The 72,089-nt window shown below is 41.2% G+C and overlaps 11 long non-coding RNA genes across 15 annotated transcripts; all 11 read right to left on the reverse strand.

The window, feature by feature from the left end:
• Nucleotides 1–9,326: 9,326 nt before the first annotated feature.
• Nucleotides 9,327–13,720, reverse strand: LOC140578116 (uncharacterized). 2 transcript variants are annotated; one of them, XR_011982131.1, is made up of 8 exons: nt 13,420–13,720; nt 13,069–13,149; nt 12,730–12,815; nt 11,676–11,739; nt 10,228–10,294; nt 9,858–10,012; nt 9,635–9,745; nt 9,327–9,453 (listed from the first exon to the last, which is right to left on the reverse strand). It is a non-coding gene; the product is annotated as an uncharacterized lncRNA (long non-coding RNA). The 2 variants fall into 2 exon arrangements; XR_011982130.1 differs by having other exon boundaries at nt 9,854–10,012.
• A 103-nt stretch (nt 13,721–13,823) lies between these two features.
• LOC140578125 (uncharacterized) lies at nt 13,824–15,117 on the reverse strand. Its single transcript, XR_011982143.1, has 4 exons — nt 14,916–15,117; nt 14,397–14,809; nt 14,166–14,307; nt 13,824–14,067 (listed from the first exon to the last, which is right to left on the reverse strand). It is a non-coding gene; the product is annotated as an uncharacterized lncRNA (long non-coding RNA).
• A 509-nt stretch (nt 15,118–15,626) lies between these two features.
• On the reverse strand, nt 15,627–18,296 carry LOC140578130 (uncharacterized). The gene is made up of 3 exons (XR_011982148.1): nt 17,694–18,296; nt 17,212–17,362; nt 15,627–16,233 (listed from the first exon to the last, which is right to left on the reverse strand). It is a non-coding gene; the product is annotated as an uncharacterized lncRNA (long non-coding RNA).
• A 3,461-nt stretch (nt 18,297–21,757) lies between these two features.
• Nucleotides 21,758–26,130, reverse strand: LOC140578119 (uncharacterized). Of its 2 annotated transcripts, none has more exons than XR_011982137.1 (8): nt 25,830–26,130; nt 25,479–25,559; nt 25,140–25,225; nt 24,086–24,149; nt 22,659–22,725; nt 22,289–22,443; nt 22,066–22,176; nt 21,758–21,884 (listed from the first exon to the last, which is right to left on the reverse strand). It is a non-coding gene; the product is annotated as an uncharacterized lncRNA (long non-coding RNA). The 2 variants fall into 2 exon arrangements; XR_011982136.1 differs by having other exon boundaries at nt 22,285–22,443.
• A 103-nt stretch (nt 26,131–26,233) lies between these two features.
• Nucleotides 26,234–27,527, reverse strand: LOC140578123 (uncharacterized). The gene is made up of 4 exons (XR_011982141.1): nt 27,326–27,527; nt 26,807–27,219; nt 26,576–26,717; nt 26,234–26,477 (listed from the first exon to the last, which is right to left on the reverse strand). It is a non-coding gene; the product is annotated as an uncharacterized lncRNA (long non-coding RNA).
• A 509-nt stretch (nt 27,528–28,036) lies between these two features.
• LOC140578131 (uncharacterized) lies at nt 28,037–30,706 on the reverse strand. The gene is made up of 3 exons (XR_011982149.1): nt 30,104–30,706; nt 29,622–29,772; nt 28,037–28,643 (listed from the first exon to the last, which is right to left on the reverse strand). It is a non-coding gene; the product is annotated as an uncharacterized lncRNA (long non-coding RNA).
• A 4,511-nt stretch (nt 30,707–35,217) lies between these two features.
• LOC140578118 (uncharacterized) lies at nt 35,218–39,608 on the reverse strand. Of its 2 annotated transcripts, none has more exons than XR_011982135.1 (8): nt 39,308–39,608; nt 38,957–39,037; nt 38,618–38,703; nt 37,548–37,611; nt 36,119–36,185; nt 35,749–35,903; nt 35,526–35,636; nt 35,218–35,344 (listed from the first exon to the last, which is right to left on the reverse strand). It is a non-coding gene; the product is annotated as an uncharacterized lncRNA (long non-coding RNA). The 2 variants fall into 2 exon arrangements; XR_011982134.1 differs by having other exon boundaries at nt 35,745–35,903.
• A 103-nt stretch (nt 39,609–39,711) lies between these two features.
• On the reverse strand, nt 39,712–41,005 carry LOC140578124 (uncharacterized). The gene is made up of 4 exons (XR_011982142.1): nt 40,804–41,005; nt 40,285–40,697; nt 40,054–40,195; nt 39,712–39,955 (listed from the first exon to the last, which is right to left on the reverse strand). It is a non-coding gene; the product is annotated as an uncharacterized lncRNA (long non-coding RNA).
• A 3,562-nt stretch (nt 41,006–44,567) lies between these two features.
• On the reverse strand, nt 44,568–45,861 carry LOC140578126 (uncharacterized). Its single transcript, XR_011982144.1, has 4 exons — nt 45,660–45,861; nt 45,141–45,553; nt 44,910–45,051; nt 44,568–44,811 (listed from the first exon to the last, which is right to left on the reverse strand). It is a non-coding gene; the product is annotated as an uncharacterized lncRNA (long non-coding RNA).
• A 3,562-nt stretch (nt 45,862–49,423) lies between these two features.
• On the reverse strand, nt 49,424–50,170 carry LOC140578128 (uncharacterized). Its single transcript, XR_011982146.1, has 3 exons — nt 49,997–50,170; nt 49,766–49,907; nt 49,424–49,667 (listed from the first exon to the last, which is right to left on the reverse strand). It is a non-coding gene; the product is annotated as an uncharacterized lncRNA (long non-coding RNA).
• A 15,445-nt stretch (nt 50,171–65,615) lies between these two features.
• Nucleotides 65,616–71,421, reverse strand: LOC140578112 (uncharacterized). 2 transcript variants are annotated; one of them, XR_011982123.1, is made up of 11 exons: nt 71,220–71,421; nt 70,701–71,113; nt 70,470–70,611; nt 69,724–69,809; nt 69,373–69,453; nt 69,034–69,119; nt 67,964–68,027; nt 66,517–66,583; nt 66,147–66,301; nt 65,924–66,034; nt 65,616–65,742 (listed from the first exon to the last, which is right to left on the reverse strand). It is a non-coding gene; the product is annotated as an uncharacterized lncRNA (long non-coding RNA). The 2 variants fall into 2 exon arrangements; XR_011982122.1 differs by having other exon boundaries at nt 66,143–66,301.
• Between the last annotated feature and the right edge of the window lie 668 nt (nt 71,422–72,089).

Genomic DNA, 72,089 nt, shown 5'->3' on the forward strand with positions numbered 1-72,089 from the left:
TCAGTAAGCATACAAGTGTGAATTGCTGGGAAGGAGGCTAAGCTGCTGATAGTGGAAGTCATGGCTACACTGACATTTACAGTACATGTAGTGAGTAATGAAATGTTAAAATATCGATAATAAATATTTAAATAAAGAGAGAACATACCTTCTATGACATCAGTGATTGTTAGGATTTTAGCCTTAGATGTAATCAGCACAGGTTCGCTTAGAGGAGTGGGCTCTAAACATTCTGAGCAAAAGGTTTCTGATGGTATGAAGTGCACAGGGAAATGAATGGTCTTGACCACGTCTGAGGGGAAAATCGCAGGCAGTTTCTTCTTATGAAAAATGTATTGAACCATCCGCGACAGATTTTTGCCTTCAGGTGAGTATGGAGCTCCTTCTTCTAGGTCAAAACTTTCCATGTCAATTGGAAAATGTTCTGTGATGTTCTCCTCCACACTTCTGGTTTTTCTGAAGAGTGCCTGGTCTGTTTCAAATAAATGCCACTTGGCAACATATTTAGGTATGCATGACTGCCTTGGGTTCGCGCAAGGACAATGCCATGAAATGATTTTAGAATTGTACCTTACCACCACTCTGCCAAGCCGGCTGTAATAGGAGATAGTTGACTCGTATACAGAAATGTGCTTTTTGTAGGGGGGTCCACACACAGTCACCAGACAGGACAACGGGACTCCTGCATCATTTGCTTCTCTCTGACGTACCAAACACCTTTCCTTTTTGTCTTCCCCAAACCACTTGTCATGTACCATCACCTGCAAAACATCCTCTGTAAGTGATGGAGTGTCCATTCTGGCTGGAGGGCAGTACACGAGGGACTGAATGTGGTGGCACTCAAATGGACGAAGGTTTGACCTCTCTGCAAACTCTGCATTAATTCTGCAGATATCCAGCTCACACATTGTTTTTTGTTCAGGACCCCATGTCCTTTTAATGACACGTACTGGTGTGCTGGGTGCTATAAAAGACTTTGCTACTGCAAACACTCCATTTGTGTAATCAACACACTGAGCACTGAGGTGGTTCTGTGCCGTAATGTCCATTTTGATGGGAGTGTGACGTCTTCGAAGATGTATCCGTAGGTTCCGTCTATTAAGGATTAGGCCACAGCTAGTACACTTCACTGTTTTCTGCTTTCTTTGGGTGAGAGGGTGGTAGTGCTGGTGCTGCTGAGGAGCCAGGATCAGAGGAACATGAAGAAAGTGAGGGGTGGAGGATGGGGACTGGGGGAGGGGGACATGCAGCTTCAGAAGCAGTAAAGGAGGGAGCAGGAGAGGCGGGAGGTGACTGATGCGCTTCCGTTGTGGTTGGCTTGGTTTCACTGATGCATTGGGATACATGATGTTTAAACTGGTCTTTGCGTATTATTGTTTGGCTGCAATAAAGACAATGAAAGTGTCCTGTGGGTCTGCAATAATTGTTGCATTTGCTGATGAAGAAACCTGCAAGACGGCAACATGAAGACCAAAGCTATCAACAGAAAAGAAAGGTATACACAGAACGGGACTGGGGGAGTGAGGTCAGGAGTAGCTGATCAGAAAGTTACAGTGTCAAACAAAACACAAACATAGGTAAATTAGCTTACCAATATTCACATGACTTCAGGGACTCCCACTAAGGAACTCCACATCATTTTGTCTATCTTGATTGTAAGAAGTGCATTCTACATTTAAGCATGTGTATGTTTTAAAACCACCAAAATCAATAGACCAATAAACATCATTAGGAATTACCTCTATGCTGTACTGCATGTCTCACGTGGCTCTGAATGTGTGTTGTAAATTTGAATTGTTGGTCAGTTGCATAAGTGCAGCATGGGCATCTGAACACACCGTCTAGGCAAAACCATGTTGCATCAGGACTGGCCTGTAAATGCGTTGGATGCTTTAAAACATAAACAATAAAACATTGTGTAAACTTACTGTTACTCTGAGGTGCACGCTCATTCTAACAACATAACATGCATGCAGAAGTAATGCAGCTTGTAAGGTTATCAGGCTGTGATATCGATAAAATATCTTATAGAGCATTCATATCATCAGCATTAACTTGAGTATCCTGAGCATCATAATATAGCCTAAACATCTGCATAATTAACAATCATAATATACTATTTTTACATAAATACCATTGAGGTTGTTGGTGTAATTTAATAATATATCGGTCACATACTCCATAACTCTTAATAAAACAATTCGGTCATCATAATCAGAAAAACTCAAAAGCACCTGTCGTAGTCTGTTTTCTACATATGCATTTGTGATAAATATTTTGCAATATTGTCATATAATTTTTAGGACATAAGGCCCAGACCTGCGGTCCCTGAAACAAAAGAGAAACAACCTAGCAGCAAAACGTACCGTCTGCGTTTTCTAGTGTTACGCCCTAAAACAAAACATATATACATGATTTATTTATTCAAATTTCATTTTAGTCTATTCAATGTGTTACCCTTCTCATGTTCTGAATCTAAGGGCATTTCAAGTCCGGAAATTTTAACTAGAGACACAATATTTAAGTAGAGGCATACCCAAGCGAAACAAGAGAAAGTGTGAAACAAGCACAACTACTTTAGCCCAAGTTTTTAAAAATGAGAAAAAGCCGTAATCAGTTTAACAGTTTTATTTCAATGTCAAAGAGAAAAAAAAACACTTCACCAAAGGCGAAGATCCATCCATAGCGGCTCTGGGTCCCGTCAGTGTAGCACAAAGCTAGCGTGATCTAGGCTGCCATTATCCAAGGAGCAGGGCCAGGCGCGTGCCACCCGTTTGAACAATGCGGGCGAAATAACTGCCTTATGGGATGCGAAGCTTGCGCATGCGCAGTGACGCAGACGCGCCTTTCAAAATGGCGGCGGCAGCAACACACGCGAAAGATCGATCTCCTGTATTTTCTTAGTTTTATTCTAAACAAGATGCCCCGATTTCATTTAAATACATTTAATAGCTGTAGGAACTAGTGAGCGGTATCTAGCAACATGCTATGTTAGAATAATGCCATCAAACGTGTCTGTTAAGCATATCACAGCGGACATACACGGAGGAAACATGGGGTAGAATCAAACAGGCCACAGGCTTTGAGATAGGCTGGCTCCCCAAGCTATTGCCCCCATTTAGCCCGAATGTCATAGACCTCCCCCCCCCCCCACATCCTGACAAAGATGTATTTAGTTGTATTTTGTTATCAGGGTGATCGTCCGTTCGCAGGCCACTTTGGCCATGTGGTGTAGTCATAAACCGTCGCGGATGTTTACCCGAAACCGGGGCATCAAACAAAGAATAAGGATTCCTTAGACAACCCATTTCAAAATATGGCAGCAACAAACGGAGTGCCCAGTTATTTCAAATAAACCATGACCTTTTTTTTAAAGTATTGAAGCACTTTTCTACCAATGTGAATAATAAACATTTTAGACAAAAAAAATCAACGAATAACGCTGGTAATTCGTTGTCAAAATGAGCGTACGGCATTAGCCCAGAAGAGGGGTGGCAATTTGCATATGTGAAAGCCTATGTGAATGTGACACAGGTCCAAAACTTTTAACTAGAGACACAATATTTAAGTAGAGGCATACCCAAGCGAAACAAGAGAAAGTGTGAAACAAGCACAACTACTTTAGCCCAAGTTTTTAAAAATGAGAAAAAGCCGTAATCAGTTTAACAGTTTTATTTCAATGTCAAAGAGAAAAAAAAACACTTCACCAAAGGCGAAGATCCATCCATAGCGGCTCTGGGTCCCGTCAGTGTAGCACAAAGCTAGCGTGATCTAGGCTGCCATTATCCAAGGAGCAGGGCCAGGCGCGTGCCACCCGTTTGAACAATGCGGGCGAAATAACTGCCTTATGGGATGCGAAGCTTGCGCATGCGCAGTGACGCAGACGCGCCTTTCAAAATGGCGGCGGCAGCAACACACGCGAAAGATCGATCTCCTGTATTTTCTTAGTTTTATTCTAAACAAGATGCCCCGATTTCATTTAAATACATTTAATAGCTGTAGGAACTAGTGAGCGGTATTTAGCAACATGCTATGTTAGAATAATGCCATCAAACGTGTCTGTTAAGCATATCACAGCGGACATACACGGAGGAAACATGGGGTAGAATCAAACAGGCCACAGGCTTTGAGATAGGCTGGCTCCCCAAGCTATTGCCCCCATTTAGCCCGAATGTCATAGACCTCCCCCCCCCCCACATCCTGACAAAGATGTATTTAGTTGTATTTTGTTATCAGGGTGATCGTCCGTTCGCAGGCCACTTTGGCCATGTGGTGTAGTCATAAACCGTCGCGGATGTTTACCCGAAACCGGGGCATCAAACAAAGAATAAGGATTCCTTAGACAACCCATTTCAAAATATGGCAGCAACAAACGGAGTGCCCAGTTATTTCAAATAAACCATGACCTTTTTTTTAAAGTATTGAAGCACTTTTCTACCAATGTGAATAATAAACATTTTAGACAAAAAAAATCAACGAATAACGCTGGTAATTCGTTGTCAAAATGAGCGTACGGCATTAGCCCAGAAGAGGGGTGGCAATTTGCATATGTGAAAGCCTATGTGAATGAGACACAGGTCCAAAACTTTTAACTAGAGACACAATATTTAAGTAGAGGCATACCCAAGCGAAACAAGAGAAAGTGTGAAACAAGCACAACTACTTTAGCCCAAGTTTTTAAAAATGAGAAAAAGCCGTAATCAGTTTAACAGTTTTATTTCAATGTCAAAGAGAAAAAAAAACTTCACCAAAGGCGAAGATCCATCCATAGCGGCTCTGGGTCCCGTCAGCGTAGCACAAAGCTAGCGTGATCTAGGCTGCCATTATCCAAGGAGCAGGGCCAGGCGCGTGCCACCCGTTTGAACAATGCGGGCGAAATAACTGCCTTATGGGATGCGAAGCTTGCGCATGCGCAGTGACGCAGACGCGCCTTTCAAAATGGCGGCGGCAGCAACACACGCGAAAGATCGATCTCCTGTATTTTCTTAGTTTTATTCTAAACAAGATGCCCCGATTTCATTTAAATACATTTAATAGCTGTAGGAACTAGTGAGCGGTATTTAGCAACATGCTATGTTAGAATAATGCCATCAAACGTGTCTGTTAAGCATATCACAGCGGACATACACGGAGGAAACATGGGGTAGAATCAAACAGGCCACAGGCTTTGAGATAGGCTGGCTCCCCAAGCTATTGCCCCCATTTAGCCCGAATGTCATAGACCTCCCCCCCCCACACATCCTGACAAAGATGTATTTAGTTGTATTTTGTTATCAGGGTGATCGTCCGTTCGCAGGCCACTTTGGCCATGTGGTGTAGTCATAAACCGTCGCGGATGTTTACCCGAAACCGGGGCATCAAACAAAGAATAAGGATTCCTTAGACAACCCATTTCAAAATATGGCAGCAACAAACGGAGTGCCCAGTTATTTCAAATAAACCATGACCTTTTTTTTAAAGTATTGAAGCACTTTTCTACCAATGTGAATAATAAACATTTTAGACAAAAAAAATCAACGAATAACGCTGGTAATTCGTTGTCAAAATGAGCGTACGGCATTAGCCCAGAAGAGGGGTGGCAATTTGCATATGTGAAAGCCTATGTGAATGAGACACAGGTCCAAAACTTTTAACTAGAGACACAATATTTAAGTAGAGGCATACCCAAGCGAAACAAGAGAAAGTGTGAAACAAGCACAACTACTTTAGCCCAAGTTTTTAAAAATGAGAAAAAGCCGTAATCAGTTTAACAGTTTTATTTCAATGTCAAAGAGAAAAAAAAACACTTCACCAAAGGCGAAGATCCATCCATAGCGGCTCTGGGTCCCGTCAGCGTAGCACAAAGCTAGCGTGATCTAGGCTGCCATTATCCAAGGAGCAGGGCCAGGCGCGTGCCACCCGTTTGAACAATGCGGGCGAAATAACTGCCTTATGGGATGCGAAGCTTGCGCATGCGCAGTGACGCAGACGCGCCTTTCAAAATGGCGGCGGCAGCAACACACGCGAAAGATCGATCTCCTGTATTTTCTTAGTTTTATTCTAAACAAGATGCCCCGATTTCATTTAAATACATTTAATAGCTGTAGGAACTAGTGAGCGGTATTTAGCAACATGCTATGTTAGAATAATGCCATCAAACGTGTCTGTTAAGCATATCACAGCGGACATACACGGAGGAAACATGGGGTAGAATCAAACAGGCCACAGGCTTTGAGATAGGCTGGCTCCCCAAGCTATTGCCCCCATTTAGCCCGAATGTCATAGACCTGCCCCGCCCCACATCCTGACAAAGATGTATTTAGTTGTATTTTGTTATCAGGGTGATCGTCCGTTCGCAGGCCACTTTGGCCATGTGGTGTAGTCATAAACCGTCGCGGATGTTTACCCGAAACCGGGGCATCAAACAAAGAATAAGGATTCCTTAGACAACCCATTTCAAAATATGGCAGCAACAAACGGAGTGCCCAGTTATTTCAAATAAACCATGACCTTTTTTTAAAGTATTGAAGCACTTTTCTACCAATGTGAATAATAAACATTTTAGACAAAAAAAATCAACGAATAACGCTGGCAATTCGTTGTCAAAATGAGCGTACGGCATTAGCCCAGAAGAGGGGTGGCAATTTGCATATGTGAAAGCCTATGTGAATGAGACACAGGTCCCAAACTTTTAACTAGAGACACAATATTTAAGTAGAGGCATACCCAAGCGAAACAAGAGAAAGTGTGAAACAAGCACAACTATTTTAGCGGTGAGGGTAAAATGCGGACCGTTTACAAACAGCGGATTCCGTGTTTAATAGTGTTGAGGCAATGTTTTCTAGCCATTTAAGAAAGGCAGCAAAGGTTTTTTTTTTATACCTTTAAACATTAACAAAAACCGCTAATGTCTTTTCTTTAAAATTTTCAAGTCTATTTCTGTCTGGTTTTTCGCGATAAGTTGCGTGAACGCCTGAGTTAGTGTGTTTTTGGGGCTTGGATACACATCGAGGTCCTGACAGAAATAATTATGTCTGCTTTCACAAACCTAAAGTTAAACTTTAAAGCCCATCGGCGTGTGTGTGTGTGTGTGTGTGTGTGCTTGTGCACATGAGCACAAGCACATGGTTCAATGTAACTGTAGCAGCTTATTCCATTCATTCATTGTGCACATACACACATACACTCACCTAAAGGATTATTAGGAACACCATACTAATATGGTGTTTGACCCCCTTTCGCCTTCAGAACTGCCTTAATTCTACGTGGCATTGATTCAACAAGGTGCTGAAAGCATTCTTTAGAAATGTTGGCCCATATTGATAGGATAGCATCTTGCAGTTGATGGAGATTTGTGGGATGCACATCCAGGGCACGAAGCTCCCGTTCCAACACATCCCGAAGATGCTCTATTGGGTTGAGATCTGGTGACTGTTGGGGCCATTGTAGTACAGTGAACTCACTGTCATGTTCAAGAAATCAATTTGAAATGATTCGAGCTTTGTGACATGGTGCATTATCCTGCTGGAAGTAGCCATCAGAGGATGGGTACATGGTGGTCATAAAGGGATGGACATGGTCAGAAACAATGCTCAGGTAGGCCGTGGCATTTAAACGATGCCCAATTGGCACTAAGGGGCCTAAAGTGTGCCAAGAAAACATCCCCCACACCATTACACCACCACCAGCAGCCTGCACAGTGGTAACAAGGCATGATGGATCCATGTTCTCATTCTGTTTACGCCAAATTCTGACTCTACCATTTGAATGTCTCAACAGAAATCGAGACTCATCAGACCAGGCAACATTTTTCCAGTCTTCAACTGTCCAATTTTGGTGAGCTCGTGCAAATTGTAGCCTCTTTTTCCTATTTGTAGTGGAGATGAGTGGTACCCGGTGGGGTCTTCTGCTGTTGTAGCCCATCCGCCTCAAGGTTGTGCGTGTTGTGGCTTCACAAATGCTTTGCTGCATACCTCGGTTGTAACGAGTGGTTATTTCAGCCAAAGTTGCTCTTCTATCAGCTTGAATCAGTCGGACCATTCTCCTCTGACCTCTAGCATCAACAAGGCATTTTCGCCCAACGGGACTGCCGCATACTGGATGTTTTTCCCTTTGCACACCATTCTTTGTAAACCCTAGAAATGGTTGTGCGTGAAAATCCCAGTAACTGAGCAGATTGTGAAATACTCAGACCGGCCCGTCTGGCACCAACAACTATGCCACGCTCAAAATTGCTTAAATCACCTTTCTTTCCCATTCTGACATTCAGTTTGGAGTTCAGGAGATTGTCTTGACCAGGACCACACCCCTAAATGCATTGAAGCAACTGCCATGTGATTGGTTGATTAGATAATTGCATTAATGAGAAATTGAACAGGTGTTCCTAATAATCCTTTAGGTGAGCATATATGCTATGTCTAGATCTCCTGGGGAAATCAAGAGTGTTGCCCACAAACATTGTTCAGCTTTTGGCCTAACATGGTCCTTGCGTGTTTTAAAGTTGCGTGAAGTGGAGTGAGGAGCATTCTGAACATCAAACTATTTTAAGATAAATTGTCTGTAACAGGAAATTTAGTTTCTCAATTTATTTCTTATATATTATTTTGTTAATTATTGAGTTCAAAGTTTTGTAGTAAATGGTGATATTGTCATCAATTTGGTGATAATGCGAGCCAAACATTTCTCGAAAATGACATTTGCATACAGTAAGTAAAACATTCTGAAATCATATTTCTATTTTATTCTGCTGCTGCTTACATGTTTACATCTCTGTCTCTCTCGCTCTCTCTCTCCAGGACAGTGAAAGTAGGACTATTTACCCTTGTTTATGTAGCTGTAGGATGGCCATAATATAGTTTCAATCCGATATCGATGTAATGCTTGTCTGTGATGATTGGTTAACATATTGATTGGTGTATTAATATAGCCGGAAAGTAATAAAACCCATTGCAATCAAGTATACAGTGCCTTATAAAAGTATTCAGTTATCATAATTTTACTCAATTACAAAGGATAGTTAAACGTTTTCCAAATGAGCATTTTATTGCATTTCCAAAGGCACTGTAACTTATTTCTGTGCCAACATTAAAATTAAATAAACTTATGATTTAATGTCGATATGAGATGACAAATTATTCACAAATGATACAGAGGTGCCACTCATTTCCACATACAGTAACTCATCACAATTGGGTGCCACTGTGCTTTTTAATGAAAAGCTGATAAAACTTAAAATGTGGTTCGGTCATGTGTGTAGTCTGTGTGTAGACAAGGAAACAGAGGCATAGTAGCTGTTATTTTTTTATTCCAAAGTCATCCAATTTGCTATTTTCCTTACATACCCACCCATTCACTCACTCACTCACTGACCCACCCACCCATTCACACACCCAAGTCTTCCGTAAGGTGTTTGCAGAACTCGCTGCAGAACCCAGGCTGTGTGAAGTTCCCCTCGTCTTCCACGCCCAATGTAGCCTATGGGACAATAAATAATAAGCAAGCATACTTAGTATCAAAACAGAGCAACAATGTTTTTCATTGCATACTTTCAAGAAAATATTCAGGACCTGACACACAATAAATTGTTCTGGTGACTTTCTTTTTGCAACCACTGACTTCAGCAACAATTGTCAACATTCTTACACAGTATGCATACCTGGTAAGCTGTTCTTATAAGTCTCTAGACAGTGCTGGCAGCATTCCAGGCGATACAATCGTCGGAATTGTGCTTGATAGGCCGCACTGTACAGTTTCCATGGGACTACACCTGTAGGTTTCAAATTTAAGAATGATTCATTAGAGTAAAATCCCTTGTTAATGGGAATACAAACATCCTAACTCAAAGGGTATTCAAATATCATAATATGTTTTATACCTACTGTCAAGCCACTGAAAATGCGCTCGGGCACGGAATGTTTCCCTTCCGACTAAGTCCCAAAAAAAGGTGACAAACAAGTGACAGCTTTAAAAAAGCTTTGTCACCCTCGAACAGGACTACTTCTAAAAGGATATCCTCCAGGACGTCGAGGGGGATCTGTGAAAGAAATCATACAAGCATGCAAATATTATTTTACAATAGTTCTGTAATATAACAAAAACAGACAAAAATAGCATGACTTCTACATTCCAACTCCAACTGCTTAAAATGAAGCTCATTGTTTTCACATTTTTGTAGGGTACAGCACAGTAAGCACAGAGAAAAAAAGAGAAAAACAGCAGGTTCAGCTGTAAGATCAGCTACATAAATACCTGTTCAATGGAGATGGAACCCATTCCTCCTCCTCTACCATCTGTGCTTTCAACACATTGAATTTTCCTAAAAGAAATTATATTGTCACAACTATTGTAAAACTATGACATATTGTAATGGTATCACATAGAGTTGACTCCACCTGAGGGCACAGGTGTAAAACAATTTGATCACGTTGGGCACCAGACCTGGAAAAAGGCAGTCATGATACTACCAGCTTGTCAGACTGAAAGGCTTATATGCATATGGGTCAGAACAATGCATCAGAGTGATAAATATTACAGCATCAACTTTGTAAGGTGTATCAATCCCCACTAGGGTTGTAACGGTATACCGGTATGGCGGTTTATTGTGATATTGACATGTACGATTATCATATCATGCACATTTGCCTATCCGCGGTTTGGAAAAAAAAAAAAGAAACCAAATCTCACCTGCGCTGCTGTGTATATGCAACTTCTTTCCGCTTTACTGCTTAGACTCCACCCATAAATGCACAGCGGCGAAAATGTCCGATAGTGGCTGCAAATTCTAATCTCTATTTCCCGCCGAAAAAAAAATTAAAATCTGCAGTATGGGAATATTTTGGGTATCCGAAAAATGATCGTGGGGTGGATATCCAGTTTGCAAGAAATGTGGACGAACAGTGGCCGCAAAAGGAGGAAATACGTCGAACATGTTCTCCCATATTCGCGAACACCATCCCTCCGTGAAGATAAAGGTAAGTTCCATTTATAACTTAAAGCCGTATTATTTCTGTGATGCAGAGGGAATCCCGGAATCCAGTCATGTAATTGGAGTCAATTACAGTATAATTCAGATGCCACGTAAAATGTCAGATTTGATAGATAGATGGATGAATAAATCAAAATATAGCTGTGCAGCAAATTAAATCGCGATGTGCGTCTGTGAATATACAGCGCAAAAAGGCTGCCGCTTGCTCATTAACCAACTACCCCCCCCCCCCCCCCCACACACACACACACACACACACACACACACACACACACACACACACACACAGCGGCACAGATGATTATTTTGTCCTCCAGGTTCGTGTGCCGCCCCCCATAGAATCCCTCCCGGCGCCCTCCCAACTTCATCCCTTATCGTCTCCGCTCGCCCATCCTCTAGAAAAACGCTTTATTTAGATTATTTTTGTTTTCCTCCAAGTTCGTGTGCCGCCCCCCACGTGACATGAAAAAGTGCCGCCCCGGGCGGCTGCCCCGTTCGCCCATGCCTAAAACCGCCACTGCATGATGGTCATGGTTTTTAAAGCGTCTGCTGTCTCATTCACTATGTGAAGACGTGAACACATGAACATATCCAGAGCTACTCTCAAGAGAACACTTAATGATCATTTTATAATTTTATTTAAAAGAATAATCATCAAATACACTAACTGAAAACTCATAGGTGTTTAGTACAAGTGGACACATTCTCTCACCTCAGCGGTCAAGATTGAGCCCTGAAAATCTCAACATGCTTACATTTCTTCATCATAATCTGACCTGAAAAAAAGCAAAGAAATGCATGCTGCTATGATAATCTCAGGAAAATATTAACAAACATGACCCTGCACATATTGCTCTCCCATATATGCTGTTAAAGAGGAAGGACAGTTTGATTTATTCTTGTCTAATATAAAGAGAAATAACTTATTCCTTATTTTGTTCAAATGGGAGATGCGCAGCTTTATTTTATTTATTTTTCCCCCAAAAGTTAGACTCATACTTCCATAAGTTTTTTTTATTTTCATTAAAAAAAAGTTTGTTACAATAAACCATGTTCATCCAAAAACCATATCTCTTTTTATTCATTTAAGGGTCATTGTAGCTGATGATTATACTAATAATAATGATAGTTTAATACCGTATACCACGAAACCGTGATATTTTCTGAGACGATTATCATACCGTGAAAATCTCATACCGTTACAACCCTAATCCCCACCTTCAGATCAGATCACTAAGACCAATTAATCTGACTCCATTAAATTATGCTGCTGTTTGTAATAGGGTCAGTGGTGGCCTAATGGATAGGGAAGTGCACTTGTAATCGAAAGGTGCCACTGAAGTACCCTGAGCAAGGTACCACCCCCAAGCACTGCTCTCCTCTGCAATGTCATGGTGTCATATAGGTTAAATGCAGAGTACACATTTTGTTGTTGTGCACTGTGTGCTGTGGTGTGTCAATGACAACTAATCACTTCACTTATATGCCATGCACTACGAGGCATCACAGAAAATATTTAAAAAGTATGACACAAAAGGAATTGTATTACTGATTAATGAATAGTTTGTTTCCAAGTTATAAATAATATAATAACCGATACATTAGATGTTAAAAGTTATAACACCCATAAACAATGAAATGGTTGCCAATTGTTAAATGGTTTCCAAATTTGCGACTAAGAGAGCCCATGCGGCAATCAATCAAATGAGTCAATCAATATATAAACAAACAAACAAATACGGAGGAACAAAACATAAAACATGCACCTCTGAGTCTCTGATTTCCGATCGGGCACTTGTGTGCTCCAGATGTGGTAGTCCCCAGCAGTCATCACTGCACACTGGTAGATCTCCTGTCATACATATCAGACCATGCATGAAAATATTAACCAAATAAGTGTTTCACCACATTTCTGTGATACTGAGCCATCTTATGAAGCATATAACACTTTCTTAGGGTGGCTGAAGGTTGGTATACATTTAGCTGCAGATCAAGTACCCACTGCAAACATACATAAGTATACATATTCTAAAAAACATGGATGTGTTAAGGTTTTTATTAAGTTGTACAACCAGGCCCTCAAAAAATATATATTGTCTTCATACCAGGGGATGCTGCAGTTGTCATACCATGAGCTGGTGCTGCTGTTGTTGTTTGTGCTTGTTCGGCTGGTGCTTCAGCTGGTGCTGCAAAAAAGCACATTTTAAACCAAATGATTTAGAATGAGTTAAATCGGTTGTACTGCATGCATTTCTCATCAACGCTATGCTGTCTAGCATTTCTGACAGATTTGTAAGTTATAGCTTTATGATCTTTCAAATTGCAAAATAAACATGAGGAATCACCTACAATTAAAAGACAAATATAACTTCACGGCACCGGACAGCAAAATTACATAAACATGACATAAACATGACATTACCACTAATAATTTAGAATGAGGGTGGAATACATACCCAAAACTGTCTGACCATTGGAATTTAACTGTATGTCCACTCCTTTGCCCAATCTCTTCTTCATGCTTTCTATGGTTCTTGAATTTCTAGCATTGTTGTAGTGACACAAAATATTTCGCATCAAAAAGACATGCGATGAGGGAGTCATCATGTTGAGAAAATGATTGTTTTTCCTCATTCCAGCAAAGAGCTGTTCAGCACACGGGCTGTTGATCCAACCACGTAACTCTGGGACCAGTTCCACCTTTCGCAAGACATCCCTGGCATCTTTTGAGTTTGCCTCATGAAATCTATCATAAAGAGCATAATGCTCAGACGATCCAGTTATAGGGTGGCCATTTTCATCAGGAACTGGCTTCTTGGTGACTAGCCATGGCAAGCTCACTTTTATCTGTCCAGTAGTGGCACATCTGATGTTATCTTCAGTAGGCTCAAGTAACCTACCCCCATGAGGTTTGAAGGGTAATGATTCTGGATCTCTTAGGTTGGTATGTGTTGCCAACCCTCTCGCAAAATCATATAATACAATGTTTGGAAAATGTTTCATCGACAATAAAAGGTCAGCAAAGTCCCGGGGGCTCTCAGCCCTTATGTTGAACTTAACACCATACACCACAGCACAAGGACAGGTGACCACAGCCCATCCACCTGTTTAAGGAAACTGTAAATCAGAGTGCAACCATTCCAAGTAATGAAACTAAGAACTGTCTGTAAAAACGGTCTCTCAGTAATAGAACACAACTTACCAGAAGCTCCCCAGATCTGTGAAAACACCTTATCATAACTCGCTCTGTTCTTCATTTCTTGTTGAAGTCTCGTTACCAGGTCCATCCGTGAGCCTTTGGGGTCTATGCCACACTGTCGGCACAGAGCACGCACAGCTTCCATCTATAATGAACATTAGTATAGTTGGTCTGGCGTGGTTCAAAAACACACATCTTTGACAAAACTGACAAAAATTGACTTAAGTTCAGTACCTTGAGCTTAAGAAGTTCATCAGTCAGTCGGTCCTCTGTGAGGTTAAACTCAGATTCCTCCTTTGCACTACAAGCAGAATACACTTCTTTGTATTCAGTGTTGAGTACAACATCCCTATCTCTTGTGTGAGGACCAATCCACGGAGCCCAACTATGGTAACTGGGATGGACGACAAATGGGTTTGACTTGTTGCCTTTAAATGATGTTAGAAAATATTATTAACATAACAGTACATTATTCCACGATAAACAAAGTAAATGCTAGAATACTGTCATCCCACCTAGAACATTGTGCGGACTGTACTTACTTGGGACCAACCCACGGCTGATCATTTCAAGGGAAACCATCTCCCAGAAATTTTCAACACTTACCTTTCCATCAAAAGTCTGAGATGGTTCCTCAATGCTGCTCACTAAGGAAAGCAAGACTTAAGTAAGCATGTTCCAAACAGTCATAGCTGGATATGTGGTGCTTGAAACAATGTAAGACTAAGAAAATGAATAAATGTGTTCACTTACCAGGCATGCTAAAAACGCCCTTCTCATGAAGGTCCATCACAACAGATACTGGATGATAACCACACGATACACAAGCATATGTGTAACCGAGGTCTGACAGTGCTTCAAAGCTTAAATAAGCCTGCAGGACCCTTTCCCTGGATGGATAGGTTTTACCAGAGGTCTTCTCCAACACATCCATGGCACTCCCTACTGCCTGATGAGTCTGTGAAATTGATGTATGACATTTAAAGGCTTTACAATATATTATTTTGATAAAGTATTCGTAATTGTTTTAAATGATTAAAACAACAGAACATGGTTCCTACCTGAAGTGTATTGCGTAGAAAATGGCACATGTATATGGACAGAAGTGTGTGGTCATCGAAATTGTGGACACCATCAGTCCACTCCTGGTATCGATATGCCATACCACACCTGTAGCACCATTTTCTGTACACTGAAATTCCTAATGGACACAAGCACCAGTAAATGTTACACATTTATCTTTCACCATTTTACACTGTGACATGTCTCTATACTTTGCACAGTACTAAAAGCCAGTGTATGAAATTATCTCAGTAAGCATACAAGTGTGAATTGCTGGGAAGGAGGCTAAGCTGCTGATAGTGGAAGTCATGGCTACACTGACATTTACAGTACATGTAGTGAGTAATGAAATGTTAAAATATCGATAATAAATATTTAAATAAAGAGAGAACATACCTTCTATGACATCAGTGATTGTTAGGATTTTAGCCTTAGATGTAATCAGCACAGGTTCGCTTAGAGGAGTGGGCTCTAAACATTCTGAGCAAAAGGTTTCTGATGGTATGAAGTGCACAGGGAAATGAATGGTCTTGACCACGTCTGAGGGGAAAATCGCAGGCAGTTTCTTCTTATGAAAAATGTATTGAACCATCCGCGACAGATTTTTGCCTTCAGGTGAGTATGGAGCTCCTTCTTCTAGGTCAAAACTTTCCATGTCAATTGGAAAATGTTCTGTGATGTTCTCCTCCACACTTCTGGTTTTTCTGAAGAGTGCCTGGTCTGTTTCAAATAAATGCCACTTGGCAACATATTTAGGTATGCATGACTGCCTTGGGTTCGCGCAAGGACAATGCCATGAAATGATTTTAGAATTGTACCTTACCACCACTCTGCCAAGCCGGCTGTAATAGGAGATAGTTGACTCGTATACAGAAATGTGCTTTTTGTAGGGGGGTCCACACACAGTCACCAGACAGGACAACGGGACTCCTGCATCATTTGCTTCTCTCTGACGTACCAAACACCTTTCCTTTTTGTCTTCCCCAAACCACTTGTCATGTACCATCACCTGCAAAACATCCTCTGTAAGTGATGGAGTGTCCATTCTGGCTGGAGGGCAGTACACGAGGGACTGAATGTGGTGGCACTCAAATGGACGAAGGTTTGACCTCTCTGCAAACTCTGCATTAATTCTGCAGATATCCAGCTCACACATTGTTTTTTGTTCAGGACCCCATGTCCTTTTAATGACACGTACTGGTGTGCTGGGTGCTATAAAAGACTTTGCTACTGCAAACACTCCATTTGTGTAATCAACACACTGAGCACTGAGGTGGTTCTGTGCCGTAATGTCCATTTTGATGGGAGTGTGACGTCTTCGAAGATGTATCCGTAGGTTCCGTCTATTAAGGATTAGGCCACAGCTAGTACACTTCACTGTTTTCTGCTTTCTTTGGGTGAGAGGGTGGTAGTGCTGGTGCTGCTGAGGAGCCAGGATCAGAGGAACATGAAGAAAGTGAGGGGTGGAGGATGGGGACTGGGGGAGGGGGACATGCAGCTTCAGAAGCAGTAAAGGAGGGAGCAGGAGAGGCGGGAGGTGACTGATGCGCTTCCGTTGTGGTTGGCTTGGTTTCACTGATGCATTGGGATACATGATGTTTAAACTGGTCTTTGCGTATTATTGTTTGGCTGCAATAAAGACAATGAAAGTGTCCTGTGGGTCTGCAATAATTGTTGCATTTGCTGATGAAGAAACCTGCAAGACGGCAACATGAAGACCAAAGCTATCAACAGAAAAGAAAGGTATACACAGAACGGGACTGGGGGAGTGAGGTCAGGAGTAGCTGATCAGAAAGTTACAGTGTCAAACAAAACACAAACATAGGTAAATTAGCTTACCAATATTCACATGACTTCAGGGACTCCCACTAAGGAACTCCACATCATTTTGTCTATCTTGATTGTAAGAAGTGCATTCTACATTTAAGCATGTGTATGTTTTAAAACCACCAAAATCAATAGACCAATAAACATCATTAGGAATTACCTCTATGCTGTACTGCATGTCTCACGTGGCTCTGAATGTGTGTTGTAAATTTGAATTGTTGGTCAGTTGCATAAGTGCAGCATGGGCATCTGAACACACCGTCTAGGCAAAACCTTGTTGCATCAGGACTGGCCTGTAAATGCGTTGGATGCTTTAAAACATAAACAATAAAACATTGTGTAAACTTACTGTTACTCTGAGGTGCACGCTCATTCTAACAACATAACATGCATGCAGAAGTAATGCAGCTTGTAAGGTTATCAGGCTGTGATATCGATAAAATATCTTATAGAGCATTCATATCATCAGCATTAACTTGAGTATCCTGAGCATCATAATATAGCCTAAACATCTGCATAATATACTATTTTTACATAAATACCATTGAGGTTGTTGGTGTAATTTAATAATATATCGGTCACATACTCCATAACTCTTAATAAAACAATTCGGTCATCATAATCAGAAAAACTCAAAAGCACCTGTCGTAGTCTGTTTTCTACATATGCATTTGTGATAAATATTTTGCAATATTGTCATATAATTTTTAGGACATAAGGCCCAGACCTGCGGTCCCTGAAACAAAAGAGAAACAACCTAGCAGCAAAACGTACCGTCTGCGTTTTCTAGTGTTACGCCCTAAAACAAAACATATATACATGATTTATTTATTCAAATTTCATTTTAGTCTATTCAATGTGTTACCCTTCTCATGTTCTGAATCTAAGGGCATTTCAAGTCCGGAAATTTTAACTAGAGACACAATATTTAAGTAGAGGCATACCCAATTTCATTTTAGTCTATTCAATGTGTTACCCTTCTCATGTTCTGAATCTAAGGGCATTTCAAGTCCGGAAATTTTAACTAGAGACACAATATTTAAGTAGAGGCATACCCAAGCGAAACAAGAGAAAGTGTGAAACAAGCACAACTACTTTAGCCCAAGTTTTTAAAAATGAGAAAAAGCCGTAATCAGTTTAACAGTTTTATTTCAATGTCAAAGAGAAAAAAAAACACTTCACCAAAGGCGAAGATCCATCCATAGCGGCTCTGGGTCCCGTCAGTGTAGCACAAAGCTAGCGTGATCTAGGCTGCCATTATCCAAGGAGCAGGGCCAGGCGCGTGCCACCCGTTTGAACAATGCGGGCGAAATAACTGCCTTATGGGATGCGAAGCTTGCGCATGCGCAGTGACGCAGACGCGCCTTTCAAAATGGCGGCGGCAGCAACACACGCGAAAGATCGATCTCCTGTATTTTCTTAGTTTTATTCTAAACAAGATGCCCCGATTTCATTTAAATACATTTAATAGCTGTAGGAACTAGTGAGCGGTATTTAGCAACATGCTATGTTAGAATAATGCCATCAAACGTGTCTGTTAAGCATATCACAGCGGACATACACGGAGGAAACATGGGGTAGAATCAAACAGGCCACAGGCTTTGAGATAGGCTGGCTCCCCAAGCTATTGCCCCCATTTAGCCCGAATGTCATAGACCTGCCCCGCCCCACATCCTGACAAAGATGTATTTAGTTGTATTTTGTTATCAGGGTGATCGTCCGTTCGCAGGCCACTTTGGCCATGTGGTGTAGTCATAAACCGTCGCGGATGTTTACCCGAAACCGGGGCATCAAACAAAGAATAAGGATTCCTTAGACAACCCATTTCAAAATATGGCAGCAACAAACGGAGTGCCCAGTTATTTCAAATAAACCATGACCTTTTTTTAAAGTATTGAAGCACTTTTCTACCAATGTGAATAATAAACATTTTAGACAAAAAAAATCAACGAATAACGCTGGCAATTCGTTGTCAAAATGAGCGTACGGCATTAGCCCAGAAGAGGGGTGGCAATTTGCATATGTGAAAGCCTATGTGAATGAGACACAGGTCCCAAACTTTTAACTAGAGACACAATATTTAAGTAGAGGCATACCCAAGCGAAACAAGAGAAAGTGTGAAACAAGCACAACTATTTTAGCGGTGAGGGTAAAATGCGGACCGTTTACAAACAGCGGATTCCGTGTTTAATAGTGTTGAGGCAATGTTTTCTAGCCATTTAAGAAAGGCAGCAAAGGTTTTTTTTTTATACCTTTAAACATTAACAAAAACCGCTAATGTCTTTTCTTTAAAATTTTCAAGTCTATTTCTGTCTGGTTTTTCGCGATAAGTTGCGTGAACGCCTGAGTTAGTGTGTTTTTGGGGCTTGGATACACATCGAGGTCCTGACAGAAATAATTATGTCTGCTTTCACAAACCTAAAGTTAAACTTTAAAGCCCATCGGCGTGTGTGTGTGTGTGTGTGTGTGTGCTTGTGCACATGAGCACAAGCACATGGTTCAATGTAACTGTAGCAGCTTATTCCATTCATTCATTGTGCACATACACACATACACTCACCTAAAGGATTATTAGGAACACCATACTAATATGGTGTTTGACCCCCTTTCGCCTTCAGAACTGCCTTAATTCTACGTGGCATTGATTCAACAAGGTGCTGAAAGCATTCTTTAGAAATGTTGGCCCATATTGATAGGATAGCATCTTGCAGTTGATGGAGATTTGTGGGATGCACATCCAGGGCACGAAGCTCCCGTTCCAACACATCCCGAAGATGCTCTATTGGGTTGAGATCTGGTGACTGTTGGGGCCATTGTAGTACAGTGAACTCACTGTCATGTTCAAGAAATCAATTTGAAATGATTCGAGCTTTGTGACATGGTGCATTATCCTGCTGGAAGTAGCCATCAGAGGATGGGTACATGGTGGTCATAAAGGGATGGACATGGTCAGAAACAATGCTCAGGTAGGCCGTGGCAACCAATTGGCACTAAGGGGCCTAAAGTGTGCCAAGAAAACATCCCCCACACCATTACACCACCACCAGCAGCCTGCACAGTGGTAACAAGGCATGATGGATCCATGTTCTCATTCTGTTTACGCCAAATTCTGACTCTACCATTTGAATGTCTCAACAGAAATCGAGACTCATCAGACCAGGCAACATTTTTCCAGTCTTCAACTGTCCAATTTTGGTGAGCTCGTGCAAATTGTAGCCTCTTTTTCCTATTTGTAGTGGAGATGAGTGGTACCCGGTGGGGTCTTCTGCTGTTGTAGCCCATCCGCCTCAAGGTTGTGCGTGTTGTGGCTTCACAAATGCTTTGCTGCATACCTCGGTTGTAACGAGTGGTTATTTCAGCCAAAGTTGCTCTTCTATCAGCTTGAATCAGTCGGACCATTCTCCTCTGACCTCTAGCATCAACAAGGCATTTTCGCCCAACGGGACTGCCGCATACTGGATGTTTTTCCCTTTGCACACCATTCTTTGTAAACCCTAGAAATGGTTGTGCGTGAAAATCCCAGTAACTGAGCAGATTGTGAAATACTCAGACCGGCCCGTCTGGCACCAACAACTATGCCACGCTCAAAATTGCTTAAATCACCTTTCTTTCCCATTCTGACATTCAGTTTGGAGTTCAGGAGATTGTCTTGACCAGGACCACACCCCTAAATGCATTGAAGCAACTGCCATGTGATTGGTTGATTAGATAATTGCATTAATGAGAAATTGAACAGGTGTTCCTAATAATCCTTTAGGTGAGCATATATGCTATGTCTAGATCTCCTGGGGAAATCAAGAGTGTTGCCCACAAACATTGTTCAGCTTTTGGCCTAACATGGTCCTTGCGTGTTTTAAAGTTGCGTGAAGTGGAGTGAGGAGCATTCTGAACATCAAACTATTTTAAGATAAATTGTCTGTAACAGGAAATTTAGTTTCTCAATTTATTTCTTATATATTATTTTGTTAATTATTGAGTTCAAAGTTTTGTAGTAAATGGTGATATTGTCATCAATTTGGTGATAATGCGAGCCAAACATTTCTCGAAAATGACATTTGCATACAGTAAGTAAAACATTCTGAAATCATATTTCTATTTTATTCTGCTGCTGCTTACATGTTTACATCTCTGTCTCTCTCGCTCTCTCTCTCCAGGACAGTGAAAGTAGGACTATTTACCCTTGTTTATGTAGCTGTAGGATGGCCATAATATAGTTTCAATCCGATATCGATGTAATGCTTGTCTGTGATGATTGGTTAACATATTGATTGGTGTATTAATATAGCCGGAAAGTAATAAAACCCATTGCAATCAAGTATACAGTGCCTTATAAAAGTATTCAGTTATCATAATTTTACTCAATTACAAAGGATAGTTAAACGTTTTCCAAATGAGCATTTTATTGCATTTCCAAAGGCACTGTAACTTATTTCTGTGCCAACATTAAAATTAAATAAACTTATGATTTAATGTCGATATGAGATGACAAATTATTCACAAATGATACAGAGGTGCCACTCATTTCCACATACAGTAACTCATCACAATTGGGTGCCACTGTGCTTTTTAATGAAAAGCTGATAAAACTTAAAATGTGGTTCGGTCATGTGTGTAGTCTGTGTGTAGACAAGGAAACAGAGGCATAGTAGCTGTTATTTTTTTATTCCAAAGTCATCCAATTTGCTATTTTCCTTACATACCCACCCATTCACTCACTCACTCACTGACCCACCCACCCATTCACACACCCAAGTCTTCCGTAAGGTGTTTGCAGAACTCGCTGCAGAACCCAGGCTGTGTGAAGTTCCCCTCGTCTTCCACGCCCAATGTAGCCTATGGGACAATAAATAATAAGCAAGCATACTTAGTATCAAAACAGAGCAACAATGTTTTTCATTGCATACTTTCAAGAAAATATTCAGGACCTGACACACAATAAATTGTTCTGGTGACTTTCTTTTTGCAACCACTGACTTCAGCAACAATTGTCAACATTCTTACACAGTATGCATACCTGGTAAGCTGTTCTTATAAGTCTCTAGACAGTGCTGGCAGCATTCCAGGCGATACAATCGTCGGAATTGTGCTTGATAGGCCGCACTGTACAGTTTCCATGGGACTACACCTGTAGGTTTCAAATTTAAGAATGATTCATTAGAGTAAAATCCCTTGTTAATGGGAATACAAACATCCTAACTCAAAGGGTATTCAAATATCATAATATGTTTTATACCTACTGTCAAGCCACTGAAAATGCGCTCGGGCACGGAATGTTTCCCTTCCGACTAAGTCCCAAAAAAAGGTGACAAACAAGTGACAGCTTTAAAAAAGCTTTGTCACCCTCGAACAGGACTACTTCTAAAAGGATATCCTCCAGGACGTCGAGGGGGATCTGTGAAAGAAATCATACAAGCACGCAAATATTATTTTACAATAGTTCTGTAATATAACAAAAACAGACAAAAATAGCATGACTTCTACATTCCAACTCCAACTGCTTAAAATGAAGCTCATTGTTTTCACATTTTTGTAGGGTACAGCACAGTAAGCACAGAGAAAAAAAGAGAAAAACAGCAGGTTCAGCTGTAAGATCAGCTACATAAATACCTGTTCAATGGAGATGGAACCCATTCCTCCTCCTCTACCATCTGTGCTTTCAACACATTGAATTTTCCTAAAAGAAATGATATTGTCACAACTATTGTAAAACTATGACATATTGTAATGGTATCACATAGAGTTGACTCCACCTGAGGGCACAGGTGTAAAACAATTTGATCACGTTGGGCACCAGACCTGGAAAAAGGCAGTCATGATACTACCAGCTTGTCAGACTGAAAGGCTTATATGCATATGGGTCAGAACAATGCATCAGAGTGATAAATATTACAGCATCAACTTTGTAAGGTGTATCAATCCCCACTAGGGTTGTAACGGTATACCGGTATGGCGGTTTATTGTGATATTGACATGTACGATTATCATATCATGCACATTTGCCTATCCGCGGTTTGGAAAAAAAAAAAAGAAACCAGATCTCACCTGCGCTGCTGTGTATATGGAACTTCTTTCCGCTTTACTGCTTAGACTCCACCCATAAATGCACAGCGGCGAAAATGTCCGATAGTGGCTGCAAATTCTAATCTCTATTTCCTGCCGAAAAAAAAATTAAAATCTGCAGTATGGGAATATTTTGGGTATCCGAAAAATGATCGTGGGGTGGATATCCAGTTTGCAAGAAATGTGGACGAACAGTGGCCGCAAAAGGAGGAAATACGTCGAACATGTTCTCCCATATTCGCGAACACCATCCCTCCGTGAAGATAAAGGTAAGTTCCATTTATAACTTAAAGCCGTATTATTTCTGTGATGCAGAGGGAATCCCGGAATCCAGTCATGTAATTGGAGTCAATTACAGTATAATTCAGATGCCACGTAAAATGTCCGATTTGATAGATAGATGGATGAATAAATCAAAATATAGCTGTGCAGCAAATTAAATCGCGATGTGCGTCTGTGAATATACAGCGCAAAAAGGCTGCCGCTTGCTCATTAACCAACTACCCCCCCCCCCCCCCCCACACCACACACACACACACACACACACACAGCGGCACAGATGATTATTTTGTCCTCCAGGTTCGTGTGCCGCCCCCCATAGAATCCCTCCCGGCGCCCTCCCAACTTCATCCCTTATCGTCTCCGCTCGCCCATCCTCTAGAAAAACGCTTTATTTAGATTATTTTTGTTTTCCTCCAAGTTCGTGTGCCGCCCCCCACGTGACATGAAAAAGTGCCGCCCCGGGCGGCTGCCCCGTTCGCCCATGCCTAAAACCGCCACTGCATGATGGTCATGGTTTTTAAAGCGTCTGCTGTCTCATTCACTATGTGAAGACGTGAACACATGAACATATCCAGAGCTACTCTCAAGAGAACACTTAATGATCACTTTATAATTTTATTTAAAAGAATAATCATCAAATACACTAACTGAAAACTCATAGGTGTTTAGTACAAGTGGACACATTCTCTCACCTCAGCGGTCAAGATTGAGCCCTGAAAATCTCAACATGCTTACATTTCTTCATCATAATCTGACCTGAAAAAAAGCAAAGAAATGCATGCTGCTATGATAATCTCAGGAAAATATTAACAAACATGACCCTGCACATATTGCTCTCCCATATATGCTGTTAAAGAGGAAGGACAGTTTGATTTATTCTTGTCTAATATAAAGAGAAATAACTTATTCCTTATTTTGTTCAAATGGGAGATGCGCAGCTTTATTTTATTTATTTTTCCCCCAAAAGTTAGACTCATACTTCCATAAGTTTTTTTTATTTTCATTAAAAAAAAGTTTGTTACAATAAACCATGTTCATCCAAAAACCATATCTCTTTTTATTCATTTAAGGGTCATTGTAGCTGATGATTATACTAATAATAATGATAGTTTAATACCGTATACCACGAAACCGTGATATTTTCTGAGACGATTATCATACCGTGAAAATCTCATACCGTTACAACCCTAATCCCCACCTTCAGATCAGATCACTAAGACCAATTAATCTGACTCCATTAAATTATGCTGCTGTTTGTAATAGGGTCAGTGGTGGCCTAATGGATAGGGAAGTGCACTTGTAATCGAAAGGTGCCACTGAAGTACCCTGAGCAAGGTACCACCCCCAAGCACTGCTCTCCTCTGCAATGTCATGGTGTCATATAGGTTAAATGCAGAGTACACATTTTGTTGTTGTGCACTGTGTGCTGTGGTGTGTCAATGACAACTAATCACTTCACTTATATGCCATGCACTACGAGGCATCACAGAAAATATTTAAAAAGTATGACACAAAAGGAATTGTATTACTGATTAATGAATAGTTTGTTTCCAAGTTATAAATAATATAATAACCGATACATTAGATGTTAAAAGTTATAACACCCATAAACAATGAAATGGTTGCCAATTGTTAAATGGTTTCCAAATTTGCGACTAAGAGAGCCCATGCGGCAATCAATCAAATGAGTCAATCAATATATAAACAAACAAACAAATACGGAGGAACAAAACATAAAACATGCACCTCTGAGTCTCTGATTTCCGATCGGGCACTTGTGTGCTCCAGATGTGGTAGTCCCCAGCAGTCATCACTGCACACTGGTAGATCTCCTGTCATACATATCAGACCATGCATGAAAATATTAACCAAATAAGTGTTTCACCACATTTCTGTGATACTGAGCCATCTTATGAAGCATATAACACTTTCTTAGGGTGGCTGAAGGTTGGTATACATTTAGCTGCAGATCAAGTACCCACTGCAAACATACATAAGTATACATATTCTAAAAAACATGGATGTGTTAAGGTTTTTATTAAGTTGTACAACCAGGCCCTCAAAAAATATATATTGTCTTCATACCAGGGGATGCTGCAGTTGTCATACCATGAGCTGGTGCTGCTGTTGTTGTTTGTGCTTGTTCGGCTGGTGCTTCAGCTGGTGCTGCAAAAAAGCACATTTTAAACCAAATGATTTAGAATGAGTTAAATCGGTTGTACTGCATGCATTTCTCATCAACGCTATGCTGTCTAGCATTTCTGACAGATTTGTAAGTTATAGCTTTATGATCTTTCAAATTGCAAAATAAACATGAGGAATCACCTACAATTAAAAGACAAATATAACTTCACGGCACCGGACAGCAAAATTACATAAACATGACATAAACATGACATTACCACTAATAATTTAGAATGAGGGTGGAATACATACCCAAAACTGTCTGACCATTGGAATTTAACTGTATGTCCACTCCTTTGCCCAATCTCTTCTTCATGCTTTCTATGGTTCTTGAATTTCTAGCATTGTTGTAGTGACACAAAATATTTCGCATCAAAAAGACATGCGATGAGGGAGTCATCATGTTGAGAAAATGATTGTTTTTCCTCATTCCAGCAAAGAGCTGTTCAGCACACGGGCTGTTGATCCAACCACGTAACTCTGGGACCAGTTCCACCTTTCGCAAGACATCCCTGGCATCTTTTGAGTTTGCCTCATGAAATCTATCATAAAGAGCATAATGCTCAGACGATCCAGTTATAGGGTGGCCATTTTCATCAGGAACTGGCTTCTTGGTGACTAGCCATGGCAAGCTCACTTTTATCTGTCCAGTAGTGGCACATCTGATGTTATCTTCAGTAGGCTCAAGTAACCTACCCCCATGAGGTTTGAAGGGTAATGATTCTGGATCTCTTAGGTTGGTATGTGTTGCCAACCCTCTCGCAAAATCATATAATACAATGTTTGGAAAATGTTTCATCGACAATAAAAGGTCAGCAAAGTCCCGGGGGCTCTCAGCCCTTATGTTGAACTTAACACCATACACCACAGCACAAGGACAGGTGACCACAGCCCATCCACCTGTTTAAGGAAACTGTAAATCAGAGTGCAACCATTCCAAGTAATGAAACTAAGAACTGTCTGTAAAAACGGTCTCTCAGTAATAGAACACAACTTACCAGAAGCTCCCCAGATCTGTGAAAACACCTTATCATAACTCGCTCTGTTCTTCATTTCTTGTTGAAGTCTCGTTACCAGGTCCATCCGTGAGCCTTTGGGGTCTATGCCACACTGTCGGCACAGAGCACGCACAGCTTCCATCTATAATGAACATTAGTATAGTTGGTCTGGCGTGGTTCAAAAACACACATCTTTGACAAAACTGACAAAAATTGACTTAAGTTCAGTACCTTGAGCTTAAGAAGTTCATCAGTCAGTCGGTCCTCTGTGAGGTTAAACTCAGATTCCTCCTTTGCACTACAAGCAGAATACACTTCTTTGTATTCAGTGTTGAGTACAACATCCCTATCTCTTGTGTGAGGACCAATCCACGGAGCCCAACTATGGTAACTGGGATGGACGACAAATGGGTTTGACTTGTTGCCTTTAAATGATGTTAGAAAATATTATTAACATAACAGTACATTATTCCACGATAAACAAAGTAAATGCTAGAATACTGTCATCCCACCTAGAACATTGTGCGGACTGTACTTACTTGGGACCAACCCACGGCTGATCATTTCAAGGGAAACCATCTCCCAGAAATTTTCAACACTTACCTTTCCATCAAAAGTCTGAGATGGTTCCTCAATGCTGCTCACTAAGGAAAGCAAGACTTAAGTAAGCATGTTCCAAACAGTCATAGCTGGATATGTGGTGCTTGAAACAATGTAAGACTAAGAAAATGAATAAATGTGTTCACTTACCAGGCATGCTAAAAACGCCCTTCTCATGAAGGTCCATCACAACAGATACTGGATGATAACCACACGATACACAAGCATATGTGTAACCGAGGTCTGACAGTGCTTCAAAGCTTAAATAAGCCTGCAGGACCCTTTCCCTGGATGGATAGGTTTTACCAGAGGTCTTCTCCAACACATCCATGGCACTCCCTACTGCCTGATGAGTCTGTGAAATTGATGTATGACATTTAAAGGCTTTACAATATATTATTTTGATAAAGTATTCGTAATTGTTTTAAATGATTAAAACAACAGAACATGGTTCCTACCTGAAGTGTATTGCGTAGAAAATGGCACATGTATATGGACAGAAGTGTGTGGTCATCGAAATTGTGGACACCATCAGTCCACTCCTGGTATCGATATGCCATACCACACCTGTAGCACCATTTTCTGTACACTGAAATTCCTAATGGACACAAGCACCAGTAAATGTTACACATTTATCTTTCACCATTTTACACTGTGACATGTCTCTATACTTTGCACAGTACTAAAAGCCAGTGTATGAAATTATCTCAGTAAGCATACAAGTGTGAATTGCTGGGAAGGAGGCTAAGCTGCTGATAGTGGAAGTCATGGCTACACTGACATTTACAGTACATGTAGTGAGTAATGAAATGTTAAAATATCGATAATAAATATTTAAATAAAGAGAGAACATACCTTCTATGACATCAGTGATTGTTAGGATTTTAGCCTTAGATGTAATCAGCACAGGTTCGCTTAGAGGAGTGGGCTCTAAACATTCTGAGCAAAAGGTTTCTGATGGTATGAAGTGCACAGGGAAATGAATGGTCTTGACCACGTCTGAGGGGAAAATCGCAGGCAGTTTCTTCTTATGAAAAATGTATTGAACCATCCGCGACAGATTTTTGCCTTCAGGTGAGTATGGAGCTCCTTCTTCTAGGTCAAAACTTTCCATGTCAATTGGAAAATGTTCTGTGATGTTCTCCTCCACACTTCTGGTTTTTCTGAAGAGTGCCTGGTCTGTTTCAAATAAATGCCACTTGGCAACATATTTAGGTATGCATGACTGCCTTGGGTTCGCGCAAGGACAATGCCATGAAATGATTTTAGAATTGTACCTTACCACCACTCTGCCAAGCCGGCTGTAATAGGAGATAGTTGACTCGTATACAGAAATGTGCTTTTTGTAGGGGGGTCCACACACAGTCACCAGACAGGACAACGGGACTCCTGCATCATTTGCTTCTCTCTGACGTACCAAACACCTTTCCTTTTTGTCTTCCCCAAACCACTTGTCATGTACCATCACCTGCAAAACATCCTCTGTAAGTGATGGAGTGTCCATTCTGGCTGGAGGGCAGTACACGAGGGACTGAATGTGGTGGCACTCAAATGGACGAAGGTTTGACCTCTCTGCAAACTCTGCATTAATTCTGCAGATATCCAGCTCACACATTGTTTTTTGTTCAGGACCCCATGTCCTTTTAATGACACGTACTGGTGTGCTGGGTGCTATAAAAGACTTTGCTACTGCAAACACTCCATTTGTGTAATCAACACACTGAGCACTGAGGTGGTTCTGTGCCGTAATGTCCATTTTGATGGGAGTGTGACGTCTTCGAAGATGTATCCGTAGGTTCCGTCTATTAAGGATTAGGCCACAGCTAGTACACTTCACTGTTTTCTGCTTTCTTTGGGTGAGAGGGTGGTAGTGCTGGTGCTGCTGAGGAGCCAGGATCAGAGGAACATGAAGAAAGTGAGGGGTGGAGGATGGGGACTGGGGGAGGGGGACATGCAGCTTCAGAAGCAGTAAAGGAGGGAGCAGGAGAGGCGGGAGGTGACTGATGCGCTTCCGTTGTGGTTGGCTTGGTTTCACTGATGCATTGGGATACATGATGTTTAAACTGGTCTTTGCGTATTATTGTTTGGCTGCAATAAAGACAATGAAAGTGTCCTGTGGGTCTGCAATAATTGTTGCATTTGCTGATGAAGAAACCTGCAAGACGGCAACATGAAGACCAAAGCTATCAACAGAAAAGAAAGGTATACACAGAACGGGACTGGGGGAGTGAGGTCAGGAGTAGCTGATCAGAAAGTTACAGTGTCAAACAAAACACAAACATAGGTAAATTAGCTTACCAATATTCACATGACTTCAGGGACTCCCACTAAGGAACTCCACATCATTTTGTCTATCTTGATTGTAAGAAGTGCATTCTACATTTAAGCATGTGTATGTTTTAAAACCACCAAAATCAATAGACCAATAAACATCATTAGGAATTACCTCTATGCTGTACTGCATGTCTCACGTGGCTCTGAATGTGTGTTGTAAATTTGAATTGTTGGTCAGTTGCATAAGTGCAGCATGGGCATCTGAACACACCGTCTAGGCAAAACCTTGTTGCATCAGGACTGGCCTGTAAATGCGTTGGATGCTTTAAAACATAAACAATAAAACATTGTGTAAACTTACTGTTACTCTGAGGTGCACGCTCATTCTAACAACATAACATGCATGCAGAAGTAATGCAGCTTGTAAGGTTATCAGGCTGTGATATCGATAAAATATCTTATAGAGCATTCATATCATCAGCATTAACTTGAGTATCCTGAGCATCATAATATAGCCTAAACATCTGCATAATATACTATTTTTACATAAATACCATTGAGGTTGTTGGTGTAATTTAATAATATATCGGTCACATACTCCATAACTCTTAATAAAACAATTCGGTCATCATAATCAGAAAAACTCAAAAGCACCTGTCGTAGTCTGTTTTCTACATATGCATTTGTGATAAATATTTTGCAATATTGTCATATAATTTTTAGGACATAAGGCCCAGACCTGCGGTCCCTGAAACAAAAGAGAAACAACCTAGCAGCAAAACGTACCGTCTGCGTTTTCTAGTGTTACGCCCTAAAACAAAACATATATACATGATTTATTTATTCAAATTTCATTTTAGTCTATTCAATGTGTTACCCTTCTCATGTTCTGAATCTAAGGGCATTTCAAGTCCGGAAATTTTAACTAGAGACACAATATTTAAGTAGAGGCATACCCAATTTCATTTTAGTCTATTCAATGTGTTACCCTTCTCATGTTCTGAATCTAAGGGCATTTCAAGTCCGGAAATTTTAACTAGAGACACAATATTTAAGTAGAGGCATACCCAAGCGAAACAAGAGAAAGTGTGAAACAAGCACAACTACTTTAGCCCAAGTTTTTAAAAATGAGAAAAAGCCGTAATCAGTTTAACAGTTTTATTTCAATGTCAAAGAGAAAAAAAAACACTTCACCAAAGGCGAAGATCCATCCATAGCGGCTCTGGGTCCCGTCAGTGTAGCACAAAGCTAGCGTGATCTAGGCTGCCATTATCCAAGGAGCAGGGCCAGGCGCGTGCCACCCGTTTGAACAATGCGGGCGAAATAACTGCCTTATGGGATGCGAAGCTTGCGCATGCGCAGTGACGCAGACGCGCCTTTCAAAATGGCGGCGGCAGCAACACACGCGAAAGATCGATCTCCTGTATTTTCTTAGTTTTATTCTAAACAAGATGCCCCGATTTCATTTAAATACATTTAATAGCTGTAGGAACTAGTGAGCGGTATTTAGCAACATGCTATGTTAGAATAATGCCATCAAACGTGTCTGTTAAGCATATCACAGCGGACATACACGGAGGAAACATGGGGTAGAATCAAACAGGCCACAGGCTTTGAGATAGGCTGGCTCCCCAAGCTATTGCCCCCATTTAGCCCGAATGTCATAGACCTCCCCCCCCCCCCCCATCCTGACAAAGATGTATTTAGTTGTATTTTGTTATCAGGGTGATCGTCCGTTCGCAGGCCACTTTGGCCATGTGGTGTAGTCATAAACCGTCGCGGATGTTTACCCGAAACCGGGGCATCAAACAAAGAATAAGGATTCCTTAGACAACCCATTTCAAAATATGGCAGCAACAAACGGAGTGCCCAGTTATTTCAAATAAACCATGACCTTTTTTTAAAGTATTGAAGCACTTTTCTACCAATGTGAATAATAAACATTTTAGACAAAAAAAATCAACGAATAACGCTGGTAATTCGTTGTCAAAATGAGCGTACGGCATTAGCCCAGAAGAGGGGTGGCAATTTGCATATGTGAAAGCCTATGTGAATGAGACACAGGTCCAAAACTTTTAACTAGAGACACAATATTTAAGTAGAGGCATACCCAAGCGAAACAAGAGAAAGTGTGAAACAAGCACAACTACTTTAGCCCAAGTTTTTAAAAATGAGAAAAAGCCGTAATCAGTTTAACAGTTTTATTTCAATGTCAAAGAGAAAAAAAAACACTTCACCAAAGGCGAAGATCCATCCATAGCGGCTCTGGGTCCCGTCAGTGTAGCACAAAGCTAGCGTGATCTAGGCTGCCATTATCCAAGGAGCAGGGCCAGGCGCGTGCCACCCGTTTGAACAATGCGGGCGAAATAACTGCCTTATGGGATGCGAAGCTTGCGCATGCGCAGTGACGCAGACGCGCCTTTCAAAATGGCGGCGGCAGCAACACACGCGAAAGATCGATCTCCTGTATTTTCTTAGTTTTATTCTAAACAAGATGCCCCGATTTCATTTAAATACATTTAATAGCTGTAGGAACTAGTGAGCGGTATTTAGCAACATGCTATGTTAGAATAATGCCATCAAACGTGTCTGTTAAGCATATCACAGCGGACATACACGGAGGAAACATGGGGTAGAATCAAACAGGCCACAGGCTTTGAGATAGGCTGGCTCCCCAAGCTATTGCCCCCATTTAGCCCGAATGTCATAGACCTGCCCCGCCCCACATCCTGACAAAGATGTATTTAGTTGTATTTTGTTATCAGGGTGATCGTCCGTTCGCAGGCCACTTTGGCCATGTGGTGTAGTCATAAACCGTCGCGGATGTTTACCCGAAACCGGGGCATCAAACAAAGAATAAGGATTCCTTAGACAACCCATTTCAAAATATGGCAGCAACAAACGGAGTGCCCAGTTATTTCAAATAAACCATGACCTTTTTTTAAAGTATTGAAGCACTTTTCTACCAATGTGAATAATAAACATTTTAGACAAAAAAAATCAACGAATAACGCTGGCAATTCGTTGTCAAAATGAGCGTACGGCATTAGCCCAGAAGAGGGGTGGCAATTTGCATATGTGAAAGCCTATGTGAATGAGACACAGGTCCCAAACTTTTAACTAGAGACACAATATTTAAGTAGAGGCATACCCAAGCGAAACAAGAGAAAGTGTGAAACAAGCACAACTATTTTAGCGGTGAGGGTAAAATGCGGACCGTTTACAAACAGCGGATTCCGTGTTTAATAGTGTTGAGGCAATGTTTTCTAGCCATTTAAGAAAGGCAGCAAAGGTTTTTTTTTTATACCTTTAAACATTAACAAAAACCGCTAATGTCTTTTCTTTAAAATTTTCAAGTCTATTTCTGTCTGGTTTTTCGCGATAAGTTGCGTGAACGCCTGAGTTAGTGTGTTTTTGGGGCTTGGATACACATCGAGGTCCTGACAGAAATAATTATGTCTGCTTTCACAAACCTAAAGTTAAACTTTAAAGCCCATCGGCGTGTGTGTGTGTGTGTGTGTGTGTGCTTGTGCACATGAGCACAAGCACATGGTTCAATGTAACTGTAGCAGCTTATTCCATTCATTCATTGTGCACATACACACATACACTCACCTAAAGGATTATTAGGAACACCATACTAATATGGTGTTTGACCCCCTTTCGCCTTCAGAACTGCCTTAATTCTACGTGGCATTGATTCAACAAGGTGCTGAAAGCATTCTTTAGAAATGTTGGCCCATATTGATAGGATAGCATCTTGCAGTTGATGGAGATTTGTGGGATGCACATCCAGGGCACGAAGCTCCCGTTCCAACACATCCCGAAGATGCTCTATTGGGTTGAGATCTGGTGACTGTTGGGGCCATTGTAGTACAGTGAACTCACTGTCATGTTCAAGAAATCAATTTGAAATGATTCGAGCTTTGTGACATGGTGCATTATCCTGCTGGAAGTAGCCATCAGAGGATGGGTACATGGTGGTCATAAAGGGATGGACATGGTCAGAAACAATGCTCAGGTAGGCCGATTTAAACGATGCCCAATTGGCACTAAGGGGCCTAAAGTGTGCCAAGAAAACATCCCCCACACCATTACACCACCACCAGCAGCCTGCACAGTGGTAACAAGGCATGATGGATCCATGTTCTCATTCTGTTTACGCCAAATTCTGACTCTACCATTTGAATGTCTCAACAGAAATCGAGACTCATCAGACCAGGCAACATTTTTCCAGTCTTCAACTGTCCAATTTTGGTGAGCTCGTGCAAATTGTAGCCTCTTTTTCCTATTTGTAGTGGAGATGAGTGGTACCCGGTGGGGTCTTCTGCTGTTGTAGCCCATCCGCCGCAAGGTTGTGCGTGTTGTGGCTTCACAAATGCTTTGCTGCATACCTCGGTTGTAACGAGTGGTTATTTCAGCCAAAGTTGCTCTTCTATCAGCTTGAATCAGTCGGACCATTCTCCTCTGACCTCTAGCATCAACAAGGCATTTTCGCCCAACGGGACTGCCGCATACTGGATGTTTTTCCCTTTGCACACCATTCTTTGTAAACCCTAGAAATGGTTGTGCGTGAAAATCCCAGTAACTGAGCAGATTGTGAAATACTCAGACCGGCCCGTCTGGCACCAACAACTATGCCACGCTCAAAATTGCTTAAATCACCTTTCTTTCCCATTCTGACATTCAGTTTGGAGTTCAGGAGATTGTCTTGACCAGGACCACACCCCTAAATGCATTGAAGCAACTGCCATGTGATTGGTTGATTAGATAATTGCATTAATGAGAAATTGAACAGGTGTTCCTAATAATCCTTTAGGTGAGCATATATGCTATGTCTAGATCTCCTGGGGAAATCAAGAGTGTTGCCCACAAACATTGTTCAGCTTTTGGCCTAACATGGTCCTTGCGTGTTTTAAAGTTGCGTGAAGTGGAGTGAGGAGCATTCTGAACATCAAACTATTTTAAGATAAATTGTCTGTAACAGGAAATTTAGTTTCTCAATTTATTTCTTATATATTATTTTGTTAATTATTGAGTTCAAAGTTTTGTAGTAAATGGTGATATTGTCATCAATTTGGTGATAATGCGAGCCAAACATTTCTCGAAAATGACATTTGCATACAGTAAGTAAAACATTCTGAAATCATATTTCTATTTTATTCTGCTGCTGCTTACATGTTTACATCTCTGTCTCTCTCGCTCTCTCTCTCCAGGACAGTGAAAGTAGGACTATTTACCCTTGTTTATGTAGCTGTAGGATGGCCATAATATAGTTTCAATCCGATATCGATGTAATGCTTGTCTGTGATGATTGGTTAACATATTGATTGGTGTATTAATATAGCCGGAAAGTAATAAAACCCATTGCAATCAAGTATACAGTGCCTTATAAAAGTATTCAGTTATCATAATTTTACTCAATTACAAAGGATAGTTAAACGTTTTCCAAATGAGCATTTTATTGCATTTCCAAAGGCACTGTAACTTATTTCTGTGCCAACATTAAAATTAAATAAACTTATGATTTAATGTCGATATGAGATGACAAATTATTCACAAATGATACAGAGGTGCCACTCATTTCCACATACAGTAACTCATCACAATTGGGTGCCACTGTGCTTTTTAATGAAAAGCTGATAAAACTTAAAATGTGGTTCGGTCATGTGTGTAGTCTGTGTGTAGACAAGGAAACAGAGGCATAGTAGCTGTTATTTTTTTATTCCAAAGTCATCCAATTTGCTATTTTCCTTACATACCCACCCATTCACTCACTCACTCACTGACCCACCCACCCATTCACACACCCAAGTCTTCCGTAAGGTGTTTGCAGAACTCGCTGCAGAACCCAGGCTGTGTGAAGTTCCCCTCGTCTTCCACGCCCAATGTAGCCTATGGGACAATAAATAATAAGCAAGCATACTTAGTATCAAAACAGAGCAACAATGTTTTTCATTGCATACTTTCAAGAAAATATTCAGGACCTGACACACAATAAATTGTTCTGGTGACTTTCTTTTTGCAACCACTGACTTCAGCAACAATTGTCAACATTCTTACACAGTATGCATACCTGGTAAGCTGTTCTTATAAGTCTCTAGACAGTGCTGGCAGCATTCCAGGCGATACAATCGTCGGAATTGTGCTTGATAGGCCGCACTGTACAGTTTCCATGGGACTACACCTGTAGGTTTCAAATTTAAGAATGATTCATTAGAGTAAAATCCCTTGTTAATGGGAATACAAACATCCTAACTCAAAGGGTATTCAAATATCATAATATGTTTTATACCTACTGTCAAGCCACTGAAAATGCGCTCGGGCACGGAATGTTTCCCTTCCGACTAAGTCCCAAAAAAAGGTGACAAACAAGTGACAGCTTTAAAAAAGCTTTGTCACCCTCGAACAGGACTACTTCTAAAAGGATATCCTCCAGGACGTCGAGGGGGATCTGTGAAAGAAATCATACAAGCACGCAAATATTATTTTACAATAGTTCTGTAATATAACAAAAACAGACAAAAATAGCATGACTTCTACATTCCAACTCCAACTGCTTAAAATGAAGCTCATTGTTTTCACATTTTTGTAGGGTACAGCACAGTAAGCACAGAGAAAAAAAGAGAAAAACAGCAGGTTCAGCTGTAAGATCAGCTACATAAATACCTGTTCAATGGAGATGGAACCCATTCCTCCTCCTCTACCATCTGTGCTTTCAACACATTGAATTTTCCTAAAAGAAATTATATTGTCACAACTATTGTAAAACTATGACATATTGTAATGGTATCACATAGAGTTGACTCCACCTGAGGGCACAGGTGTAAAACAATTTGATCACGTTGGGCACCAGACCTGGAAAAAGGCAGTCATGATACTACCAGCTTGTCAGACTGAAAGGCTTATATGCATATGGGTCAGAACAATGCATCAGAGTGATAAATATTACAGCATCAACTTTGTAAGGTGTATCAATCCCCACTAGGGTTGTAACGGTATACCGGTATGGCGGTTTATTGTGATATTGACATGTACGATTATCATATCATGCACATTTGCCTATCCGCGGTTTGGAAAAAAAAAAAAGAAACCAGATCTCACCTGCGCTGCTGTGTATATGGAACTTCTTTCCGCTTTACTGCTTAGACTCCACCCATAAATGCACAGCGGCGAAAATGTCCGATAGTGGCTGCAAATTCTAATCTCTATTTCCTGCCGAAAAAAAAATTAAAATCTGCAGTATGGGAATATTTTGGGTATCCGAAAAATGATCGTGGGGTGGATATCCAGTTTGCAAGAAATGTGGACGAACAGTGGCCGCAAAAGGAGGAAATACGTCGAACATGTTCTCCCATATTCGCGAACACCATCCCTCCGTGAAGATAAAGGTAAGTTCCATTTATAACTTAAAGCCGTATTATTTCTGTGATGCAGAGGGAATCCCGGAATCCAGTCATGTAATTGGAGTCAATTACAGTATAATTCAGATGCCACGTAAAATGTCCGATTTGATAGATAGATGGATGAATAAATCAAAATATAGCTGTGCAGCAAATTAAATCGCGATGTGCGTCTGTGAATATACAGCGCAAAAAGGCTGCCGCTTGCTCATTAACCAACTACCCCCCCCCCCCCCCCCCCACACCACACACACACACACACACACACACAGCGGCACAGATGATTATTTTGTCCTCCAGGTTCGTGTGCCGCCCCCCATAGAATCCCTCCCGGCGCCCTCCCAACTTCATCCCTTATCGTCTCCGCTCGCCCATCCTCTAGAAAAACGCTTTATTTAGATTATTTTTGTTTTCCTCCAAGTTCGTGTGCCGCCCCCCACGTGACATGAAAAAGTGCCGCCCCGGGCGGCTGCCCCGTTCGCCCATGCCTAAAACCGCCACTGCATGATGGTCATGGTTTTTAAAGCGTCTGCTGTCTCATTCACTATGTGAAGACGTGAACACATGAACATATCCAGAGCTACTCTCAAGAGAACACTTAATGATCACTTTATAATTTTATTTAAAAGAATAATCATCAAATACACTAACTGAAAACTCATAGGTGTTTAGTACAAGTGGACACATTCTCTCACCTCAGCGGTCAAGATTGAGCCCTGAAAATCTCAACATGCTTACATTTCTTCATCATAATCTGACCTGAAAAAAAGCAAAGAAATGCATGCTGCTATGATAATCTCAGGAAAATATTAACAAACATGACCCTGCACATATTGCTCTCCCATATATGCTGTTAAAGAGGAAGGACAGTTTGATTTATTCTTGTCTAATATAAAGAGAAATAACTTATTCCTTATTTTGTTCAAATGGGAGATGCGCAGCTTTATTTTATTTATTTTTCCCCCAAAAGTTAGACTCATACTTCCATAAGTTTTTTTTATTTTCATTAAAAAAAAGTTTGTTACAATAAACCATGTTCATCCAAAAACCATATCTCTTTTTATTCATTTAAGGGTCATTGTAGCTGATGATTATACTAATAATAATGATAGTTTAATACCGTATACCACGAAACCGTGATATTTTCTGAGACGATTATCATACCGTGAAAATCTCATACCGTTACAACCCTAATCCCCACCTTCAGATCAGATCACTAAGACCAATTAATCTGACTCCATTAAATTATGCTGCTGTTTGTAATAGGGTCAGTGGTGGCCTAATGGATAGGGAAGTGCACTTGTAATCGAAAGGTGCCACTGAAGTACCCTGAGCAAGGTACCACCCCCAAGCACTGCTCTCCTCTGCAATGTCATGGTGTCATATAGGTTAAATGCAGAGTACACATTTTGTTGTTGTGCACTGTGTGCTGTGGTGTGTCAATGACAACTAATCACTTCACTTATATGCCATGCACTACGAGGCATCACAGAAAATATTTAAAAAGTATGACACAAAAGGAATTGTATTACTGATTAATGAATAGTTTGTTTCCAAGTTATAAATAATATAATAACCGATACATTAGATGTTAAAAGTTATAACACCCATAAACAATGACAACTGTATTACATGAAATGGTTGCCAATTGTTAAATGGTTTCCAAATTTGCGACTAAGAGAGCCCATGCGGCAATCAATCAAATGAGTCAATCAATATATAAACAAACAAACAAATACGGAGGAACAAAACATAAAACATGCACCTCTGAGTCTCTGATTTCCGATCGGGCACTTGTGTGCTCCAGATGTGGTAGTCCCCAGCAGTCATCACTGCACACTGGTAGATCTCCTGTCATACATATCAGACCATGCATGAAAATATTAACCAAATAAGTGTTTCACCACATTTCTGTGATACTGAGCCATCTTATGAAGCATATAACACTTTCTTAGGGTGGCTGAAGGTTGGTATACATTTAGCTGCAGATCAAGTACCCACTGCAAACATACATAAGTATACATATTCTAAAAAACATGGATGTGTTAAGGTTTTTATTAAGTTGTACAACCAGGCCCTCAAAAAATATATATTGTCTTCATACCAGGGGATGCTGCAGTTGTCATACCATGAGCTGGTGCTGCTGTTGTTGTTTGTGCTTGTTCGGCTGGTGCTTCAGCTGGTGCTGCAAAAAAGCACATTTTAAACCAAATGATTTAGAATGAGTTAAATCGGTTGTACTGCATGCATTTCTCATCAACGCTATGCTGTCTAGCATTTCTGACAGATTTGTAAGTTATAGCTTTATGATCTTTCAAATTGCAAAATAAACATGAGGAATCACCTACAATTAAAAGACAAATATAACTTCACGGCACCGGACAGCAAAATTACATAAACATGACATAAACATGACATTACCACTAATAATTTAGAATGAGGGTGGAATACATACCCAAAACTGTCTGACCATTGGAATTTAACTGTATGTCCACTCCTTTGCCCAATCTCTTCTTCATGCTTTCTATGGTTCTTGAATTTCTAGCATTGTTGTAGTGACACAAAATATTTCGCATCAAAAAGACATGCGATGAGGGAGTCATCATGTTGAGAAAATGATTGTTTTTCCTCATTCCAGCAAAGAGCTGTTCAGCACACGGGCTGTTGATCCAACCACGTAACTCTGGGACCAGTTCCACCTTTCGCAAGACATCCCTGGCATCTTTTGAGTTTGCCTCATGAAATCTATCATAAAGAGCATAATGCTCAGACGATCCAGTTATAGGGTGGCCATTTTCATCAGGAACTGGCTTCTTGGTGACTAGCCATGGCAAGCTCACTTTTATCTGTCCAGTAGTGGCACATCTGATGTTATCTTCAGTAGGCTCAAGTAACCTACCCCCATGAGGTTTGAAGGGTAATGATTCTGGATCTCTTAGGTTGGTATGTGTTGCCAACCCTCTCGCAAAATCATATAATACAATGTTTGGAAAATGTTTCATCGACAATAAAAGGTCAGCAAAGTCCCGGGGGCTCTCAGCCCTTATGTTGAACTTAACACCATACACCACAGCACAAGGACAGGTGACCACAGCCCATCCACCTGTTTAAGGAAACTGTAAATCAGAGTGCAACCATTCCAAGTAATGAAACTAAGAACTGTCTGTAAAAACGGTCTCTCAGTAATAGAACACAACTTACCAGAAGCTCCCCAGATCTGTGAAAACACCTTATCATAACTCGCTCTGTTCTTCATTTCTTGTTGAAGTCTCGTTACCAGGTCCATCCGTGAGCCTTTGGGGTCTATGCCACACTGTCGGCACAGAGCACGCACAGCTTCCATCTATAATGAACATTAGTATAGTTGGTCTGGCGTGGTTCAAAAACACACATCTTTGACAAAACTGACAAAAATTGACTTAAGTTCAGTACCTTGAGCTTAAGAAGTTCATCAGTCAGTCGGTCCTCTGTGAGGTTAAACTCAGATTCCTCCTTTGCACTACAAGCAGAATACACTTCTTTGTATTCAGTGTTGAGTACAACATCCCTATCTCTTGTGTGAGGACCAATCCACGGAGCCCAACTATGGTAACTGGGATGGACGACAAATGGGTTTGACTTGTTGCCTTTAAATGATGTTAGAAAATATTATTAACATAACAGTACATTATTCCACGATAAACAAAGTAAATGCTAGAATACTGTCATCCCACCTAGAACATTGTGCGGACTGTACTTACTTGGGACCAACCCACGGCTGATCATTTCAAGGGAAACCATCTCCCAGAAATTTTCAACACTTACCTTTCCATCAAAAGTCTGAGATGGTTCCTCAATGCTGCTCACTAAGGAAAGCAAGACTTAAGTAAGCATGTTCCAAACAGTCATAGCTGGATATGTGGTGCTTGAAACAATGTAAGACTAAGAAAATGAATAAATGTGTTCACTTACCAGGCATGCTAAAAACGCCCTTCTCATGAAGGTCCATCACAACAGATACTGGATGATAACCACACGATACACAAGCATATGTGTAACCGAGGTCTGACAGTGCTTCAAAGCTTAAATAAGCCTGCAGGACCCTTTCCCTGGATGGATAGGTTTTACCAGAGGTCTTCTCCAACACATCCATGGCACTCCCTACTGCCTGATGAGTCTGTGAAATTGATGTATGACATTTAAAGGCTTTACAATATATTATTTTGATAAAGTATTCGTAATTGTTTTAAATGATTAAAACAACAGAACATGGTTCCTACCTGAAGTGTATTGCGTAGAAAATGGCACATGTATATGGACAGAAGTGTGTGGTCATCGAAATTGTGGACACCATCAGTCCACTCCTGGTATCGATATGCCATACCACACCTGTAGCACCATTTTCTGTACACTGAAATTCCTAATGGACACAAGCACCAGTAAATGTTACACATTTATCTTTCACCATTTTACACTGTGACATGTCTCTATACTTTGCACAGTACTAAAAGCCAGTGTATGAAATTATCTCAGTAAGCATACAAGTGTGAATTGCTGGGAAGGAGGCTAAGCTGCTGATAGTGGAAGTCATGGCTACACTGACATTTACAGTACATGTAGTGAGTAATGAAATGTTAAAATATCGATAATAAATATTTAAATAAAGAGAGAACATACCTTCTATGACATCAGTGATTGTTAGGATTTTAGCCTTAGATGTAATCAGCACAGGTTCGCTTAGAGGAGTGGGCTCTAAACATTCTGAGCAAAAGGTTTCTGATGGTATGAAGTGCACAGGGAAATGAATGGTCTTGACCACGTCTGAGGGGAAAATCGCAGGCAGTTTCTTCTTATGAAAAATGTATTGAACCATCCGCGACAGATTTTTGCCTTCAGGTGAGTATGGAGCTCCTTCTTCTAGGTCAAAACTTTCCATGTCAATTGGAAAATGTTCTGTGATGTTCTCCTCCACACTTCTGGTTTTTCTGAAGAGTGCCTGGTCTGTTTCAAATAAATGCCACTTGGCAACATATTTAGGTATGCATGACTGCCTTGGGTTCGCGCAAGGACAATGCCATGAAATGATTTTAGAATTGTACCTTACCACCACTCTGCCAAGCCGGCTGTAATAGGAGATAGTTGACTCGTATACAGAAATGTGCTTTTTGTAGGGGGGTCCACACACAGTCACCAGACAGGACAACGGGACTCCTGCATCATTTGCTTCTCTCTGACGTACCAAACACCTTTCCTTTTTGTCTTCCCCAAACCACTTGTCATGTACCATCACCTGCAAAACATCCTCTGTAAGTGATGGAGTGTCCATTCTGGCTGGAGGGCAGTACACGAGGGACTGAATGTGGTGGCACTCAAATGGACGAAGGTTTGACCTCTCTGCAAACTCTGCATTAATTCTGCAGATATCCAGCTCACACATTGTTTTTTGTTCAGGACCCCATGTCCTTTTAATGACACGTACTGGTGTGCTGGGTGCTATAAAAGACTTTGCTACTGCAAACACTCCATTTGTGTAATCAACACACTGAGCACTGAGGTGGTTCTGTGCCGTAATGTCCATTTTGATGGGAGTGTGACGTCTTCGAAGATGTATCCGTAGGTTCCGTCTATTAAGGATTAGGCCACAGCTAGTACACTTCACTGTTTTCTGCTTTCTTTGGGTGAGAGGGTGGTAGTGCTGGTGCTGCTGAGGAGCCAGGATCAGAGGAACATGAAGAAAGTGAGGGGTGGAGGATGGGGACTGGGGGAGGGGGACATGCAGCTTCAGAAGCAGTAAAGGAGGGAGCAGGAGAGGCGGGAGGTGACTGATGCGCTTCCGTTGTGGTTGGCTTGGTTTCACTGATGCATTGGGATACATGATGTTTAAACTGGTCTTTGCGTATTATTGTTTGGCTGCAATAAAGACAATGAAAGTGTCCTGTGGGTCTGCAATAATTGTTGCATTTGCTGATGAAGAAACCTGCAAGACGGCAACATGAAGACCAAAGCTATCAACAGAAAAGAAAGGTATACACAGAACGGGACTGGGGGAGTGAGGTCAGGAGTAGCTGATCAGAAAGTTACAGTGTCAAACAAAACACAAACATAGGTAAATTAGCTTACCAATATTCACATGACTTCAGGGACTCCCACTAAGGAACTCCACATCATTTTGTCTATCTTGATTGTAAGAAGTGCATTCTACATTTAAGCATGTGTATGTTTTAAAACCACCAAAATCAATAGACCAATAAACATCATTAGGAATTACCTCTATGCTGTACTGCATGTCTCACGTGGCTCTGAATGTGTGTTGTAAATTTGAATTGTTGGTCAGTTGCATAAGTGCAGCATGGGCATCTGAACACACCGTCTAGGCAAAACCATGTTGCATCAGGACTGGCCTGTAAATGCGTTGGATGCTTTAAAACATAAACAATAAAACATTGTGTAAACTTACTGTTACTCTGAGGTGCACGCTCATTCTAACAACATAACATGCATGCAGAAGTAATGCAGCTTGTAAGGTTATCAGGCTGTGATATCGATAAAATATCTTATAGAGCATTCATATCATCAGCATTAACTTGAGTATCCTGAGCATCATAATATAGCCTAAACATCTGCATAATTAACAATCATAATATACTATTTTTACATAAATACCATTGAGGTTGTTGGTGTAATTTAATAATATATCGGTCACATACTCCATAACTCTTAATAAAACAATTCGGTCATCATAATCAGAAAAACTCAAAAGCACCTGTCGTAGTCTGTTTTCTACATATGCATTTGTGATAAATATTTTGCAATATTGTCATATAATTTTTAGGACATAAGGCCCAGACCTGCGGTCCCTGAAACAAAAGAGAAACAACCTAGCAGCAAAACGTACCGTCTGCGTTTTCTAGTGTTACGCCCTAAAACAAAACATATATACATGATTTATTTATTCAAATTTCATTTTAGTCTATTCAATGTGTTACCCTTCTCATGTTCTGAATCTAAGGGCATTTCAAGTCCGGAAATTTTAACTAGAGACACAATATTTAAGTAGAGGCATACCCAAGCGAAACAAGAGAAAGTGTGAAACAAGCACAACTACTTTAGCCCAAGTTTTTAAAAATGAGAAAAAGCCGTAATCAGTTTAACAGTTTTATTTCAATGTCAAAGAGAAAAAAAAACACTTCACCAAAGGCGAAGATCCATCCATAGCGGCTCTGGGTCCCGTCAGTGTAGCACAAAGCTAGCGTGATCTAGGCTGCCATTATCCAAGGAGCAGGGCCAGGCGCGTGCCACCCGTTTGAACAATGCGGGCGAAATAACTGCCTTATGGGATGCGAAGCTTGCGCATGCGCAGTGACGCAGACGCGCCTTTCAAAATGGCGGCGGCAGCAACACACGCGAAAGATCGATCTCCTGTATTTTCTTAGTTTTATTCTAAACAAGATGCCCCGATTTCATTTAAATAGGGAGTCATCATGTTGAGAAAATGATTGTTTTTCCTCATTCCAGCAAAGAGCTGTTCAGCACACGGGCTGTTGATCCAACCACGTAACTCTGGGACCAGTTCCACCTTTCGCAAGACATCCCTGGCATCTTTTGAGTTTGCCTCATGAAATCTATCATAAAGAGCATAATGCTCAGACGATCCAGTTATAGGGTGGCCATTTTCATCAGGAACTGGCTTCTTGGTGACTAGCCATGGCAAGCTCACTTTTATCTGTCCAGTAGTGGCACATCTGATGTTATCTTCAGTAGGCTCAAGTAACCTACCCCCATGAGGTTTGAAGGGTAATGATTCTGGATCTCTTAGGTTGGTATGTGTTGCCAACCCTCTCGCAAAATCATATAATACAATGTTTGGAAAATGTTTCATCGACAATAAAAGGTCAGCAAAGTCCCGGGGGCTCTCAGCCCTTATGTTGAACTTAACACCATACACCACAGCACAAGGACAGGTGACCACAGCCCATCCACCTGTTTAAGGAAACTGTAAATCAGAGTGCAACCATTCCAAGTAATGAAACTAAGAACTGTCTGTAAAAACGGTCTCTCAGTAATAGAACACAACTTACCAGAAGCTCCCCAGATCTGTGAAAACACCTTATCATAACTCGCTCTGTTCTTCATTTCTTGTTGAAGTCTCGTTACCAGGTCCATCCGTGAGCCTTTGGGGTCTATGCCACACTGTCGGCACAGAGCACGCACAGCTTCCATCTATAATGAACATTAGTATAGTTGGTCTGGCGTGGTTCAAAAACACACATCTTTGACAAAACTGACAAAAATTGACTTAAGTTCAGTACCTTGAGCTTAAGAAGTTCATCAGTCAGTCGGTCCTCTGTGAGGTTAAACTCAGATTCCTCCTTTGCACTACAAGCAGAATACACTTCTTTGTATTCAGTGTTGAGTACAACATCCCTATCTCTTGTGTGAGGACCAATCCACGGAGCCCAACTATGGTAACTGGGATGGACGACAAATGGGTTTGACTTGTTGCCTTTAAATGATGTTAGAAAATATTATTAACATAACAGTACATTATTCCACGATAAACAAAGTAAATGCTAGAATACTGTCATCCCACCTAGAACATTGTGCGGACTGTACTTACTTGGGACCAACCCACGGCTGATCATTTCAAGGGAAACCATCTCCCAGAAATTTTCAACACTTACCTTTCCATCAAAAGTCTGAGATGGTTCCTCAATGCTGCTCACTAAGGAAAGCAAGACTTAAGTAAGCATGTTCCAAACAGTCATAGCTGGATATGTGGTGCTTGAAACAATGTAAGACTAAGAAAATGAATAAATGTGTTCACTTACCAGGCATGCTAAAAACGCCCTTCTCATGAAGGTCCATCACAACAGATACTGGATGATAACCACACGATACACAAGCATATGTGTAACCGAGGTCTGACAGTGCTTCAAAGCTTAAATAAGCCTGCAGGACCCTTTCCCTGGATGGATAGGTTTTACCAGAGGTCTTCTCCAACACATCCATGGCACTCCCTACTGCCTGATGAGTCTGTGAAATTGATGTATGACATTTAAAGGCTTTACAATATATTATTTTGATAAAGTATTCGTAATTGTTTTAAATGATTAAAACAACAGAACATGGTTCCTACCTGAAGTGTATTGCGTAGAAAATGGCACATGTATATGGACAGAAGTGTGTGGTCATCGAAATTGTGGACACCATCAGTCCACTCCTGGTATCGATATGCCATACCACACCTGTAGCACCATTTTCTGTACACTGAAATTCCTAATGGACACAAGCACCAGTAAATGTTACACATTTATCTTTCACCATTTTACACTGTGACATGTCTCTATACTTTGCACAGTACTAAAAGCCAGTGTATGAAATTATCTCAGTAAGCATACAAGTGTGAATTGCTGGGAAGGAGGCTAAGCTGCTGATAGTGGAAGTCATGGCTACACTGACATTTACAGTACATGTAGTGAGTAATGAAATGTTAAAATATCGATAATAAATATTTAAATAAAGAGAGAACATACCTTCTATGACATCAGTGATTGTTAGGATTTTAGCCTTAGATGTAATCAGCACAGGTTCGCTTAGAGGAGTGGGCTCTAAACATTCTGAGCAAAAGGTTTCTGATGGTATGAAGTGCACAGGGAAATGAATGGTCTTGACCACGTCTGAGGGGAAAATCGCAGGCAGTTTCTTCTTATGAAAAATGTATTGAACCATCCGCGACAGATTTTTGCCTTCAGGTGAGTATGGAGCTCCTTCTTCTAGGTCAAAACTTTCCATGTCAATTGGAAAATGTTCTGTGATGTTCTCCTCCACACTTCTGGTTTTTCTGAAGAGTGCCTGGTCTGTTTCAAATAAATGCCACTTGGCAACATATTTAGGTATGCATGACTGCCTTGGGTTCGCGCAAGGACAATGCCATGAAATGATTTTAGAATTGTACCTTACCACCACTCTGCCAAGCCGGCTGTAATAGGAGATAGTTGACTCGTATACAGAAATGTGCTTTTTGTAGGGGGGTCCACACACAGTCACCAGACAGGACAACGGGACTCCTGCATCATTTGCTTCTCTCTGACGTACCAAACACCTTTCCTTTTTGTCTTCCCCAAACCACTTGTCATGTACCATCACCTGCAAAACATCCTCTGTAAGTGATGGAGTGTCCATTCTGGCTGGAGGGCAGTACACGAGGGACTGAATGTGGTGGCACTCAAATGGACGAAGGTTTGACCTCTCTGCAAACTCTGCATTAATTCTGCAGATATCCAGCTCACACATTGTTTTTTGTTCAGGACCCCATGTCCTTTTAATGACACGTACTGGTGTGCTGGGTGCTATAAAAGACTTTGCTACTGCAAACACTCCATTTGTGTAATCAACACACTGAGCACTGAGGTGGTTCTGTGCCGTAATGTCCATTTTGATGGGAGTGTGACGTCTTCGAAGATGTATCCGTAGGTTCCGTCTATTAAGGATTAGGCCACAGCTAGTACACTTCACTGTTTTCTGCTTTCTTTGGGTGAGAGGGTGGTAGTGCTGGTGCTGCTGAGGAGCCAGGATCAGAGGAACATGAAGAAAGTGAGGGGTGGAGGATGGGGACTGGGGGAGGGGGACATGCAGCTTCAGAAGCAGTAAAGGAGGGAGCAGGAGAGGCGGGAGGTGACTGATGCGCTTCCGTTGTGGTTGGCTTGGTTTCACTGATGCATTGGGATACATGATGTTTAAACTGGTCTTTGCGTATTATTGTTTGGCTGCAATAAAGACAATGAAAGTGTCCTGTGGGTCTGCAATAATTGTTGCATTTGCTGATGAAGAAACCTGCAAGACGGCAACATGAAGACCAAAGCTATCAACAGAAAAGAAAGGTATACACAGAACGGGACTGGGGGAGTGAGGTCAGGAGTAGCTGATCAGAAAGTTACAGTGTCAAACAAAACACAAACATAGGTAAATTAGCTTACCAATATTCACATGACTTCAGGGACTCCCACTAAGGAACTCCACATCATTTTGTCTATCTTGATTGTAAGAAGTGCATTCTACATTTAAGCATGTGTATGTTTTAAAACCACCAAAATCAATAGACCAATAAACATCATTAGGAATTACCTCTATGCTGTACTGCATGTCTCACGTGGCTCTGAATGTGTGTTGTAAATTTGAATTGTTGGTCAGTTGCATAAGTGCAGCATGGGCATCTGAACACACCGTCTAGGCAAAACCATGTTGCATCAGGACTGGCCTGTAAATGCGTTGGATGCTTTAAAACATAAACAATAAAACATTGTGTAAACTTACTGTTACTCTGAGGTGCACGCTCATTCTAACAACATAACATGCATGCAGAAGTAATGCAGCTTGTAAGGTTATCAGGCTGTGATATCGATAAAATATCTTATAGAGCATTCATATCATCAGCATTAACTTGAGTATCCTGAGCATCATAATATAGCCTAAACATCTGCATAATTAACAATCATAATATACTATTTTTACATAAATACCATTGAGGTTGTTGGTGTAATTTAATAATATATCGGTCACATACTCCATAACTCTTAATAAAACAATTTGGTCATCATAATCAGAAAAACTCAAAAGCACCTGTCGTAGTCTGTTTTCTACATATGCATTTGTGATAAATATTTTGCAATATTGTCATATAATTTTTAGGACATAAGGCCCAGACCTGCGGTCCCTGAAACAAAAGAGAAACAACCTAGCAGCAAAACGTACCGTCTGCGTTTTCTAGTGTTACGCCCTAAAACAAAACATATATACATGATTTATTTATTCAAATTTCATTTTAGTCTATTCAATGTGTTACCCTTCTCATGTTCTGAATCTAAGGGCATTTCAAGTCCGGAAATTTTAACTAGAGACACAATATTTAAGTAGAGGCATACCCAAGCGAAACAAGAGAAAGTGTGAAACAAGCACAACTACTTTAGCCCAAGTTTTTAAAAATGAGAAAAAGCCGTAATCAGTTTAACAGTTTTATTTCAATGTCAAAGAGAAAAAAAAACACTTCACCAAAGGCGAAGATCCATCCATAGCGGCTCTGGGTCCCGTCAGTGTAGCACAAAGCTAGCGTGATCTAGGCTGCCATTATCCAAGGAGCAGGGCCAGGCGCGTGCCACCCGTTTGAACAATGCGGGCGAAATAACTGCCTTATGGGATGCGAAGCTTGCGCATGCGCAGTGACGCAGACGCGCCTTTCAAAATGGCGGCGGCAGCAACACACGCGAAAGATCGATCTCCTGTATTTTCTTAGTTTTATTCTAAACAAGATGCCCCGATTTCATTTAAATAGGGAGTCATCATGTTGAGAAAATGATTGTTTTTCCTCATTCCAGCAAAGAGCTGTTCAGCACACGGGCTGTTGATCCAACCACGTAACTCTGGGACCAGTTCCACCTTTCGCAAGACATCCCTGGCATCTTTTGAGTTTGCCTCATGAAATCTATCATAAAGAGCATAATGCTCAGACGATCCAGTTATAGGGTGGCCATTTTCATCAGGAACTGGCTTCTTGGTGACTAGCCATGGCAAGCTCACTTTTATCTGTCCAGTAGTGGCACATCTGATGTTATCTTCAGTAGGCTCAAGTAACCTACCCCCATGAGGTTTGAAGGGTAATGATTCTGGATCTCTTAGGTTGGTATGTGTTGCCAACCCTCTCGCAAAATCATATAATACAATGTTTGGAAAATGTTTCATCGACAATAAAAGGTCAGCAAAGTCCCGGGGGCTCTCAGCCCTTATGTTGAACTTAACACCATACACCACAGCACAAGGACAGGTGACCACAGCCCATCCACCTGTTTAAGGAAACTGTAAATCAGAGTGCAACCATTCCAAGTAATGAAACTAAGAACTGTCTGTAAAAACGGTCTCTCAGTAATAGAACACAACTTACCAGAAGCTCCCCAGATCTGTGAAAACACCTTATCATAACTCGCTCTGTTCTTCATTTCTTGTTGAAGTCTCGTTACCAGGTCCATCCGTGAGCCTTTGGGGTCTATGCCACACTGTCGGCACAGAGCACGCACAGCTTCCATCTATAATGAACATTAGTATAGTTGGTCTGGCGTGGTTCAAAAACACACATCTTTGACAAAACTGACAAAAATTGACTTAAGTTCAGTACCTTGAGCTTAAGAAGTTCATCAGTCAGTCGGTCCTCTGTGAGGTTAAACTCAGATTCCTCCTTTGCACTACAAGCAGAATACACTTCTTTGTATTCAGTGTTGAGTACAACATCCCTATCTCTTGTGTGAGGACCAATCCACGGAGCCCAACTATGGTAACTGGGATGGACGACAAATGGGTTTGACTTGTTGCCTTTAAATGATGTTAGAAAATATTATTAACATAACACTATAATTATTCCACGATAAACAAAGTAAATGCTAGAATACTGTCATCCCACCTAGAACATTGTGCGGACTGTACTTACTTGGGACCAACCCACGGCTGATCATTTCAAGGGAAACCATCTCCCAGAAATTTTCAACACTTACCTTTCCATCAAAAGTCTGAGATGGTTCCTCAATGCTGCTCACTAAGGAAAGCAAGACTTAAGTAAGCATGTTCCAAACAGTCATAGCTGGATATGTGGTGCTTGAAACAATGTAAGACTAAGAAAATGAATAAATGTGTTCACTTACCAGGCATGCTAAAAACGCCCTTCTCATGAAGGTCCATCACAACAGATACTGGATGATAACCACACGATACACAAGCATATGTGTAACCGAGGTCTGACAGTGCTTCAAAGCTTAAATAAGCCTGCAGGACCCTTTCCCTGGATGGATAGGTTTTACCAGAGGTCTTCTCCAACACATCCATGGCACTCCCTACTGCCTGATGAGTCTGTGAAATTGATGTATGACATTTAAAGGCTTTACAATATATTATTTTGATAAAGTATTCGTAATTGTTTTAAATGATTAAAACAACAGAACATGGTTCCTACCTGAAGTGTATTGCGTAGAAAATGGCACATGTATATGGACAGAAGTGTGTGGTCATCGAAATTGTGGACACCATCAGTCCACTCCTGGTATCGATATGCCATACCACACCTGTAGCACCATTTTCTGTACACTGAAATTCCTAATGGACACAAGCACCAGTAAATGTTACACATTTATCTTTCACCATTTTACACTGTGACATGTCTCTATACTTTGCACAGTACTAAAAGCCAGTGTATGAAATTATCTCAGTAAGCATACAAGTGTGAATTGCTGGGAAGGAGGCTAAGCTGCTGATAGTGGAAGTCATGGCTACACTGACATTTACAGTACATGTAGTGAGTAATGAAATGTTAAAATATCGATAATAAATATTTAAATAAAGAGAGAACATACCTTCTATGACATCAGTGATTGTTAGGATTTTAGCCTTAGATGTAATCAGCACAGGTTCGCTTAGAGGAGTGGGCTCTAAACATTCTGAGCAAAAGGTTTCTGATGGTATGAAGTGCACAGGGAAATGAATGGTCTTGACCACGTCTGAGGGGAAAATCGCAGGCAGTTTCTTCTTATGAAAAATGTATTGAACCATCCGCGACAGATTTTTGCCTTCAGGTGAGTATGGAGCTCCTTCTTCTAGGTCAAAACTTTCCATGTCAATTGGAAAATGTTCTGTGATGTTCTCCTCCACACTTCTGGTTTTTCTGAAGAGTGCCTGGTCTGTTTCAAATAAATGCCACTTGGCAACATATTTAGGTATGCATGACTGCCTTGGGTTCGCGCAAGGACAATGCCATGAAATGATTTTAGAATTGTACCTTACCACCACTCTGCCAAGCCGGCTGTAATAGGAGATAGTTGACTCGTATACAGAAATGTGCTTTTTGTAGGGGGGTCCACACACAGTCACCAGACAGGACAACGGGACTCCTGCATCATTTGCTTCTCTCTGACGTACCAAACACCTTTCCTTTTTGTCTTCCCCAAACCACTTGTCATGTACCATCACCTGCAAAACATCCTCTGTAAGTGATGGAGTGTCCATTCTGGCTGGAGGGCAGTACACGAGGGACTGAATGTGGTGGCACTCAAATGGACGAAGGTTTGACCTCTCTGCAAACTCTGCATTAATTCTGCAGATATCCAGCTCACACATTGTTTTTTGTTCAGGACCCCATGTCCTTTTAATGACACGTACTGGTGTGCTGGGTGCTATAAAAGACTTTGCTACTGCAAACACTCCATTTGTGTAATCAACACACTGAGCACTGAGGTGGTTCTGTGCCGTAATGTCCATTTTGATGGGAGTGTGACGTCTTCGAAGATGTATCCGTAGGTTCCGTCTATTAAGGATTAGGCCACAGCTAGTACACTTCACTGTTTTCTGCTTTCTTTGGGTGAGAGGGTGGTAGTGCTGGTGCTGCTGAGGAGCCAGGATCAGAGGAACATGAAGAAAGTGAGGGGTGGAGGATGGGGACTGGGGGAGGGGGACATGCAGCTTCAGAAGCAGTAAAGGAGGGAGCAGGAGAGGCGGGAGGTGACTGATGCGCTTCCGTTGTGGTTGGCTTGGTTTCACTGATGCATTGGGATACATGATGTTTAAACTGGTCTTTGCGTATTATTGTTTGGCTGCAATAAAGACAATGAAAGTGTCCTGTGGGTCTGCAATAATTGTTGCATTTGCTGATGAAGAAACCTGCAAGACGGCAACATGAAGACCAAAGCTATCAACAGAAAAGAAAGGTATACACAGAACGGGACTGGGGGAGTGAGGTCAGGAGTAGCTGATCAGAAAGTTACAGTGTCAAACAAAACACAAACATAGGTAAATTAGCTTACCAATATTCACATGACTTCAGGGACTCCCACTAAGGAACTCCACATCATTTTGTCTATCTTGATTGTAAGAAGTGCATTCTACATTTAAGCATGTGTATGTTTTAAAACCACCAAAATCAATAGACCAATAAACATCATTAGGAATTACCTCTATGCTGTACTGCATGTCTCACGTGGCTCTGAATGTGTGTTGTAAATTTGAATTGTTGGTCAGTTGCATAAGTGCAGCATGGGCATCTGAACACACCGTCTAGGCAAAACCATGTTGCATCAGGACTGGCCTGTAAATGCGTTGGATGCTTTAAAACATAAACAATAAAACATTGTGTAAACTTACTGTTACTCTGAGGTGCACGCTCATTCTAACAACATAACATGCATGCAGAAGTAATGCAGCTTGTAAGGTTATCAGGCTGTGATATCGATAAAATATCTTATAGAGCATTCATATCATCAGCATTAACTTGAGTATCCTGAGCATCATAATATAGCCTAAACATCTGCATAATTAACAATTATAATATACTATTTTTACATAAATACCATTGAGGTTGTTGGTGTAATTTAATAATATATCGGTCACATACTCCATAACTCTTAATAAAACAATTCGGTCATCATAATCAGAAAAACTCAAAAGCACCTGTCGTAGTCTGTTTTCTACATATGCATTTGTGATAAATATTTTGCAATATTGTCATATAATTTTTAGGACATAAGGCCCAGACCTGCGGTCCCTGAAACAAAAGAGAAACAACCTAGCAGCAAAACGTACCGTCTGCGTTTTCTAGTGTTACGCCCTAAAACAAAACATATATACATGATTTATTTATTCAAATTTCATTTTAGTCTATTCAATGTGTTACCCTTCTCATGTTCTGAATCTAAGGGCATTTCAAGTCCGGAAATTTTAACTAGAGACACAATATTTAAGTAGAGGCATACCCAAGCGAAACAAGAGAAAGTGTGAAACAAGCACAACTACTTTAGCCCAAGTTTTTAAAAATGAGAAAAAGCCGTAATCAGTTTAACAGTTTTATTTCAATGTCAAAGAGAAAAAAAAACACTTCACCAAAGGCGAAGATCCATCCATAGCGGCTCTGGGTCCCGTCAGTGTAGCACAAAGCTAGCGTGATCTAGGCTGCCATTATCCAAGGAGCAGGGCCAGGCGCGTGCCACCCGTTTGAACAATGCGGGCGAAATAACTGCCTTATGGGATGCGAAGCTTGCGCATGCGCAGTGACGCAGACGCGCCTTTCAAAATGGCGGCGGCAGCAACACACGCGAAAGATCGATCTCCTGTATTTTCTTAGTTTTATTCTAAACAAGATGCCCCGATTTCATTTAAATACATTTAATAGCTGTAGGAACTAGTGAGCGGTATCTAGCAACATGCTATGTTAGAATAATGCCATCAAACGTGTCTGTTAAGCATATCACAGCGGACATACACGGAGGAAACATGGGGTAGAATCAAACAGGCCACAGGCTTTGAGATAGGCTGGCTCCCCAAGCTATTGCCCCCATTTAGCCCGAATGTCATAGACCTCCCCCCCCCCCACATCCTGACAAAGATGTATTTAGTTGTATTTTGTTATCAGGGTGATCGTCCGTTCGCAGGCCACTTTGGCCATGTGGTGTAGTCATAAACCGTCGCGGATGTTTACCCGAAACCGGGGCATCAAACAAAGAATAAGGATTCCTTAGACAACCCATTTCAAAATATGGCAGCAACAAACGGAGTGCCCAGTTATTTCAAATAAACCATGACCTTTTTTTTAAAGTATTGAAGCACTTTTCTACCAATGTGAATAATAAACATTTTAGACAAAAAAAATCAACGAATAACGCTGGTAATTCGTTGTCAAAATGAGCGTACGGCATTAGCCCAGAAGAGGGGTGGCAATTTGCATATGTGAAAGCCTATGTGAATGAGACACAGGTCCAAAACTTTTAACTAGAGACACAATATTTAAGTAGAGGCATACCCAAGCGAAACAAGAGAAAGTGTGAAACAAGCACAACTACTTTAGCCCAAGTTTTTAAAAATGAGAAAAAGCCGTAATCAGTTTAACAGTTTTATTTCAATGTCAAAGAGAAAAAAAAACACTTCACCAAAGGCGAAGATCCATCCATAGCGGCTCTGGGTCCCGTCAGTGTAGCACAAAGCTAGCGTGATCTAGGCTGCCATTATCCAAGGAGCAGGGCCAGGCGCGTGCCACCCGTTTGAACAATGCGGGCGAAATAACTGCCTTATGGGATGCGAAGCTTGCGCATGCGCAGTGACGCAGACGCGCCTTTCAAAATGGCGGCGGCAGCAACACACGCGAAAGATCGATCTCCTGTATTTTCTTAGTTTTATTCTAAACAAGATGCCCCGATTTCATTTAAATACATTTAATAGCTGTAGGAACTAGTGAGCGGTATTTAGCAACATGCTATGTTAGAATAATGCCATCAAACGTGTCTGTTAAGCATATCACAGCGGACATACACGGAGGAAACATGGGGTAGAATCAAACAGGCCACAGGCTTTGAGATAGGCTGGCTCCCCAAGCTATTGCCCCCATTTAGCCCGAATGTCATAGACCTCCCCCCCCCCCACATCCTGACAAAGATGTATTTAGTTGTATTTTGTTATCAGGGTGATCGTCCGTTCGCAGGCCACTTTGGCCATGTGGTGTAGTCATAAACCGTCGCGGATGTTTACCCGAAACCGGGGCATCAAACAAAGAATAAGGATTCCTTAGACAACCCATTTCAAAATATGGCAGCAACAAACGGAGTGCCCAGTTATTTCAAATAAACCATGACCTTTTTTTTAAAGTATTGAAGCACTTTTCTACCAATGTGAATAATAAACATTTTAGACAAAAAAAATCAACGAATAACGCTGGTAATTCGTTGTCAAAATGAGCGTACGGCATTAGCCCAGAAGAGGGGTGGCAATTTGCATATGTGAAAGCCTATGTGAATGAGACACAGGTCCAAAACTTTTAACTAGAGACACAATATTTAAGTAGAGGCATACCCAAGCGAAACAAGAGAAAGTGTGAAACAAGCACAACTACTTTAGCCCAAGTTTTTAAAAATGAGAAAAAGCCGTAATCAGTTTAACAGTTTTATTTCAATGTCAAAGAGAAAAAAAAACTTCACCAAAGGCGAAGATCCATCCATAGCGGCTCTGGGTCCCGTCAGCGTAGCACAAAGCTAGCGTGATCTAGGCTGCCATTATCCAAGGAGCAGGGCCAGGCGCGTGCCACCCGTTTGAACAATGCGGGCGAAATAACTGCCTTATGGGATGCGAAGCTTGCGCATGCGCAGTGACGCAGACGCGCCTTTCAAAATGGCGGCGGCAGCAACACACGCGAAAGATCGATCTCCTGTATTTTCTTAGTTTTATTCTAAATAAGATGCCCCGATTTCATTTAAATACATTTAATAGCTGTAGGAACTAGTGAGCGGTATTTAGCAACATGCTATGTTAGAATAATGCCATCAAACGTGTCTGTTAAGCATATCACAGCGGACATACACGGAGGAAACATGGGGTAGAATCAAACAGGCCACAGGCTTTGAGATAGGCTGGCTCCCCAAGCTATTGCCCCCATTTAGCCCGAATGTCATAGACCTCTCCCCCCCCCCACATCCTGACAAAGATGTATTTAGTTGTATTTTGTTATCAGGGTGATCGTCCGTTCGCAGGCCACTTTGGCCATGTGGTGTAGTCATAAACCGTCGCGGATGTTTACCCGAAACCGGGGCATCAAACAAAGAATAAGGATTCCTTAGACAACCCATTTCAAAATATGGCAGCAACAAACGGAGTGCCCAGTTATTTCAAATAAACCATGACCTTTTTTTTAAAGTATTGAAGCACTTTTCTACCAATGTGAATAATAAACATTTTAGACAAAAAAAATCAACGAATAACGCTGGTAATTCGTTGTCAAAATGAGCGTACGGCATTAGCCCAGAAGAAGGGTGGCAATTTGCATATGTGAAAGCCTATGTGAATGAGACACAGGTCCAAAACTTTTAACTAGAGACACAATATTTAAGTAGAGGCATACCCAAGCGAAACAAGAGAAAGTGTGAAACAAGCACAACTACTTTAGCCCAAGTTTTTAAAAATGAGAAAAAGCCGTAATCAGTTTAACAGTTTTATTTCAATGTCAAAGAGAAAAAAAAACACTTCACCAAAGGCGAAGATCCATCCATAGCGGCTCTGGGTCCCGTCAGTGTAGCACAAAGCTAGCGTGATCTAGGCTGCCATTATCCAAGGAGCAGGGCCAGGCGCGTGCCACCCGTTTGAACAATGCGGGCGAAATAACTGCCTTATGGGATGCGAAGCTTGCGCATGCGCAGTGACGCAGACGCGCCTTTCAAAATGGCGGCGGCAGCAACACACGCGAAAGATCGATCTCCTGTATTTTCTTAGTTTTATTCTAAACAAGATGCCCCGATTTCATTTAAATACATTTAATAGCTGTAGGAACTAGTGAGCGGTATCTAGCAACATGCTATGTTAGAATAATGCCATCAAACGTGTCTGTTAAGCATATCACAGCGGACATACACGGAGGAAACATGGGGTAGAATCAAACAGGCCACAGGCTTTGAGATAGGCTGGCTCCCCAAGCTATTGCCCCCATTTAGCCCGAATGTCATAGACCTCCCCCCCCCCCCCCCCCACATCCTGACAAAGATGTATTTAGTTGTATTTTGTTATCAGGGTGATCGTCCGTTCGCAGGCCACTTTGGCCATGTGGTGTAGTCATAAACCGTCGCGGATGTTTACCCGAAACCGGGGCATCAAACAAAGAATAAGGATTCCTTAGACAACCCATTTCAAAATATGGCAGCAACAAACGGAGTGCCCAGTTATTTCAAATAAACCATGACCTTTTTTTTAAAGTATTGAAGCACTTTTCTACCAATGTGAATAATAAACATTTTAGACAAAAAAAATCAACGAATAACGCTGGTAATTCGTTGTCAAAATGAGCGTACGGCATTAGCCCAGAAGAGGGGTGGCAATTTGCATATGTGAAAGCCTATGTGAATGAGACACAGGTCCAAAACTTTTAACTAGAGACACAATATTTAAGTAGAGGCATACCCAAGCGAAACAAGAGAAAGTGTGAAACAAGCACAACTACTTTAGCCCAAGTTTTTAAAAATGAGAAAAAGCCGTAATCAGTTTAACAGTTTTATTTCAATGTCAAAGAGAAAAAAAAACACTTCACCAAAGGCGAAGATCCATCCATAGCGGCTCTGGGTCCCGTCAGTGTAGCACAAAGCTAGCGTGATCTAGGCTGCCATTATCCAAGGAGCAGGGCCAGGCGCGTGCCACCCGTTTGAACAATGCGGGCGAAATAACTGCCTTATGGGATGCGAAGCTTGCGCATGCGCAGTGACGCAGACGCGCCTTTCAAAATGGCGGCGGCAGCAACACACGCGAAAGATCGATCTCCTGTATTTTCTTAGTTTTATTCTAAATAAGATGCCCCGATTTCATTTAAATACATTTAATAGCTGTAGGAACTAGTGAGCGGTATTTAGCAACATGCTATGTTAGAATAATGCCATCAAACGTGTCTGTTAAGCATATCACAGCGGACATACACGGAGGAAACATGGGGTAGAATCAAACAGGCCACAGGCTTTGAGATAGGCTGGCTCCCCAAGCTATTGCCCCCATTTAGCCCGAATGTCATAGACCTCTCCCCCCCCCCCCCACATCCTGACAAAGATGTATTTAGTTGTATTTTGTTATCAGGGTGATCGTCCGTTCGCAGGCCACTTTGGCCATGTGGTGTAGTCATAAACCGTCGCGGATGTTTACCCGAAACCGGGGCATCAAACAAAGAATAAGGATTCCTTAGACAACCCATTTCAAAATATGGCAGCAACAAACGGAGTGCCCAGTTATTTCAAATAAACCATGACCTTTTTTTTAAAGTATTGAAGCACTTTTCTACCAATGTGAATAATAAACATTTTAGACAAAAAAAATCAACGAATAACGCTGGTAATTCGTTGTCAAAATGAGCGTACGGCATTAGCCCAGAAGAGGGGTGGCAATTTGCATATGTGAAAGCCTATGTGAATGAGACACAGGTCCAAAACTTTTAACTAGAGACACAATATTTAAGTAGAGGCATACCCAAGCGAAACAAGAGAAAGTGTGAAACAAGCACAACTACTTTAGCCCAAGTTTTTAAAAATGAGAAAAAGCCGTAATCAGTTTAACAGTTTTATTTCAATGTCAAAGAGAAAAAAAAACACTTCACCAAAGGCGAAGATCCATCCATAGCGACTCTGGGTCCCGTCAGCGTAGCACAAAGCTAGCGTGATCTAGGCTGCCATTATCCAAGGAGCAGGGCCAGGCGCGTGCCACCCGTTTGAACAATGCGGGCGAAATAACTGCCTTATGGGATGCGAAGCTTGCGCATGCGCAGTGACGCAGACGCGCCTTTCAAAATGGCGGCGGCAGCAACACACGCGAAAGATCGATCTCCTGTATTTTCTTAGTTTTATTCTAAACAAGATGCCCCGATTTCATTTAAATACATTTAATAGCTGTAGGAACTAGTGAGCGGTATTTAGCAACATGCTATGTTAGAATAATGCCATCAAACGTGTCTGTTAAGCATATCACAGCAGACATACACGGAGGAAACATGGGGTAGAATCAAACAGGCCACAGGCTTTGAGATAGGCTGGCTCCCCAAGCTATTGCCCCCATTTAGCCCGAATGTCATAGACCTCTCCCCCCCCCCCACATCCTGACAAAGATGTATTTAGTTGTATTTTGTTATCAGGGTGATCGTCCGTTCGCAGGCCACTTTGGCCATGTGGTGTAGTCATAAACCGTCGCGGATGTTTACCCGAAACCGGGGCATCAAACAAAGAATAAGGATTCCTTAGACAACCCATTTCAAAATATGGCAGCAACAAACGGAGTGCCCAGTTATTTCAAATAAACCATGACCTTTTTTTTAAAGTATTGAAGCACTTTTCTACCAATGTGAATAATAAACATTTTAGACAAAAAAAATCAACGAATAACGCTGGTAATTCGTTGTCAAAATGAGCGTACGGCATTAGCCCAGAAGAGGGGTGGCAATTTGCATATGTGAAAGCCTATGTGAATGAGACACAGGTCCAAAACTTTTAACTAGAGACACAATATTTAAGTAGAGGCATACCCAAGCGAAACAAGAGAAAGTGTGAAACAAGCACAACTACTTTAGCCCAAGTTTTTAAAAATGAGAAAAAGCCGTAATCAGTTTAACAGTTTTATTTCAATGTCAAAGAGAAAAAAAAACACTTCACCAAAGGCGAAGATCCATCCATAGCGACTCTGGGTCCCGTCAGCGTAGCACAAAGCTAGCGTGATCTAGGCTGCCATTATCCAAGGAGCAGGGCCAGGCGCGTGCCACCCGTTTGAACAATGCGGGCGAAATAACTGCCTTATGGGATGCGAAGCTTGCGCATGCGCAGTGACGCAGACGCGCCTTTCAAAATGGCGGCGGCAGCAACACACGCGAAAGATCGATCTCCTGTATTTTCTTAGTTTTATTCTAAACAAGATGCCCCGATTTCATTTAAATACATTTAATAGCTGTAGGAACTAGTGAGCGGTATCTAGCAACATGCTATGTTAGAATAATGCCATCAAACGTGTCTGTTAAGCATATCACAGCGGACATACACGGAGGAAACATGGGGTAGAATCAAACAGGCCACAGGCTTTGAGATAGGCTGGCTCCCCAAGCTATTGCCCCCATTTAGCCCGAATGTCATAGACCTCCCCCCCCCCCCACATCCTGACAAAGATGTATTTAGTTGTATTTTGTTATCAGGGTGATCGTCCGTTCGCAGGCCACTTTGGCCATGTGGTGTAGTCATAAACCGTCGCGGATGTTTACCCGAAACCGGGGCATCAAACAAAGAATAAGGATTCCTTAGACAACCCATTTCAAAATATGGCAGCAACAAACGGAGTGCCCAGTTATTTCAAATAAACCATGACCTTTTTTTTAAAGTATTGAAGCACTTTTCTACCAATGTGAATAATAAACATTTTAGACAAAAAAAATCAACGAATAACGCTGGTAATTCGTTGTCAAAATGAGCGTACGGCATTAGCCCAGAAGAGGGGTGGCAATTTGCATATGTGAAAGCCTATGTGAATGAGACACAGGTCCAAAACTTTTAACTAGAGACACAATATTTAAGTAGAGGCATACCCAAGCGAAACAAGAGAAAGTGTGAAACAAGCACAACTACTTTAGCCCAAGTTTTTAAAAATGAGAAAAAGCCGTAATCAGTTTAACAGTTTTATTTCAATGTCAAAGAGAAAAAAAAACACTTCACCAAAGGCGAAGATCCATCCATAGCGGCTCTGGGTCCCGTCAGTGTAGCACAAAGCTAGCGTGATCTAGGCTGCCATTATCCAAGGAGCAGGGCCAGGCGCGTGCCACCCGTTTGAACAATGCGGGCGAAATAACTGCCTTATGGGATGCGAAGCTTGCGCATGCGCAGTGACGCAGACGCGCCTTTCAAAATGGCGGCGGCAGCAACACACGCGAAAGATCGATCTCCTGTATTTTCTTAGTTTTATTCTAAACAAGATGCCCCGATTTCATTTAAATACATTTAATAGCTGTAGGAACTAGTGAGCGGTATTTAGCAACATGCTATGTTAGAATAATGCCATCAAACGTGTCTGTTAAGCATATCACAGCGGACATACACGGAGGAAACATGGGGTAGAATCAAACAGGCCACAGGCTTTGAGATAGGCTGGCTCCCCAAGCTATTGCCCCCATTTAGCCCGAATGTCATAGACCTACCCCCCCCCACATCCTGACAAAGATGTATTTAGTTGTATTTTGTTATCAGGGTGATCGTCCGTTCGCAGGCCACTTTGGCCATGTGGTGTAGTCATAAACCGTCGCGGATGTTTACCCGAAACCGGGGCATCAAACAAAGAATAAGGATTCCTTAGACAACCCATTTCAAAATATGGCAGCAACAAACGGAGTGCCCAGTTATTTCAAATAAACCATGACCTTTTTTTTAAAGTATTGAAGCACTTTTCTACCAATGTGAATAATAAACATTTTAGACAAAAAAAATCAACGAATAACGCTGGTAATTCGTTGTCAAAATGAGCGTACGGCATTAGCCCAGAAGAGGGGTGGCAATTTGCATATGTGAAAGCCTATGTGAATGAGACACAGGTCCAAAACTTTTAACTAGAGACACAATATTTAAGTAGAGGCATACCCAAGCGAAACAAGAGAAAGTGTGAAACAAGCACAACTACTTTAGCCCAAGTTTTTAAAAATGAGAAAAAGCCGTAATCAGTTTAACAGTTTTATTTCAATGTCAAAGAGAAAAAAAAACACTTCACCAAAGGCGAAGATCCATCCATAGCGGCTCTGGGTCCCGTCAGTGTAGCACAAAGCTAGCGTGATCTAGGCTGCCATTATCCAAGGAGCAGGGCCAGGCGCGTGCCACCCGTTTGAACAATGCGGGCGAAATAACTGCCTTATGGGATGCGAAGCTTGCGCATGCGCAGTGACGCAGACGCGCCTTTCAAAATGGCGGCGGCAGCAACACACGCGAAAGATCGATCTCCTGTATTTTCTTAGTTTTATTCTAAATAAGATGCCCCGATTTCATTTAAATACATTTAATAGCTGTAGGAACTAGTGAGCGGTATTTAGCAACATGCTATGTTAGAATAATGCCATCAAACGTGTCTGTTAAGCATATCACAGCGGACATACACGGAGGAAACATGGGGTAGAATCAAACAGGCCACAGGCTTTGAGATAGGCTGGCTCCCCAAGCTATTGCCCCCATTTAGCCCGAATGTCATAGACCTCTCCCCCCCCCCCACATCCTGACAAAGATGTATTTAGTTGTATTTTGTTATCAGGGTGATCGTCCGTTCGCAGGCCACTTTGGCCATGTGGTGTAGTCATAAACCGTCGCGGATGTTTACCCGAAACCGGGGCATCAAACAAAGAATAAGGATTCCTTAGACAACCCATTTCAAAATATGGCAGCAACAAACGGAGTGCCCAGTTATTTCAAATAAACCATGACCTTTTTTTTAAAGTATTGAAGCACTTTTCTACCAATGTGAATAATAAACATTTTAGACAAAAAAAATCAACGAATAACGCTGGTAATTCGTTGTCAAAATGAGCGTACGGCATTAGCCCAGAAGAGGGGTGGCAATTTGCATATGTGAAAGCCTATGTGAATGAGACACAGGTCCAAAAAAATATTTAAGTAGAGGCATACCCAAGCGAAACAAGAGAAAGTGTGAAACAAGCACAACTATTTTAGCGGTGAGGGTAAAATGCGGACCGTTTACAAACAGCGGATTCCGTGTTTAATAGTGTTGAGGCAATGTTTTCTAGCCATTTAAGAAAGGCAGCAAAGGTTTTTTTTTATACCTTTAAACATTAACAAAAACCGCTAATGTCTTTTCTTTAAAATTTTCAAGTCTATTTCTGTCTGGTTTTTCGCGATAAGTTGCGTGAACGCCTGAGTTAGTGTGTTTTTGGGGCTTGGATACACATCGAGGTCCTGACAGAAATAATTATGTCTGCTTTCACAAACCTAAAGTTAAACTTTAAAGCCCATCGGCGTGTGTGTGTGTGTGTGTGTGTGTGTGCTTGTGCACATGAGCACAAGCACATGGTTCAATGTAACTGTAGCAGCTTATTCCATTCATTCATTGTGCACATACACACATACACTCACCTAAAGGATTATTAGGAACACCATACTAATATGGTGTTTGACCCCCTTTCGCCTTCAGAACTGCCTTAATTCTACGTGGCATTGATTCAACAAGGTGCTGAAAGCATTCTTTAGAAATGTTGGCCCATATTGATAGGATAGCATCTTGCAGTTGATGGAGATTTGTGGGATGCACATCCAGGGCACGAAGCTCCCGTTCCACCACATCCCGAAGATGCTCTATTGGGTTGAGATCTGGTGACTGTTGGGGCCATTGTAGTACAGTGAACTCATTGTCATGTTCAAGAAATCAATTTGAAATGATTCGAGCTTTGTGACATGGTGCATTATCCTGCTGGAAGTAGCCATCAGAGGATGGGTACATGGTGGTCATAAAGGGATGGACATGGTCAGAAACAATGCTCAGGTAGGCCGTGGCATTTAAACGATGCCCAATTGGCACTAAGGGGCCTAAAGTGTGCCAAGAAAACATCCCCCACACCATTACACCACCACCAGCAGCCTGCACAGTGGTAACAAGGCATGATGGATCCATGTTCTCATTCTGTTTACGCCAAATTCTGACTCTACCATTTGAATGTCTCAACAGAAATCGAGACTCATCAGACCAGGCAACATTTTTCCAGTCTTCAACTGTCCAATTTTGGTGAGCTCGTGCAAATTGTAGCCTCTTTTTCCTATTTGTAGTGGAGATGAGTGGTACCCGGTGGGGTCTTCTGCTGTTGTAGCCCATCCGCCTCAAGGTTGTGCGTGTTGTGGCTTCACAAATGCTTTGCTGCATACCTCGGTTGTAACGAGTGGTTATTTCAGCCAAAGTTGCTCTTCTATCAGCTTGAATCAGTCGGACCATTCTCCTCTGACCTCTAGCATCAACAAGGCATTTTCGCCCAACGGGACTGCCGCATACTGGATGTTTTTCCCTTTGCACACCATTCTTTGTAAACCCTAGAAATGGTTGTGCGTGAAAATCCCAGTAACTGAGCAGATTGTGAAATACTCAGACCGGCCCGTCTGGCACCAACAACTATGCCACGCTCAAAATTGCTTAAATCACCTTTCTTTCCCATTCTGACATTCAGTTTGGAGTTCAGGAGATTGTCTTGACCAGGACCACACCCCTAAATGCATTGAAGCAACTGCCATGTGATTGGTTGATTAGATAATTGCATTAATGAGAAATTGAACAGGTGTTCCTAATAATCCTTTAGGTGAGCGTATATGCTATGTCTAGATCTCCTGGGGAAATCAAGAGTGTTGCCCACAAACATTGTTCAGCTTTTGGCCTAACATGGTCCTTGCGTGTTTTAAAGTTGCGTGAAGTGGAGTGAGGAGCATTCTGAACATCAAACTATTTTAAGATAAATTGTCTGTAACAGGAAATTTAGTTTCTCAATTTATTTCTTATATATTATTTTGTTAATTATTGAGTTCAAAGTTTTGTAGTAAATGGTGATATTGTCATCAATTTGGTGATAATGCGAGCCAAACATTTCTCGAAAATGACATTTGCATACAGTAAGTAAAACATTCTGAAATCATATTTCTATTTTATTCTGCTGCTGCTTACATGTTTACATCTCTGTCTCTCTCGCTCTCTCTCTCCAGGACAGTGAAAGTAGGACTATTTACCCTTGTTTATGTAGCTGTAGGATGGCCATAATATAGTTTCAATCCGATATCGATGTAATGCTTGTCTGTGATGATTGGTTAACATATTGATTGGTGTATTAATATAGCCGGAAAGTAATAAAACCCATTGCAATCAAGTATACAGTGCCTTATAAAAGTATTCAGTTATCATAATTTTACTCAATTACAAAGGATAGTTAAACGTTTTCCAAATGAGCATTTTATTGCATTTCCAAAGGCACTGTAACTTATTTCTGTGCCAACATTAAAATTAAATAAACTTATGATTTAATGTCGATATGAGATGACAAATTATTCACAAATGATACAGAGGTGCCACTCATTTCCACATACAGTAACTCATCACAATTGGGTGCCACTGTGCTTTTTAATGAAAAGCTGATAAAACTTAAAATGTGGTTCGGTCATGTGTGTAGTCTGTGTGTAGACAAGGAAACAGAGGCATAGTAGCTGTTATTTTTTTATTCCAAAGTCATCCAATTTGCTATTTTCCTTACATACCCACCCATTCACTCACTCACTCACTGACCCACCCACCCATTCACACACCCAAGTCTTCCGTAAGGTGTTTGCAGAACTCGCTGCAGAACCCAGGCTGTGTGAAGTTCCCCTCGTCTTCCACGCCCAATGTAGCCTATGGGACAATAAATAATAAGCAAGCATACTTAGTATCAAAACAGAGCAACAATGTTTTTCATTGCATACTTTCAAGAAAATATTCAGGACCTGACACACAATAAATTGTTCTGGTGACTTTCTTTTTGCAACCACTGACTTCAGCAACAATTGTCAACATTCTTACACAGTATGCATACCTGGTAAGCTGTTCTTATAAGTCTCTAGACAGTGCTGGCAGCATTCCAGGCGATACAATCGTCGGAATTGTGCTTGATAGGCCGCACTGTACAGTTTCCATGGGACTACACCTGTAGGTTTCAAATTTAAGAATGATTCATTAGAGTAAAATCCCTTGTTAATGGGAATACAAACATCCTAACTCAAAGGGTATTCAAATATCATAATATGTTTTATACCTACTGTCAAGCCACTGAAAATGCGCTCGGGCACGGAATGTTTCCCTTCCGACTAAGTCCCAAAAAAAGGTGACAAACAAGTGACAGCTTTAAAAAAGCTTTGTCACCCTCGAACAGGACTACTTCTAAAAGGATATCCTCCAGGACGTCGAGGGGGATCTGTGAAAGAAATCATACAAGCACGCAAATATTATTTTACAATAGTTCTGTAATATAACAAAAACAGACAAAAATAGCATGACTTCTACATTCCAACTCCAACTGCTTAAAATGAAGCTCATTGTTTTCACATTTTTGTAGGGTACAGCACAGTAAGCACAGAGAAAAAAAGAGAAAAACAGCAGGTTCAGCTGTAAGATCAGCTACATAAATACCTGTTCAATGGAGATGGAACCCATTCCTCCTCCTCTACCATCTGTGCTTTCAACACATTGAATTTTCCTAAAAGAAATGATATTGTCACAACTATTGTAAAACTATGACATATTGTAATGGTATCACATAGAGTTGACTCCACCTGAGGGCACAGGTGTAAAACAATTTGATCACGTTGGGCACCAGACCTGGAAAAAGGCAGTCATGATACTACCAGCTTGTCAGACTGAAAGGCTTATATGCATATGGGTCAGAACAATGCATCAGAGTGATAAATATTACAGCATCAACTTTGTAAGGTGTATCAATCCCCACTAGGGTTGTAACGGTATACCGGTATGGCGGTTTATTGTGATATTGACATGTACGATTATCATATCATGCACATTTGCCTATCCGCGGTTTGGAAAAAAAAAAAAGAAACCAGATCTCACCTGCGCTGCTGTGTATATGCAACTTCTTTCCGCTTTACTGCTTAGACTCCACCCATAAATGCACAGCGGCGAAAATGTCCGATAGTGGCTGCAAATTCTAATCTCTATTTCCTGCCGAAAAAAAAATTAAAATCTGCAGTATGGGAATATTTTGGGTATCCGAAAAATGATCGTGGGGTGGATATCCAGTTTGCAAGAAATGTGGACGAACAGTGGCCGCAAAAGGAGGAAATACGTCGAACATGTTCTCCCATATTCGCGAACACCATCCCTCCGTGAAGATAAAGGTAAGTTCCATTTATAACTTAAAGCCGTATTATTTCTGTGATGCAGAGGGAATCCCGGAATCCAGTCATGTAATTGGAGTCAATTACAGTATAATTCAGATGCCACGTAAAATGTCCGATTTGATAGATAGATGGATGAATAAATCAAAATATAGCTGTGCAGCAAATTAAATCGCGATGTGCGTCTGTGAATATACAGCGCAAAAAGGCTGCCGCTTGCTCATTAACCAACTACCCCCCCCCCCCCCCCCCCCACCCCCACACACACACACACACACACACACACACACACACACACACAGCGGCACAGATGATTATTTTGTCCTCCAGGTTCGTGTGCCGCCCCCCATAGAATCCCTCCCGGCGCCCTCCCAACTTCATCCCTTATCGTCTCCGCTCGCCCATCCTCTAGAAAAACGCTTTATTTAGATTATTTTTGTTTTCCTCCAAGTTCGTGTGCCGCCCCCCACGTGACATGAAAAAGTGCCGCCCCGGGCGGCTGCCCCGTTCGCCCATGCCTAAAACCGCCACTGCATGATGGTCATGGTTTTTAAAGCGTCTGCTGTCTCATTCACTATGTGAAGACGTGAACACATGAACATATCCAGAGCTACTCTCAAGAGAACACTTAATGATCATTTTATAATTTTATTTAAAAGAATAATCATCAAATACACTAACTGAAAACTCATAGGTGTTTAGTACAAGTGGACACATTCTCTCACCTCAGCGGTCAAGATTGAGCCCTGAAAATCTCAACATGCTTACATTTCTTCATCATAATCTGACCTGAAAAAAAGCAAAGAAATGCATGCTGCTATGATAATCTCAGGAAAATATTAACAAACATGACCCTGCACATATTGCTCTCCCATATATGCTGTTAAAGAGGAAGGACAGTTTGATTTATTCTTGTCTAATATAAAGAGAAATAACTTATTCCTTATTTTGTTCAAATGGGAGATGCGCAGCTTTATTTTATTTATTTTTCCCCCAAAAGTTAGACTCATACTTCCATAAGTTTTTTTTATTTTCATTAAAAAAAAGTTTGTTACAATAAACCATGTTCATCCAAAAACCATATCTCTTTTTATTCATTTAAGGGTCATTGTAGCTGATGATTATACTAATAATAATGATAGTTTAATACCGTATACCACGAAACCGTGATATTTTCTGAGACGATTATCATACCGTGAAAATCTCATACCGTTACAACCCTAATCCCCACCTTCAGATCAGATCACTAAGACCAATTAATCTGACTCCATTAAATTATGCTGCTGTTTGTAATAGGGTCAGTGGTGGCCTAATGGATAGGGAAGTGCACTTGTAATCGAAAGGTGCCACTGAAGTACCCTGAGCAAGGTACCACCCCCAAGCACTGCTCTCCTCTGCAATGTCATGGTGTCATATAGGTTAAATGCAGAGTACACATTTTGTTGTTGTGCACTGTGTGCTGTGGTGTGTCAATGACAACTAATCACTTCACTTATATGCCATGCACTACGAGGCATCACAGAAAATATTTAAAAAGTATGACACAAAAGGAATTGTATTACTGATTAATGAATAGTTTGTTTCCAAGTTATAAATAATATAATAACCGATACATTAGATGTTAAAAGTTATAACACCCATAAACAATGACAACTGTATTACATGAAATGGTTGCCAATTGTTAAATGGTTTCCAAATTTGCGACTAAGAGAGCCCATGCGGCAATCAATCAAATGAGTCAATCAATATATAAACAAACAAACAAATACGGAGGAACAAAACATAAAACATGCACCTCTGAGTCTCTGATTTCCGATCGGGCACTTGTGTGCTCCAGATGTGGTAGTCCCCAGCAGTCATCACTGCACACTGGTAGATCTCCTGTCATACATATCAGACCATGCATGAAAATATTAACCAAATAAGTGTTTCACCACATTTCTGTGATACTGAGCCATCTTATGAAGCATATAACACTTTCTTAGGGTGGCTGAAGGTTGGTATACATTTAGCTGCAGATCAAGTACCCACTGCAAACATACATAAGTATACATATTCTAAAAAACATGGATGTGTTAAGGTTTTTATTAAGTTGTACAACCAGGCCCTCAAAAAATATATATTGTCTTCATACCAGGGGATGCTGCAGTTGTCATACCATGAGCTGGTGCTGCTGTTGTTGTTTGTGCTTGTTCGGCTGGTGCTTCAGCTGGTGCTGCAAAAAAGCACATTTTAAACCAAATGATTTAGAATGAGTTAAATCGGTTGTACTGCATGCATTTCTCATCAACGCTATGCTGTCTAGCATTTCTGACAGATTTGTAAGTTATAGCTTTATGATCTTTCAAATTGCAAAATAAACATGAGGAATCACCTACAATTAAAAGACAAATATAACTTCACGGCACCGGACAGCAAAATTACATAAACATGACATAAACATGACATTACCACTAATAATTTAGAATGAGGGTGGAATACATACCCAAAACTGTCTGACCATTGGAATTTAACTGTATGTCCACTCCTTTGCCCAATCTCTTCTTCATGCTTTCTATGGTTCTTGAATTTCTAGCATTGTTGTAGTGACACAAAATATTTCGCATCAAAAAGACATGCGATGAGGGAGTCATCATGTTGAGAAAATGATTGTTTTTCCTCATTCCAGCAAAGAGCTGTTCAGCACACGGGCTGTTGATCCAACCACGTAACTCTGGGACCAGTTCCACCTTTCGCAAGACATCCCTGGCATCTTTTGAGTTTGCCTCATGAAATCTATCATAAAGAGCATAATGCTCAGACGATCCAGTTATAGGGTGGCCATTTTCATCAGGAACTGGCTTCTTGGTGACTAGCCATGGCAAGCTCACTTTTATCTGTCCAGTAGTGGCACATCTGATGTTATCTTCAGTAGGCTCAAGTAACCTACCCCCATGAGGTTTGAAGGGTAATGATTCTGGATCTCTTAGGTTGGTATGTGTTGCCAACCCTCTCGCAAAATCATATAATACAATGTTTGGAAAATGTTTCATCGACAATAAAAGGTCAGCAAAGTCCCGGGGGCTCTCAGCCCTTATGTTGAACTTAACACCATACACCACAGCACAAGGACAGGTGACCACAGCCCATCCACCTGTTTAAGGAAACTGTAAATCAGAGTGCAACCATTCCAAGTAATGAAACTAAGAACTGTCTGTAAAAACGGTCTCTCAGTAATAGAACACAACTTACCAGAAGCTCCCCAGATCTGTGAAAACACCTTATCATAGCTCGCTCTGTTCTTCATTTCTTGTTGAAGTCTCGTTACCAGGTCCATCCGTGAGCCTTTGGGGTCTATGCCACACTGTCGGCACAGAGCACGCACAGCTTCCATCTATAATGAACATTAGTATAGTTGGTCTGGCGTGGTTCAAAAACACACATCTTTGACAAAACTGACAAAAATTGACTTAAGTTCAGTACCTTGAGCTTAAGAAGTTCATCAGTCAGTCGGTCCTCTGTGAGGTTAAACTCAGATTCCTCCTTTGCACTACAAGCAGAATACACTTCTTTGTATTCAGTGTTGAGTACAACATCCCTATCTCTTGTGTGAGGACCAATCCACGGAGCCCAACTATGGTAACTGGGATGGACGACAAATGGGTTTGACTTGTTGCCTTTAAATGATGTTAGAAAATATTATTAACATAACAGTACATTATTCCACGATAAACAAAGTAAATGCTAGAATACTGTCATCCCACCTAGAACATTGTGCGGACTGTACTTACTTGGGACCAACCCACGGCTGATCATTTCAAGGGAAACCATCTCCCAGAAATTTTCAACACTTACCTTTCCATCAAAAGTCTGAGATGGTTCCTCAATGCTGCTCACTAAGGAAAGCAAGACTTAAGTAAGCATGTTCCAAACAGTCATAGCTGGATATGTGGTGCTTGAAACAATGTAAGACTAAGAAAATGAATAAATGTGTTCACTTACCAGGCATGCTAAAAACGCCCTTCTCATGAAGGTCCATCACAACAGATACTGGATGATAACCACACGATACACAAGCATATGTGTAACCGAGGTCTGACAGTGCTTCAAAGCTTAAATAAGCCTGCAGGACCCTTTCCCTGGATGGATAGGTTTTACCAGAGGTCTTCTCCAACACATCCATGGCACTCCCTACTGCCTGATGAGTCTGTGAAATTGATGTATGACATTTAAAGGCTTTACAATATATTATTTTGATAAAGTATTCGTAATTGTTTTAAATGATTAAAACAACAGAACATGGTTCCTACCTGAAGTGTATTGCGTAGAAAATGGCACATGTATATGGACAGAAGTGTGTGGTCATCGAAATTGTGGACACCATCAGTCCACTCCTGGTATCGATATGCCATACCACACCTGTAGCACCATTTTCTGTACACTGAAATTCCTAATGGACACAAGCACCAGTAAATGTTACACATTTATCTTTCACCATTTTACACTGTGACATGTCTCTATACTTTGCACAGTACTAAAAGCCAGTGTATGAAATTATCTCAGTAAGCATACAAGTGTGAATTGCTGGGAAGGAGGCTAAGCTGCTGATAGTGGAAGTCATGGCTACACTGACATTTACAGTACATGTAGTGAGTAATGAAATGTTAAAATATCGATAATAAATATTTAAATAAAGAGAGAACATACCTTCTATGACATCAGTGATTGTTAGGATTTTAGCCTTAGATGTAATCAGCACAGGTTCGCTTAGAGGAGTGGGCTCTAAACATTCTGAGCAAAAGGTTTCTGATGGTATGAAGTGCACAGGGAAATGAATGGTCTTGACCACGTCTGAGGGGAAAATCGCAGGCA

Source organism: Paramormyrops kingsleyae, chromosome 13 (assembly GCF_048594095.1).
Source record: "Paramormyrops kingsleyae isolate MSU_618 chromosome 13, PKINGS_0.4, whole genome shotgun sequence".
NCBI lineage: Eukaryota > Metazoa > Chordata > Actinopteri > Osteoglossiformes > Mormyridae > Paramormyrops > Paramormyrops kingsleyae.